The sequence below is a fragment of the Myxocyprinus asiaticus genome, chromosome 6 (genome assembly GCF_019703515.2).
Source record: "Myxocyprinus asiaticus isolate MX2 ecotype Aquarium Trade chromosome 6, UBuf_Myxa_2, whole genome shotgun sequence".
Classification (NCBI taxonomy): Eukaryota; Metazoa; Chordata; class Actinopteri; order Cypriniformes; family Catostomidae; genus Myxocyprinus; species Myxocyprinus asiaticus.
This window is the reverse complement of record NC_059349.1, coordinates 17,196,370-17,268,458: the sequence shown is the minus strand read 5'-3', so window position 1 is coordinate 17,268,458 and position 72,089 is coordinate 17,196,370. Positions and strand designations below refer to the sequence as shown.

General features: G+C 36.8%; 3 protein-coding genes and 2 pseudogenes across 4 annotated transcripts; 2 read left to right on the top strand and 3 right to left on the bottom strand.

The window, feature by feature from the left end:
- The first annotated feature begins 3,516 nt into the window (after window positions 1-3,516).
- On the top strand, window positions 3,517-23,739 carry LOC127442025 (homeobox protein Mohawk-like). Its single transcript, XM_051699693.1, has 7 exons — window positions 3,517-3,755; window positions 4,036-4,293; window positions 6,472-6,619; window positions 9,463-9,616; window positions 12,636-12,953; window positions 22,451-22,484; window positions 22,576-23,739. Exons 2-7 carry the CDS (start codon window positions 4,121-4,123, stop codon window positions 22,766-22,768), a joined length of 1,020 nt encoding a protein of 339 aa, XP_051555653.1. The 5' UTR covers window positions 3,517-3,755; window positions 4,036-4,120; the 3' UTR covers window positions 22,769-23,739.
- A 1,775-nt stretch (window positions 23,740-25,514) lies between these two features.
- On the bottom strand, window positions 25,515-34,522 carry rab18b (RAB18B, member RAS oncogene family). 2 transcript variants are annotated; one of them, XM_051699706.1, is made up of 8 exons: window positions 34,380-34,522; window positions 32,470-32,525; window positions 32,141-32,202; window positions 31,837-31,909; window positions 31,242-31,360; window positions 29,285-29,351; window positions 29,025-29,111; window positions 26,714-26,861 (listed from the first exon to the last, which is right to left on the bottom strand). In XM_051699706.1, the coding sequence occupies exons 1-7, from the start codon at window positions 34,445-34,447 to the stop codon at window positions 29,059-29,061; spliced, it is 498 nt and encodes a 165-aa protein (XP_051555666.1). In that variant the 5' UTR covers window positions 34,448-34,522; the 3' UTR covers window positions 26,714-26,861; window positions 29,025-29,058. The 2 variants fall into 2 exon arrangements, with proteins under 2 accessions (XP_051555665.1, XP_051555666.1); XM_051699705.1 differs by lacking the exon at window positions 29,025-29,111 and having other exon boundaries at window positions 25,515-26,861.
- Window positions 34,523-37,522: 3,000 nt separating this feature from the next.
- Window positions 37,523-40,125, top strand: LOC127442245 (patched domain-containing protein 3-like; annotated as a pseudogene).
- Window positions 40,126-41,625: 1,500 nt separating this feature from the next.
- yme1l1b (YME1-like 1b) lies at window positions 41,626-63,327 on the bottom strand. The gene is made up of 18 exons (XM_051699665.1): window positions 63,177-63,327; window positions 61,617-61,742; window positions 61,261-61,447; window positions 59,118-59,210; window positions 58,896-59,002; window positions 57,045-57,195; window positions 56,486-56,569; window positions 56,057-56,230; window positions 55,373-55,525; window positions 55,071-55,203; window positions 52,310-52,372; window positions 52,044-52,156; window positions 51,796-51,951; window positions 49,837-49,988; window positions 45,998-46,124; window positions 44,147-44,220; window positions 43,336-43,422; window positions 41,626-43,031 (listed from the first exon to the last, which is right to left on the bottom strand). Exons 1-18 carry the CDS (start codon window positions 63,207-63,209, stop codon window positions 42,888-42,890), a joined length of 2,157 nt encoding a protein of 718 aa, XP_051555625.1. The 5' UTR covers window positions 63,210-63,327; the 3' UTR covers window positions 41,626-42,887.
- A 6,799-nt stretch (window positions 63,328-70,126) lies between these two features.
- Window positions 70,127-72,089, bottom strand: part of LOC127442009 (NACHT, LRR and PYD domains-containing protein 12-like) — a 45,792-nt pseudogene continuing 43,829 nt past the window's right edge.

The following is a 72,089-nucleotide window of genomic DNA, read 5'->3' as shown; positions in this document are numbered from 1 at the left end:
CTTTCAATCTACTGTTTCAGATTTCACTGTGAGATCAGTCTGTTTAATTTGCCCAAAGTCTTGAGGGTAATTCCTCAAAGGATTTATATTAGTGGAATGACAGAGGTCTAATATTGTAGGGATATCAACTATCCACACAATGTCTTTTTGCAGTAAATGTACCCAGATGAGACTTCCTGCTCCTGTATGACAAAAAAAATAATGTACTATAACTAAATGGTAAAACGAGAGTGAAGAATCACTTAATAGGCCTAAGTACAGCTTTGTTTCTTTGACATGATTGGTACCACTACTTTATGTGCCAGTACAAATTAAATTAAAAATTTTATGTCGAAGCCACTGACAAAGTAATCCGTACGTCTGGCTAGCACAAGGGGGAAATGTGATCTGTCTTGGCGTGGTGCTTATTTAGATAAGACATGTGGAGTTGGTTATAGAGAGTCTGAGACGGCTGCAGAAATGCTCCTATCTACAGACAAACAGTGATACCATGACTTTTCAGATCTACTGTTGCCATCTAAAGAACAACAGCTACCTAATCAAAGAAACAGATGTGACAAAAGCAACTAGCTAGTTAAATCTATAGGGGCTACAAAAAGCCTAACACAAATCACAATGGGAACAGAATATCCCATCAGTTAATTGCTCTCCAACCGCAGCTATACCAATCAACAAAACATTACGCATTATATTAGTCACTGCACTCATCCATTCAATCAAACTCACCAAACAGCATTAGCTGCGATTTAAAAAAAGAACCGCTAGACATAACAGATCAAACTAGAAACATAAGACATTTTTCTTATCCTATGATTAAACTCAGGCCTGTAACTGTACTACACACACATTTAATGGGACAGTGCCATGTACCACAGTCGTCATAGTTTTTCCAGTACATGAAGGCTGTATCTGTGACCAAAGTCCAGGAATCAAAACGATCAAGATCAAGAGGGCGCTGAGACTATTAACCGGAAGACACAAAAGGCTTGGTGTACATAAAGTATAATACATTTACTGACGCTGTTTCTATTCTATGATCAATTCTACGTGATTTTGTCATTTACAGGCATGCCGTATGTTCCCTCCGGGCTGTGCTCCTTTTATTGTCTGTTGCAGAGCGTTTGTGGCTGTGGTGTTTGTGGTTTTAAATCTGCTCTAATTGGTTCTATTGCTGTAATCTCATGTTGCTCATGTTTTTTCATAGGGGTCTGTGAAAAACAGCAACTGCTTTTGTAATTACTGTATATTTTACAGCTTTATAACCATATATTCTCATAAAAAGGTTATATTACATAACAGTACCCAACATTATTTATATACTGTGACAGTTAAAGGAACAGTTCAACCAAATATGAAATTCTGTCATCCTCATGTCGGTCCAAAGCTGTATGACATTATTTCTTCTGTGGAAAAAAAAAGTCCAAAATGTCAAGCTCCAGTATGACAAAGAAAGCACCATAAAAGTATTTTTAAATGTTCCGCACACAATGCTATCGTATATGGCTTCAAAAGAATTGAAATACAGCACACATGTTATATGAACCACTTTTATGATACTTTTATTATGCTTTTTTTTTTTTTTTTTTTTTTGCATTTTGGAGCTTGACAGCCTCAGTCCTCATTCACTCATTCTTTATATGGAAAATAGTGGTCAAGATAATGTTCAAAAATTCATCTTTTGTGTTCCACAAGTCATACAGGTTTAACGACATGAGTTTTGAGCTCTGAGTATATAAGCATGCTTCTTTTAAGTGAAAAATAGCAGAACTTCAAAAATCAATTGGGAATTATCCTCTGCCTATGTGGAAAGTTTTTACATTTGCAGTGTTGTGCAACATCTAAGCGAACAGCTCGACCTGAAAATGTCCCATCTTTTTTTGTGTATTCCTCGGTGAATGAGAGGCTGCGTGTAGCAAGTATCAACAAATTTGGTAGCAAAGCTATCACTGAGGGAAAGGAATTTATGGTGTGTCTTGCCATATTGTATGCCTGGGCTACTAGAGAGGAATGTGCTGTCTGCTTTAAGGTGTCATAGGGGGATGCTCTTTATGATTGGAAAAGCTTAAACTAAAACACCACTGTGTGTGAACATCTGTGCACGGGTCTAAATGGGAGCATTTCTCCATAGCCATAATTATACTGTACCTAATAAAAATACAAAAAATACACAAAATAATAATAATAATAATAATAATAATAATAATAATATATCATTTATATATTATAAATCTCATCATTTACTCACCCTCATGCCATTCCAGATGTGTATGACTTTCTTTCTTCTGCTGAACACAAACAAAGATTTCTCAGCTCTCTAGGTCCATTCAATGCAAGTGAATAGTGACCAGAACTTTGAAGGTCCAAAAAGCACATACTGTAAATGCGGCATGAAAGTAATCCACATGACTCCAGTGAATCAATCCATATTTTCTGAAGTGATATGGTAAGTGTGGGTGAGAAACAGATCAATATTTAAGTTAGTTTTTACTATAAATCTCCACTTTCACTTTCTTTTTTGTTTTTGGCGATTTGCATTCTTTGTGCATATCGCCACCTACTAGGCAGGGAGGACAATTTATAGTCAGAAAGGACTTAAATATTGATCTGTTTCTCACCCACACCTATTATATCGCTTCATAAGACATGGATTGAACCACTGGAGCCGTATGGATTACTTTTATGCTGCCTTTATGTGCTTTTTGGAGCTAAGTTCTGGTCACCATTCACTTGCATTGTATGGACCTACAGAGCAGAGATATTCTTCTAAAAATCTTTGTTTGTGTTCAGTAGAAGAAAGAAAGTTATACACATTTGAGATGGCATGAGGGCGAGTAAATGATGAGAGAATTTTTATTTTGGGTTGAACTATCCCTTTAAGGCTAGTATGTTAAATGAAGGAAATCTAGATGCAAATCATCATAATTCAACTTATGATAAATGACTGATCCCTGAAGTATTTTAAATGTATTTCAATTTGTAAACACTACAATTGTATACAATTTACTATTATTATTTCTAATGTAATTTGCCTGAATTTCTAAAGTGAAAATGCATTGGCAACAGCCAACTTCCAAATGTCTCCACATAAAATTAGTAGTTGCATGAGGCAGCAATTAAGCATCTTTTAGCTACTTATTTGACCAATATTAAAAGGCAGCATTAATGGCAGTCGACCCTCTGTACAGCCTGATTAGTGTTTAAATGTCTATTTTCATTACTAAAACAGCTCCATAGTTGAATTTTAACCACTTGACTTAACACAGACCATGAAACGTTCAGAATAAAAGCGGTCCATTTGCTTTTTAGCCCTAAACCAGACGGTCCTAATGAATTACCGGTGCTGAGCTGAGTTTAACCAACACACCAATAAAAATGCTTTCCATAAAATAACTCTTAAAAGCCTCCCTGAGTTGCGCTCGGAGATGATCAAGTGTCGCTAACAGCCAGACCGATTCTCACAGTAGCTGAACGGAGACGCGCCCGCCAGAGACTCCCTCACCTGGAGCGCGCGCGGGAACAGGCATACATCATTTTCACGCTAACCTATGGACAACGCTATATGTCATGGAAATACGATATGGTCCTTGTATTCAGGTTCCGGGGTGCAATACCATCTAGTGTTGGGATGATATAACGGGGAAATCAGCCGACAGTTTCGCAGTAGTGCTGAATATGAGCAGATGGGATGGAAGACACTGCGCGCGCAACTGAAACAATAGCGTCGCTGTAGTTTAAAGGACTAACAGGATACCATTGTAAGTACTTTAAGGCTATATTTTAAGCAAATTGCTGTAATTGTTCTTATGTCATTAGTAAAAAAAAACAAAAAAAAAACTAAAAAAAAAAAAACGATTTAACGATTTAAGTTCACTATTTAAATTCGCGAACTTTGCCTACTGTTCTTAATTAAATTATTCAAGTTTAAGATACATTTGAGAATGTATAAAGTTTACGTAAGTATTTTATTATTTATAGCCTAATTGAAATGAAATATCTCAGGTGACACATTTAAAGTAAGATCTCATTTGTTCACAGGGGCATTATACAGTTTCTCGGACCGACTTTGGAAATACAGTATCATTGTGGCACATGGCAGTTCATTGATTTTGCTCAAGCAGCGATGAATACAATAGTCTTTAGTAAGTTTGATCACCTGCGCTTTGAGGAAAGCGAAAAAAGTGTGGAAAGGACCAGCAGGAACTATTTAGATGTGATCGATAGGCACAATCCAGATTTACTGTCAAGCCACAAAGTGATGGATGACACCGACGCTCACAAACACAGGAGGAATGGGTATGTTTGTGCTCCATTATAGAACATTTAAATGTACATGTAACTGAGACTGAATAGGATTTACAGGACTGCATCTAGACTAAATAATTTTCAATGCAATTAGCAATCAGTAAGAGACCACTTTAAATGGACGCTGTCTTCACTTTCATATCCCTTTACTTCGTATTGTTTATGCATTAAGTTATTATGGTAGGATATTTGTAAACAAATCTTGACATACTTGACATGTGGGCAATAAAAAAAGTATGTGTGTAACAAGATAGGGATGTTACCCATAGCACTTGGTCCACAGTGACATCTGCTGATTGGTGCAGGATATCTACAGAGTCTTGTAATTGGAAATTATGAGTAGGCTGCACTCAAAAAAAAAAAAAAAAAAAAGAAAGAAAGAAAAAAAAAGATTTTTGCTGCTTGTTCAAATTACTGAATTAAAATAAACAAAGCAATACAATTCTAGAACATTTTGTCACAACTTGATTTCATTGCGTTCTATCCATTTAAATTTGTAAAATGGAAGTTTACTTAATCCATTTGAGTTGGGACTACATGAATAAATTTTGTGGTGTTAATGTAGCATTGATGAAACTGGGCAGGGGATTCCTATATCTCAGCATGCTTTTCATGGGACTGGCCAGGGAGAAATATTAAAATGAAGTGTTACTTTAATCATTTTTGAGCAAGATGAGAATTGGAGATTTTTTATTTTTTTTTCTCCCAATTTGGAATGCTCAATGTGCTTTTTAAGTACTCGTGGTCGCATAGTGATTCGCCTCAGTCCGGGTGGCGGCGGACGAATCCCAGCTGCCTCCGCATCTGAGACCGTCATCCCGTGCATCTTATCATGTGGCTTGTTGAGCGCGTTGCCACGGAGACATGGTGCGTGTGGAGGCTTCACGCCATCCACCGCAGCATCCACGCTCAACTCACCACGCGCCCCACCGAGAATGAACCACATTATAGCAACCACGAGGAGGTTACCACATGTGACTCTACCCTCGCTAGCAACCAAGCCAATTTGGTTGCTTAGGGGACCTGGCTGGACAGATTTGTTAATGCTTAATGTTCTGTAATATACTGTTGTTTAAAAAGAGTGTCTGTTATGCTGGAGTTTTGGGAGTTACCACTGTGGTGACAAATGATACTTGATTCAAGTGCTGCTGTAGCTCAATAAGCAGTTGCAATTAAATTGACAGTACAACAGTTTAACTTACACGTGTTCATCTGGCATAGAATTAATAAAATAAATCAAGTTGGACCAATATGAGAAAATAACTTAAATTAACTTTAGTAAATTTAGTTAAAACTGCTATTGTATAAGTGCTAAACTGGACAGTTTTTCTTGCGTCATTGTGCTCCTGAGAAATGTCTTGATCATTTTTAATTTTGTGAATGATTTTCAGCAGTTGCAACTGTTACAGGTAAAGTTAGAAACAACTTGAGAGCTGTTGCAACATCAAGGACACTGGGTAGGATGGAGTGGTGATTAACATTCATTTTTACCTAATCCAACAAAATTATGTTGGCTCAATGAAACTGGCCCAATCTGAATGAAAGGCAAAATTTCTCCTAAAAACATTCTACAATTCAATTAAGTAAGGGTAATGACTTCATTTGTGAGTAGATTTTTACTATTTTCCTTCAGATGGTTCATTACTATGAGCATGCGACGTTGTTCCTGAAAGCATTTGTTTACAGTATCACAGGTCTCTGCCAAATTTGTGTTTATCTATTACCACTGGCATGCACAGTGTTTGGATTACACAGTGACCATGCAATAATTTGTGTTAGAACAGCGTGATGAATGGTATGGAAGAATGGCAGAATTGAAGGATAAAAAAGCTACTTTATCTCCTATTAAAAGTTGTTTTATTCCGCTAGGTTTGCATGAAAGATTACAGAGCAACATCATTATAAAATAAGCAAAGTAATAGTTGGAAAAGTAAATATTTGTGTAAATGTAATCATTCATTAGGTTAAAAATAAGCTCACATATCTCTTTAATAGACTTGCTTTTTTATCTAATGATATGTGCACCATGAATCGTGCTATGATATATTGGGACATCAGGTCTTAACAGATGGTTACAAATAACAATACCAGTTTTAACAAAATTGGGTAGAAAGGTTACTGTATACTGTATAAAAACAGTCCCTTTCTGATGTTGTTTTGCATGAGCAGTGGAGGGAAGGTGCGGCACAAACGTCAAGCCCTCCAGGATATGGCTCGACCCCTGAAGCAATGGCTCTATAAGCACAGGGACAACCCTTACCCCACCAAGACTGAGAAGATACTGCTTGCTCTGGGCTCCCACATGACCCTGGTTCAGGTGAGGTCAAATGATGTGTCCTGCTGGCTGTAATGTATTTGATCAGGTTTAGTCATTTCAGACTAGAGCAGATCTGACTAAGGTTGGGTTGGCTGGTGTAAAATATAAAGTTGTTCTTCTTTATTGTTGCTATGCTCGTATGTATTGGGTCAGTGTCATGTTGCATGAACCATGTTCTTTCAAGTTCTAGATTGCAGACAGATTCCCTGATATTCTGCTGTAGTATTTCCAGAACTTGGAATTCCTTGGTCCTTGAATGATTGTAAACTGTCCAGGCCCAGAGGCATCAAAGCAGACTCGATATCATCATATTCCCTCCACCATGCTTCACAGCTGGGATGAGGTTTTGGTGTTGGCATGCAGTGTTAAGTCTTCTCAATGCATATGGCAGTATAGTGCTGTAAAAAATCCAACCTTTATCTTAAATGGAGCATTGTTCCAGTAGTGCCGTGGAGTTTTCAGGTGGTATTTAACAAATGTGAGACAGTATTTTTTGACTGTATGATCAGTGATTAGTGGTTTCCTCTGTGGTAACCTCACTAGCGGCGTACCGCACATCTGTGGGGCCCCCGCAAAGCACGAGATGGGGCCCCTCCCACAAGCAGTGACGTCATGCATGAAAATTTGTCGTGCACCTGCTGCAACACACTGTTGAGTCCGTCTCCACCATTTACATATACTTGATTTAACGTTATAAATATCTGATTTTGCATACAGTGATGAATTACCATTATTGGTTTTGTTGCTATTAATTGATGTTATTATTAGTTACATTATATATATAAGCTATATAATGTATGTTTAGTGATTTGGATATAAATAGTGCTTTTTATTCTGACTAAAATCCCTGCAGGAATACAGTTTTATTTTATGAGCATGTAGGCAAACGTGCCGCTGCTCTGATTTTTATTGTTATTTTAGCAATAGCAGGAGGTGCTACCTTCAACACCTACCTTATTTATTATTTTATCAAATGACTACCAATATATATATATATATATATATAAACTTTACCGAATCCTATGCGCTCTCTGAACTTTTTGATGCGCAAAGTCTTTCACTGCATGTCGGTGTTGCGAGCACGGGAATTCTCAATACTTAGAAGCGCTAAACTGGACAATTTTTCTTGCGTCATTGTGCTCCTAAGAAATGTCTTGATCATTTTCAATTTTGAGAATGATTTTTCAGCAGTTGCAACTGTTACAGATAAAGTTAGAAACAACTTGAGAGCTGTTGCAACATCGAGGACACTGGGTAGGATGGAGTGGTGTTTAACAAATAACTGTTGTGCAAGATCTGCAATGATTTATCTGTTTTCATAAATTATATACATAAACACAATGCACATTATCATATTAACAGAGCAGCAGAGAACAATAAAGAACTGTGCAATACGTAATAGATTAATTACAACATATTATATCATTATATAACAATATAAACGTGTGCGTTAATAAACAATATTAAGTGGCATATGTTTAATGAATATTATCCCAAATATGGAAGTTTACCGCACTCAGTTTTTTGATGATGACAGAAGCACATAAATGAGATGAAATATGTGATGAGATGACAGAAGTGTCCGTGTTTGTGAAAGTGTCCATGGTGTGAGTGATCAGACCAGACGTGATTTCCTAGCACTGCTTCTCTCTTCTGGAGCTGTACAGGTGTGTTAGGGAAAAGAGCCACTGCCAATGATTCTCTCCGAATAGAACGGGCTGTTTTCACTTGCAGTAATGCAGAGCCGACCCAAACAGACATGGGAAAATTTTAAGTTTACCCTGCGAGGGCAACCTTCGGAAGTGACAAACGCGGTAGTGTGAAATTGGCCTATGAAAAATGACAGCACACAGTGGGGAGAGAGGGAGGGGTGTGACGAACAGCTCTGACGAACGCTGAATATTTAAATGTTGGACCAATGGGTAAATATTTGATGGTGATGATAATTAATGGGGAATTGGCATCCCTGCAAAGATTCAAGAATTGATTCCGTTCTAAAAAAGCAAAGGCTATTCGTAGATAGGTGAATCTGTCGACGGGGCCCCCATGCACTGCGGGGGTGTCCCGTATGCCACTGAACCTCACATGAACTACTTCTGTTTAGTGTTTCTCTTATGACTCATGAACATAAACACTACCAGTCAAATGTGCTTCATGTGGTGACATCTATGTCAGAAATCTTATTTACATTAGGTACATTAGGTTACACCAACAAAACTTATTTTAAGTGGTTAGAAATAGCACCTCAAGGTAATAATTGCAAGTTTCCACTTTTTACAGTGTTGGACACACCTACTAATTTTTTATAATATCTGTTTTCTACATTGTAGAACAATAGTGAAGTCATAAATACTATGAAATAACACAAATGGAAGTATTATGTAGTGATCAAAAATGAATGAAAAACAGAAGAAAAAAGTCATACACATCTGGGGTGGCATGAGGGTACATAAATGATTAGATCATTTTTTTTATTTTGGGGTGATCTATCCCTATAATTTTGTGACATAGATGGAAAATCAGTTATTATTTTAGGTACATAAATCTGGATCATTTCAAAGAAATCTTAAAGGGGAAGTGTGTGATATTTTGGATGTTAAAATACTGTTTCTTAGCTTTGTAATATGAGGTAATGCTAGTGAAGCTTAAATTACACACTTCACACAGTTCATCTCAAAACTGTACTATAACGTGGATGTTACAGTATAAGAGTGAACTAAATAAATATGATTGTGTATTGCATAATTTTTAACATTGCATTAAACCATTAAGCAAGGGATAGCAATCAAGATAAGCCAAATAGTGTTCCCAATTTACCATTTATGTGTTTTTTTATTTTTTAGGTCTCAAACTGGTTTGCAAATGCAAGACGTAGGCTCAAGAATACAGTGCGACAGCCTGACTTAAGCTGGGCTCTACGCATAAAACTCTACAACAAATATGTCCAAGGCAACGCAGAGAGACTCAGCATTAGCAGCGATGACACAGTATCAGACGGTACAACTATGTTTGAGATTTGTCCATTCTATAGGCATACAGTGGGGCTTACAAGTCCACAAAGAATCCACATGTGGAAATGCTTCTATTTTTTCATTACAAATGATATTATCAGCATAGAACTTTGAGTGAAAAGCTGAAATGAAAAATAAACATGAATTCCAGAATTTCTAAGTATTTGGTTTGTCCATCTTTTGCTTTAATGACAGCGTGCACTTAAACTCCACATGTATGTGCAAAACCTGATGATGTTATCCCAGCATAATTATATAAAAGTGTTCAAAATAACGTCTTGTGTGTGTCAGTGGAAACAACGAAAATCTGACCCTTTATTCAAAGGAGCTAACATGGTCAGTGTAAACAGTTTGCTTATTTGATTACTGACAAAGAAATAGTGCAGAATCATACATATTTCTTCTAGTGTAAACCTATATATCGGTTTTACAGATGAATCAGTGCCGATAATTAATTTTTGGAACTATGGGTTATCTGAAAAAATCTATACCGATAGTTGCTGACAGAGTTTTTAAAAAATATATATATATTTATTTATTATTATTCCTCTGTGGCTGATGGATTCTTCAGTTAAAATGGCTTGGTTCTGCGGTATAATAACAATCACTGACACCTCATGGGGATTTGCTAAATCTAAATCTTTCATCTTTGACAATATTCAACCATATTTTTATCCTCACTGCAATGCATATTTTGTTTACTTTAAGGCTACGTCCACATTAAACCAAATACATTTGAAAACAGCATTTTAGTTTTCGAAATGCTTTCCGTCCACACTGCTGTTTTCAAGTATTTTCCAAAATTTGCTCATCCACAATGAAACGTATGAAAACTGTTAACCCTTTAAGCTCGGATGGGCCCACCAGCAGGCCTGCAAGAAAAAACTAATATAATTTATAAAAAATATTATTAACTACAGCCTTGACCAACACAAAATAAGTATTGTTTGAAGACTTAGAAGCTCTACTTTCCAATGCATGTAGACATTATGACCAAAACTGAACAAATTCTTTGAAATTTACAGACAAATCAAAAGTGTTCCATTTGGATAATTTATTTATAAAACAAATTGCACTGTACATATTATTGTAATCAGTAAAAACATCAAACTGACTGTTTTACTCACAGACCAAATATAGCGAGTAATAGAAAGTATATTTCTTTGACAATTATATTGGTGTTGCTTATATGCCACATTTTCTTTATAACTTCAAGAAAAATAAACAGAACATAAAATATCACATATCATTACTTAGAGGAGGTGATTATCTTTCAAACGGGCCCACATACAAGGTAATCGGATGCATAGATCATTAGAAAATCCACACAAAGCACAATATTACATATGACCACCAGGAGATGGCGCCAAGTACATGACACAGACTCAATGATGCAGACTCAATGACGACTCGAATGGAATGAAACTCATTCTGTGAAATCTCTTTACTAAAATCATGCCTTCATGCTATGCATACCTTTAGTCATTGTTGTGTTTGCATGTGTAATTATTTCTTATGTACAATTATTATGTTTTATTTGTTTGGAGAGGCTTTTGGACACATGGAGACGATGATAAATTATTTTTGTAATGCTATAACTTTTGATTGCTTTGTCATATCAACACAAAATGTTTCTCAGATACAGTTGACATGAATGGGAACAAATCAAAATAAGTTTTTCAGAGCCACCTTATTTACACCCAGAGATGTATAATGTCAAACCAGAAAATACTAAATAACAATTTTTAATTTATTTTTTTTTTTTCACCAGTTTCTTAGGAAATCTTTAAAAACACCTTCAGAGCTTAAAGGGTTAAATCCCCTTACTGCGCATGCAAAAAATCATCATTCCATGTACAGTCTGAAACACAATAGTCCTCATGTTCCGTCGCCAGACTGCAATTCCTAGTAAACTTCCCGTCACCTTTGAAGGAATACAATGTTAAGGTTGTACAAAGTAACATTTATCTTTAACAATGCTATCAAAGTAAACTGCAGGCACAACAACGCTGCTACAACATGGGCCGCCATCTTGATTGTTTTTGGTTGAATTGATCACATGACTGCGTCACATGACAACAAATCGTTTTCAGATATCTCCATTTCCCCATCCACACTACAATGCTAAGACGGTGTTTTCAAATTTATCCACTTGCGAGAGCGTTTACGAAAAGCTCAGTTTTCGCTGTCAAAAACACCACCTCAGTGCGTTTTCAAACAAAAACGTATTAGTGTGGACGTGTCTTAGGTGTTTTAAACTGAAGCGAGGGCATGCAAAGAAAATACGGTATATGGAAAACGTACCCCATTAGCACAGACATCGTGTCTGCAACTTCATAACTTGTGAATAATTAACCTTATTCCTCATTAAACCTCACCTGGTGAAATATGTATACAAATCCTTTCATCTGGTGAATATTTAAGCTATAAAAAGCCTAATTTGGTAAATATTAAAATATAGAGCATTGTAACGGAGCCAAGTTTCTGTAATTTTAAAACAAGAATCCCTGGTGGGTTTTGAGCTTGTTTATAGTTAAAAGTCCTGTGTTATGCACCAAATCTTTCTTCTTTTTTTCTGATTATTAGTGGAATTTTGGTTGGACAATAAACTACATCTCAAATTTTATTCATTTTGGATTGTCTGTGCCCGTCATAGAAGGAAAGATTAAGAAATTTTTTTACATTCTATAAATCGATTTAAAAACTATCGCCCAATTAATTGGTTATCAGCCTTTTCCACCACCTTAGTTGTAGGTATCGGCTAAATCCACTATTGGCCAACCTCTAATTTCCTCTTAATTTTTTTATCATAACGTTTGTTTGTTTAAACTACGTGTGTTTTTCAAAATCCTAAAACATTCTATTTATTTCCCTTTTTTTTTTTTTCAGTTTTAGATTTTCAATGTGGACTCCGACTTTTGAACCCCAAGTATGTTTTAATCTAATGTGTATGGTAATGTGGATAAAGAAAGAACCTTTTCATGTTATATGTCTTTGCTCTGCAGATGAAGAGAACACTTTACAGATGCAGACCAGTGAATCAAACTTTAATAGACCCCCGCACAAGAGTGTCATTCAGGACAGTAGGGGCAAAGGGGTGGGACGAAGTACAGTTTGTGATGATTACGTCTCTCCACCGAAATACAAGAACAGCTTGCTGAACCGTTATTTAAATGATTCCCTTCGGCACGTAATGGCCTCTGAAAAAGTTCTGGACTCTCGGAAGAGGAACCACTCTGGATCGTTTAGCTCCAACGAGTATGAGGAAGATCTTCTCTCGCCCTCATCATCAGAAGCTGAGGCAAACATCACATACCGTACAGGTAAGAGCTGCCACAAACCTTCAGGCTTCTGTAGCTTACTATAAAAGAAATAGATCATCCAAAAGCACAAATTATGTCACCATTTACTCACCCTCATGTTGTTTCAAACCCGTAGAAATTTCTAAGAATGTTCAAGCTCTTTTTTTCCATACACTGTAAAAAGTGGTATCCTGCTTTGATCTAACCCTTAAACGTTCTGTTGGTTTAACTTAATGTAGTCAAGTTGATTCAGTCATGCTTAATGACCGCGTTTACATTTACTTAAGAAGCGGTTTATTCCAGGGTTTTTGTTGAAAGCGGCATTCTGAAACATGTAAACGAGAACGCCGATTTCCTTACGCCATTTAAGGGATTAAGAGAAAGTGGTTTAACACACCTAAGTTACTCCCGGAGAAAGCTGCTTATGTGGCCATGTACGTGGAACAGACCGAATAACAGACGTCATTGGATGGAGCACAACAACAAGTCAACAAAACATTTCTGAAAGTACGGTGGGAAAAGCACACTATAAACTATACCCATTTATAAACACCACTGTAAAAATATCGACGGTCCCTCACGTTCGCGTATATGCGCTGGTATATTGAGGGAATCCCAGAGTTTTATGTAAGAGGGAAACCCCACTATTGAATTGAAGCGCAGTTCTGTTGCAGGTTGCGATAGAAAGGTAAGGAAACAAACACAGTAACAACTCTGCAATATCTGAAAATAAAGCAAAGCAATAGAGAATAAAATAATGAAGTCTTTCTTGGATACCATGTTTGTTATTTACACAAGCGTGTACGTTGCTGTGGAGAAAGCTGCTTACTGACTGAGCCACATGTATACGGGAGTAGAGTACGCTACTTAAACAATGCATGTAAATGTGAACTCTGCTTTCTCGCATTAAGCCGCACCATTACTAGGAATGGGACGATATATTGAATTTCGAAAAAAAAAATAATTACAAACCATATTTGAAAACAATGACATATTTATTGTCATGTGTTGCATTCATGTGATCCATTCAACCCAAATTCTATATTTTCAAATTTGCAACATTGTTTTCTGTCCATGTGATCATAAATGAAATGACCCCTCAAACATCATTATGTTTCTATCGCTTAATTTTATCACTACTGCGCTTTTTTCTACACTGTTTACAGCTTTCGCCCAAGGTCCATAAAGTGCTTAAAGCGCTTGAATTTAGCTTTTAGAAATTTAAGCACTTGAATTCCTGGAAAATTGGCAAGTGCTTGAGATTAAAGCAGAACTGTTCTTCCGTGTAATGTGTGTTCATCAAAGATGAGGTGCACTTCACTTTTATTGAATAATGTGTCTTTTAATATCCGTTCTGTTCTTTACAGTCAGATAAAAAAGTAAAAAGAAAACAAGAGACTTCTCTCTCATTTATTAACCGGGACACTATGTGTGTGAGTCTGTTAGATGCACACTGATCTCTTAAAGTGACAGTAACCTTTTTAGTGCTTGTAATACAAATGAATGTAAACTCAGTGTTATTATTATACACTCACTGAGCACTTTATTAGGAACACTTGTACACCTACTTATTCATGCGATTATCTAATCAGCCAACCATGTGGCAGCAGTGAAATGCATAAAATCATGCAGATACAGGTCAGGAGCTAATGTCATCTAATGTTCACATCAACCATCAGAACAGGGAAAAATTCGATCTCAGTGATTTGGACTGTGGCATGATACGTGGTGCCAGATGGGCTGGTTTGAGTATTTCTGTAACTGCTGATCTCCTGGGATTTACACACACAACAGTCTCTAGAGTTTACTCAGAATGGTGACAAAATAATAAAGTGCTCAGTGAGTGTACAATTTCATGATACAATATTATTTGATAGAATGTAGAATCTTTCTATTATTTTTTTTTCAAGTTCAAATGTAATTATAAAAATGATGTCAAACAAATACAAAAATAAAATAAATGTCAACTTTAACACATCTTTTTTTATTGAGAAAGGTGTGTAAGCAACTCTTATTTAAACTTTGAGCATTTATATTATGTATTAAAGAATTTTGAGAAATTATAATGTGCATTTTGCTCAAAAATTTTTTTTTAAACTAAACAATTTTCTGTCATACTTTGTCATTTAAGTGTTATATGGAATCAAGATTATATTGAATCGTGAACCTCATATCGTATATCGAACAGAATCGTGAGATAACCATATCATGCCATCCCTAATTACTGCACCAATAAAGTAGTTAATCCGACTAATGCACTATATTTGAAGCCACGTGATAGCAATATTTGTATTATTATTCAGTAATTATCTTGAGGGTGAGTACATATTGACAGACTTTTAATTTTGTGTTAAACTATCCCTTTTAATGTGAGAAAGATGAGAAATTTTGTGCATTTATGTATTGCTTATAAAGGGGTAGGATACAAAATGATTGTCAAGAACACCTCCTTCTCTTCTGTTATTACAGTAAAACTCAAGCAGCTTAAGTAGTCCACATTACTTTTCTGATGCAACAAACAATGAGCAGCTGAAATTTCCTCACTATTTATACACCTATTGCAGCATAATAGACTAACTCAGTTTGCTCTGACTAGCTTGGTGAAATACCAAACTATCCTACTTTATGTGTTAAGACAAAAAGATTTAAAAAGAATACCACTTAGCCAATGGAGACAAACACTATGAAAGATGTTGTCATCTGATTCTCATCGTGAATCTCATCAGAAATTAATAATTAAACTGAATGTAAAACTGTGGTTTCATTTGGTCTGATTGGTGAGTGGAAAGTTCTTGGACTCAGTTCTTGGTTCCCTCGTAGCTTATAGGAACACCTGCTGATGCCTCATGAAAGCAAATGCTTCAGCGTTGCCAAAGGAGTAGAGTCTAATTCATCATTAGCATTATTCCACCGCAACATTTCAAAATGTTCTATTTCGATGTTTATTTTGCCTCTGTGCCTTTTTGGAACAACCTCATTTTGGGAAAATGAAAGAATGTTCTGGATTTAATTTATTATGCAGCACTGCGTCAGTCCAGTAAAACATGCGGCTGTTTATGATGCTTCCTTTTTGTTCCAGTCAAATAAGCAGTTCAACAATGCAATGTGAGTTGGCATATTGCAATTATGAACTAATATAGATCATGTTGTACAATAAAGATTTAGCAGTTTTGAGATGGATCTGTACTTCAAAAAAAGATTTACAGTATATCAAATGAGCATGTGTGAATGGTTTAGGAACTTTTGCAATGATGAATAGGCTCATTACAGTTTTGATGGTGTAAAGTACTTGAATGTTGAGAAAAACTGCCATTTTTCATAACATTTGAAAATATTGAAATTTGTTACACTGATCTGTGTGGCCATTCAGATAAATTAGTTAATGAGAGAATGCCTACACACTTCTCAAGACACAACTTTACTGAAATGCCTCTGTCCAAAAATGACAAGGACAGTGTCATTTCAATAATGAATACTGGTGTTAAATCACATAATTTCATATTTATTGTTTCAATTTAGTAACTTTTTGTAAAATACTGTAAAAGTAACTTGCTATTGTTATCTTAAAGAGCTATTTCTACCTGATCTAAATCTTAAAATTAGTTTTGTTGGTGTAACCTAACGTCATCAGGTTGGTTAAGTGATATTAAATGATATTTCTTTATGTTACTTCAGATGTTACCACATGAAGCACATTTTTAGGTTGAACATTTTCAGTGTAGCTATTTCTGCTCTATTTACTCCTAACATGCTATAATTTCATAATTTTGGAATGTGAATACAAACACAACATAGTGGAATTATGACATACTGTATAAAGTAACAACAAATCTGTTTACTAAAAGTCAGTGTAAAATGAGCGGCTGCCAGGAATATTACCAAACACTGAATATGAACGCATGATTCACTGCTTTAGCATACAGACTTATAGGACTAATATATGCCGGGCAACTGTTAGATGTTGTTGTCTCTTGTCTCATTGTGATGCCATCATTGCCGTCAGAAAGCTTCATCCCTGTGCTATATTATTTGCTGTGGATTTTTTATTACTGATTTTTCATGTTGTGCTGCCTATAATGAAATGTTTCATTGAAGTGTACCTGCTATGACCTCTGCTGAGTCCCCTTAGATGGGAAACCACTTGTTTTCCACATAAATCCCATGAAGCAAAAAGGTCAATATTTTCACATCATTATGTAGTTCAAAATGGATCATATGCTCAGCCGCTGATAGCTGTGAGAATGGTGTTCAAAAGGTTGTACTAGACTTTTAAAGCAGTGCATTTACAAGCCTATTGGTCGTTACGTCAAACAGTGTAAGAACCAAGAGTGTGTGAAAATGAGTGAGTCGAGGCTAATTCTTGTCTTGGAACAGTTAGAACTTAAAATAGTTATGGCCTATTGCACTGTGATTACAGTCCAGTGCTTGGAACTGTTAAATGTTAACTTTGAATTGTTTTAAATAAAACCACAATTTTATTGCAGGGTTGAATTTTCTAATTAAAATCTAATTAATGGATGCATGAGAAAAATTTTATTAACTCTTTTTCTGTTATATTTTGTATATCTCTGTTTTATACTAATTTGATTTTAGTTAGAGACCTTCTGTTTTTAACTAAAGGAATTGCCCTTTTTTCTCGGGTTAAGTCAATCCAAAGCATCTGTGGACAATAGAAATTAAGTCAAAAAGATTTTCAGTAGCACACAGGAACCAGGGCCAAATGATTTATTTATGGTTTATACTAGTTTTTGGCGCAGCTGCTGTTTGAGGAATCTGAGTTGGAGATGTTTTAGGGAAAGAATATTGAAAACCGCATTTTGTGTGCTCGTGCTTGTCATCCAATTTTCCCTCTCATAGCTCCCATAAGAGATTTTCCTTACTGATCTGGATGCTTTCAGCAGAAACCAGAGGCAACTTCACCATTACAAGTCGATTTATGTAGAGACCGCAATCAAAACATCATATTAATTTACACTGATTCCAAAAGACGTGTAAAATGTCCAGGTTTTGTCCTATTAATAAACCCCTGTCAAAGTTTAATTCATGGATGATGCCCATCTAAATAAACATGATGCTTCCTGTCATTTATTTTGCATTGATGGCAATGTCAAATATCCTGATAGTTGCTCATGTTTAGCTGATGAATTATTATTCTGAAGGCAGCATATTTTATCTTATTCTCTTATTAAAGGAATAGTTCACCCAAAAATGATAATGCTCTCATCATTTAATCACCTTTATGTCATCTCAAACTCAAATGACCTTATTTCTTCCGCGGAATACAAATGAATATAATTTAATGGAGATATGATGTCTGTTTGTCCATCTAATGCAAGTGAATGGTGACCAAATTTTCAAGCTCCAAAAAGGACATAAAGGTGGCATAAAGGTAATCCATGTTGTTTTCTGCCTTTTAGTCAATGTCAATTAGCTTTGAAGCCATCTATACACTAGTGTGCTGCTAAAAGTTGAAAAAACGATCTTTTTGTAGATATACACATCTAAAAAGACTTTCTCTTCTGGGAGTACAGATGAAACATATTGATGACTCATTCTGCGCTACACAGATTTTTGTCCAATCAAATGCTATCTAGAATGAGAATGCCCCTCCCCCAAATACCACCTGCAACTGACTAGCCAGTACGTTTTTGGCTGTTATGTAATTAAACTTGTTGGATATTTAAAAAAAAAGGATGAGTCCCCTTCCATATATCCCACCCAACCATCCGGTTTTGATATGGAATATGTCGACACAGGACAGAAAACTGTGTTGTCAAGTGATTTCATGAGGTGTACCAGAGAAGTATTTACAGTGGCCCTGTTGCGCTTTCAAACCATTGCTCATTTTAGGGCGGGACTACCTTTTTGTCTGACCAATGGCAAATAGGGAGTGTTTGGAAAACCTGTTTAAAAAGTCATTATTTTTGGACTTTTCACGTTCTGTTTGGTGATGCTAGTGATGCACAAATCAGAGATACCTCACAGTATCTGGATGTTTGTTTCAAATCCTTATAAAGGACAATAAGGGTTTCATGATTGAACTTTTTCAAAATTATTTAGTAAGTAGTAAGTTGTGTAGGTGGTCAGTATTTTTCTAACTTCCATACCATGCAGTTAAAGGAAAGACTTTTGGTTGCTAACACAATACCAGTGCCCTTTGTATTGCCATTAGCCAAAGGAAAAGAAAAAACAATGTTAAAAATGCAAATTAGTTGAGGAGTGGTGGAACAAAGTGTCTGTTTCTGACACAGTGCAGATATGTTTTTTCTATCTCAAGAGTGCAGGAGAAGCGTAATTGCATTTGTTTTGGCTGGAGCACATGAATGTGGATGTAGGCACAGCCTGTAGAGCTCCACTTAAATCTCCCTGAGCTTGGCAAACACCCACTTAGTGACCCATGTACATACATGCTTTAAATGAGAGTGAGAACTCGTTTACACACAGTTTAAAGTCCTGATTAATGTGATTTTGTTATTGACTAGCAATAAACATTGATGCTGCATTCCTTTTAACTCTGAAAGTCAAAAAAACCTATCACTCAAAAAAGTGCAATGGAACATCACTTGAAGTCATGCAACTGCAGGACGTAACGCAAACATGTCGGTGCCCATGGTGATTTACAGAGCTTTTGGGTGACAGTGTCACCAAATTTATATGGTATTGTCAGGGCATGGTCACATGCAACGTTTTGTGCAGTTTCAGTACGTTAAAGCATGGGCATCTGCCCATCGATTCAGTGATGCGTTACATGAGAATGGTTTGGTCTATCAAAAAGCTATCAGTAAATTTTTGCCAGCATGATCTGAAGATGATTTGACCCAAATTTGGGAAAGAACCAATGAACATTGTAGGAGGAGTTAAAACAATTTTTTTCAATAAAAATTGAACAAGAAATATGGTGGACCATTATGGTAATTGAACTCAAAATTAACCCAAGGATTGTAAAGAGACCAGTCTCATAACAATAGGCAAAATGTAAAAAAAAAATGATAAGCTTTTGTTATAAACATCCTGGTTACTTTCGTTACCTCCATTCCCTGATAAAGGGAACGAGACATTGTGTCGATGTAGTGACACTAGGGGTCACTCTTGGGAGACCCAAACACCTCTGCTTTTTTGAAAAAAGGCCAATGAGAATTGGCGAGTGGAATTTTTATGCCACTCCCCCGGACATACGGGTATAAAAGGAGCTGGTATGCAACCACTCATTCAGGTTTTGTGCTGAGGAGCCAAGACCAGGTCCTGGCCATTTCAGCGGGTAGTTCAGCATGTGTGTCAAGAGGGACACAACGTCTCGTTCCCTCTATCAGGGAACGGAGGTTAAAAAAGTAACCAGGACGTTCCCTATCTGTCACTCACTCGACTATGTGTCGATGTAGTGACACTAGGGGTCCCTATACAAAATGCCACAACTATCTGAACTGTGTTACGTGAACTGGTTGTGTGTGACGGGCAGACCGCTGTGTGCCTCGTAGCCAGCACACAAGGTAGAGTGGGCTCGTAACCCCACAGGGGGTGGCAGGTCCTGAGCCTGATATGCCATCGCAATGGCGTCAATGACCCAGTGGGCGATCCTCTGTTTGGAGACAGCGCTTCCTTTCCGCTGTCCACCAAAGCAGACAAAGAGCTGCTCAGAGCTTCTAAGGCTTTGCGTGCAATTCAAATAGATGCGTAAAGCTCACACAGGACACAGCAACGCCAAGGCTGGGTCTGCCTCCTCCTGGGGCAGCGCTTGCAGGTTCACCACCTGATCCCTAAAAGGAGTCGTGGGAACCTTGGGCACATAGCCCGGTCGGGGTCTCAGGATCACGTGAGAGTAACCCAGACCGAACTCCAGGCACGATTCACTGACAGAGAACACCTGCAGTTCTCCTACCCTTTTGATGGAAGTGAGCGCAGTCAGGACGGCAGTCTTCAAAGAGAGTGCCTTAAGCTCAGCTGACTCCAAGGGCTCAAAAGTAGCTCCCTGTAGACCCCGAAGGACTACAGAGAGGTCCCACGAGGGGACAAGGCACGGTCTGGAGGGATTCAACCTCCTAGTGCCTCTCAGGAACCTGATGATCAAGTCGTGCTTCCCCAAGTACTTACCATCTACTGCATCATGATGAGCCGAAATAGCGGCTACATACACCTTCAAGGTGGAGGGGGACAGCAGGAAGGAAAGCTCCGATCCGACTGCGCATCTCTGGGGGTCTTTGCATCGGGAAGAACACCACTTAGCGAACAGATGTCACTTCAAGGCATACAGGCGCCTCGTATCGGGAGCCCTAGCCTGAGTGATCGTGTCTACTACCGTGGGTGGTAGGCCACTTGGGTCTTCCGTGTCCTGTCCAGGGTCCAGACGTGGAGATTCCAGAGGTCTGGTCGCGGGTGCCAGATGGTGCCCCGTCCCTGAGAAAGAAGGTCCTTCCTCAGGGGAATTCATCAGGGGGGGGCTGTCGTGATGAGCGTGAGATCCGAGAACCACGTCTGGGTGGGCCAGTAGGTTGCTACTAGGACGACCTGCTCCTCGTCCTCCCTGACCTTGCACAGGGTCTGTGCAAGTAGGCTCACTGGGGAAACACATATTTGTGTAGTCCAGGGGGCCAGCTGTGTGCCAGCGCATCTATACCGAGGGGTGCCTTGGTCAGGGTGTACCAAAGCGGGCAGTGGGAGGATTCCCGGGAAGCAAACAGGTCTACCTGTGCTCGACCGAATTGACTCCAAATCAGCTGGACCACCTGAGGGTGGAGTCTCCACTCTTCCCTGAGGGTAACGTGAGGTGACAGCGCATCCGCTGTGGTGTTGAGGTCGCCCGGGATGTGAGTGGCTCGTAGCGACTTGAGGTGCTGCTGACTCCAGAGGAGGAGACGGCGGGCGAGTTGTGACATGCAACGGGAGCGTAGACCGCCTTGATGGTTGATGTACGCTACCGTCACTGTGTTGTCCGTCCAGACCAACACGTGCTTGCCCTGGATCAACGGCCAGAACCTCTGCAGGGCGAGCAGTACTGCCAACAACTCTAGTCAGTTGATGTGCCAACGCAGACGCGGGCCAGTCCAGGAGCCGGCGGCTGTGTGCCTGTTTCATCCAGCCCCCCCAGCCTGTCTTGGAGGCATCTGTTGTAACCACGACGTGCCTGGAGACCTGCTCTAGGGGAACCGCTGTCCTCCATCTGAACGCCTTCAGACTGTTCAGCACTGACTGCGTGCTCTCATTCGTGAGGCGTGCTGTCATCGAGACTGAGTCCAACTCCAAACCGAGAAAAGAGATGCTCTGAACCGGGGAGAGCTTGCTCTTTTCCCAGTTGACCCGAAGCCCCAGTCGGCTGAGGTGCCGGAGCATGAGGTCCCTGTGTGCACACAGCAACTCTCGAGAGTGAGCTAGGATTAGCCAGTCGTCGAGATAGTTGAGGATGCGGACGCTATAATAATAACAATAATAATAATAATAATATTTAATGGGACACCATTACATAATGGAATGTTTACCCAGTTTCTAACTAATTTCACCAAATTGTGCTGTAATCTCTTTTTTAGTGACGTTGGACTGTGGCACACACCAGGGTGAGAGGTAAGAATGTTGCTGCTTTCTAATGAATCGTAAGTCTTTTAAGAACTGCTAAAAACTCCTCATTAACCGTTTCCTCTCAATTTGGCAACAGCGGTGCTCATAAAGCTGGCAGATGGGGAAATAATGAGACCTACTGGAAAGAGCTCCATGCTGCCATGGCCTTGACCAACCTGGCCCAAGGAAAGGAGAGTGCAGCTCCAGGCACCACCAGCTGTATCATCCAGAAATCTTCCCATATAGCAGAGATTAAGACTGTCAAAGTGCCCACACAACCCCGACATTAGTGGTAAACAGACTGGACGGCGGTCTTATAAACTGTAATAGGACGTAATTGTTAAAAGACTACCTGAACACTTGAGTATGTATGTACATGCAATAATGACGTTGAAAACTACCCACAACAGCCTTTTTTGAGAGGAAAAATATATGGGGATTGACCAGTGTGCCTATTTTTCTACCACTGTCTTGTGAAAAATGACACAGTTTAGATGGTTATGAAAGTTTTTTTCTTTTTGTTTTTTTTTTTGTTTTTTTTTGGACTGTACCACTGAAAACAGAAGTACAGAAATCTAAAGAATTCTGATTTGTACAGTCATCATTTCTGAAATACACTTTTTGTCAGTGGCTGAAATGTAATATATTCATTTATGTATTCAATTTTTGTTAAATTATGTTAATTTTAACATTATTTGACGGAGGATTATTGTCATCCTTTGACAATGCTATATAAACCTTGTTGGATTCTTATGTTTTTAAAATACAGCTTATAAAGGAACTTTCTTTCTAATGTTTCAAATATTTTACCCCCGAGTGAACCTAAATTTTTTGATAACACTTTACAATAAGGTTCAATTCGTTAACATTAGTTAATGCATTAGGTATCATGAACAAACAATGAACTATATTTTTTACAACTTTTATTATTCTTTGTTAATGTTAGTTAATAAAAATACAATTGTTCATTGTAAGTTGATGTTAGTTCATAGTACATTAACTAATGTTAACATATACAACTTTTGATTAAAAAAAATATTACTATATTTTGAAATTAACATTAAGCAGGTTAATAAATGCTGTAAAAGTATTGTTCATTGTTAGTTCTGTTAACTAATGTTAACAAATGGAACCTTATTTTAAAGTGTTACCCATTTTTATGTCATTTCTTGTTGAAATACACTTTTAATTTCATGTGGGCCATTGTCTGTGATTTTTATCATATGTGCGAGTTAAGTGAGAGCAAATAAAAGTTTTTGAATGGAATACAATTGCGCTTTGATAGAGTTTCATCTCTGTTTTTCACCGAAACCAGTGGAAAATAAAGAGTGGGAGACACATTTTGGTAAAGGAAACTGTAACTTCCAATCTGATAAAGAAATAGCTGAAACCCTTGTCACCCTTGACATCTGCGCAGTGCTTGCACTAGTCCATACTGGACATACATTTGCATTTCAGTCATGTACCTGATAGTTCTTGTAGATAAGGTGCTTGAACAGTCCATTATGTCAGAGTCTTGCTGTACACATTTAAACAAAATTCAGTCAGCAGTTTGCTTTAGTAATTTTGAATTGAACGTTGAGGATGGTCTGGCCTATATCTCCTTTCAAACCTGACCACAGGTTCTGTTCTGTGTTTTGCTCTGAAGTCTTTCTCCCCACCCAAACTTCATGGAAGACTAAAGCATATTTTTCACCATTCTTTTGGCCTTACCATCATCTATAATCATTTAGTGGTCAACTGCACCCGCTGTGTCAACACAAAGAGCCCAGTACAAATAGTAAAACACCTCACAGTGAAATTGAGGAGTTGGAAAAAGGTATAACTTGGTGGAAATCTGTTGATTTTAATGTAGTTTCAGTTCAAAACATTATGAGGGCCACAGTGATCTTTATATAAAAGTTTAATTCAGAGCTCATACCACATTTAAGAGGGGAATCTGATTGCTTGCAGAGCTCTTCTGTCAGTGTATTGTACGGTTGCCTGGAAAGTGAGTTTTGGATAGATCTTATCGTACACATAAAATCAAAATCACAATTAGAAAAGACATCTACAAAATAGAGGGTTTGTCAATATTTAAAGATCTAACAAATTGTGGTGTGGTGTGGGGGCTCTGTTGAATTCAGTAATGGACATTTGTGATTTTGGTTTCAAAAATCTGCCAATACTTTAGAGTAGACCTATACATATATCCAATTATTATAGCAAGAGCACCCATGAATTTTACTTCCCACCAACTTAAAGTTCTTCTGCATGAAAATAAAGGGAAGGAAAAAATACAGTACCTTCCAAAGAAAAACATCTGTCATTATGTAAGAACCACATTATTCTAACATTTAGCTAATTGTGACATCACAAAAGTCATGAATATTAATTAGGTTATGCACTCAATATAATTTCATATAATATTTTAATGTAAATAAATGTTTTCATGAACGAAATGGAAACTCCTGCTCAAGAACTGGCTATTTTTATAAACGGAACCTTACTGTAAATTGTTATAATTTTCTTAAACTACAAATTATATACTAATAATAGGTCATTTTGAAAATACATAGAAGAAAATCACACAAACTTGTGGCAGAATAAGGTATTAAACACTTCTATAATTAGATATTTTTAATGCAAAAAAGAAAACAGCACGGTTGCTCTCAGAGACATATAATTGCTCCTAACTTTCCACTAAATAACGGAAAGTTGCATACAGACTAGAACATCACTGTTCAAGTTCAACAGCCTCAATAAAAGGAAAAATCAAATGTCTACAGAACGGAATATAACGCAATTATGAGAACAGCACTGGCGTATCTTAACTTAAAACTCATAAAACGTCCTAGTTAGGGTACTGGTTAGTGTTTGGTTTTGAGGCTAAATTAAGTCATAAGCAATTCCTCCCATGACTGGATAAATCTCTCTGGAGTAGAGCAAACATAATAAGAGGAATGCAAGTCATAATCGTTAATACTTAAACCTTTATGAACTATATGACCAATATATATTTAGCAATAAATAAAATGACCACTATAACCATGTTGGTAATTTTAACTGGCTATATTAACACACTCTCTCTACAGATTCATTGTGACGGCCAGAAACATGCAGATCACATAAATATTAAGGCATAATCAAATATTTCCTGTGTCGAGTCAATCTGAATTGAAACTTCAAAATTAAGATATCAGTTCAATCATGTCACAGGATGTCTTTTTGATTAAAAACGACAAATACAGAAGTAGCTTTTAGTATCCATTCACATTAAACTAGACTAGAGAAACTACAATTTCCTAGATAGGAGTGAAAGAATGCTTAAAACACAGTGTAGTAAAGTGGATCATCCCATGTGTTATTTGGACAAGAAAAAAAAAAACTGTAGTCATCATGGATTACATAAATAAAGCATGCTTAAATTAGGGTATTCCAAAAACAAACAGCACTGTTTCTCAAGTCAGGAGAGATACTGAGGCTACACAGCATTTCATAGACATAAATGTTTGAATTACTTCAGCATAGGCGGATCAGAACAGCTTGTCAAGATATATTATTTATGAAAGAATATTTCTAGCAAAAGAATTTAGGATCATGCTAAGCATCATTCCAAGGCAAAAAATAATAATAATAATAAAATAATAATAATAAAAAGAAATAATGGGATTATCAATTGCAAATAAAAAGCAGAAGATTAAAATGAGAGCATCAGAAAATACATTAAACAGATAATATGAAGAAAATTTAACATGTAGATGTATATTGGACAATTGATGACAATCATGATTGACTCTGAATGCATTCACCACACTGATAAGATCCTCTAATATCTCGACCCCTCCCCTCATGCAATCCTATTGGCCTATGCACGTTAGGTCAAAGGCAACGCTCCCATTGAGGGGGAAGCATGTCAGCTTGGTCCTCTTGCTGGGGGGAAATACCTGCCATATTACAAGATGCTTAGACTTGTTATGCATGACAACATTACATAGAATACAGGTAATTTAGCAATGTGATACATTACTCTAGAAAATATGACTTAATATGACAATACTGGGAATTTGAAGACAAAAACTGAGTGACACAGAATGGTGTGCAAACTGCAAAGGTCCCTTTGACCAGATCTAAGGAAGCAGACCGTTCCCCCTCAGAGGAAGCTCTCATTCAGAAAAAAGAAAACGTTGCTTTCCATCTCAGTATGTGGTTGTGGGATGAGGTGTGGATGTTAAACCAGGGAACAGTAGCCCCCACAGGCGCCCTGACGCTGCTGCTCCTGATCGGACAGCTGGACTCCGTGGTTCTGGATGCTGCTTTCCCAGAGCCCCGGCGTCTGCAAGATCTTCTCCACCAGTTCTTCAAAGGCACACTGTACTCCGTCCCGTGTTTTTGCGCTAGCCTCTGATAATCATGCAGCATGGGTTAAGATGGACAGGAGAGATAAAGAGAAGAGACAATGTGAATCATCAAAGCAAGACGTGATGCGGTCTGACTTTCAAAAGTGGTGTGTCAGAGTACAAAAGTTAATTTAATGACTTCAGAGATCATTGATTGTAAAAAAAAAAAAAATAATGACATTAGAGGTCAATGATACCATAAACAAAACTGAACATATTATATTAATAGTTAATATAGTATAAGTATATATACTGTATACAGGTGAATTTCATGAAAACATGTCCAGGTCACATTCCAGATCACCCCAAATTTGAAAATGAAGCCTATTTTAGGGACCATAAAGATTATTGCATTGTGACAGCATTTTCATAACAATTTCACAACAATTTCATGACAAATTCTTATTACCATAATGTGTCTGGACATTGCCTTGTAATTCCTATTATGCTCAATGGATATACTCATTAATTCTCATCAAAAGAATACTCTGTTTTAACAAATAACACAAATTATTTATTTTGTACATTTGTTTTGTATTGTTCTTGTACATATTGAATACATAAAACATTCTCAGTTAAGTTGGAAAAAGTATGTGAACCTCTAGGCTAATAACGTCAACAAAAGCTAATTAGAGTCAGGAGTTGGCAAATCTGGCATCCAATTAATGAAATGAGATTGGAGGTGTGGGTTAGAGCTACTTAGACTTATAAAAAGCACTCAAACATTCTGAGTTTGCCATTCACAAGCATCTGCTGACATGGACAATGCCTCGCGCAAAAAAAAAAAAAAAAAAAAAGATTTAAAAAGACCTACGATCAAGAATTGTTGCTTTACATTAGGTTATAGGTTTACAAAGTTATTTCGAAGAGCTTAGATATTCAACTGTCCACAGTTAGACAAATTGTCTATAAATGGAGATGATTTAGTACTGTGGCTACTCTCTCTAGAAGTGGCTGTTCAGCCAAGATGACTTAAAGGGCACACTGCAGAATGCTCAATGAGGTGCTGCACACCTGAATTTGCCACCTTGACACTCCACAATACTACTGGGAAAATGTTTTGTGGACTGAGGAAACTAAGGTTGAATTGTTTGGGAAGAACGCACATCGCTGCGTTTGGCATAAAAAGGGCAACGCATACCCAGATGAAAACGTCATACTAACGGTGAAGTACAGTGGAGGGAGCATAATGATTTGGGGTTGCTTTGATGCTTTGGGGCCTGGACCGCTTGCCATACATTTTTAAATTGAATTCCCAAGTTTATCAGGATATCCTACAGAATAATGCCAGGGTGGCTGTGCACCAGCTGAAGCTCGGTAGGAGTTGGGTGATGCAGCAGGACAATGACCCTAAACATTTAAGTAAATCCACTACAGAATGGCTTCAAAAAAAAGAAAATCCACCTTTTGGAGTGGCCCAGTCAGAGCCCAGAACTTAACCCAATAGAGATAGTGTGGAATGACCTCAAGAGAGCAGTTCACACCAGACATCCTAAGAATATGGCTGAGCTGAAGCAGTTCTGTATGAAGAATGGTCCAAAATTCCTTCTAAACATTTTGCAGGTCTAATCCGCAGCTACCGGAAAAACTTGGTTGAGATTATTGCTGACAAAGGAGGATCGACCAGTTATTAAATCCAAGGGTTCACTTACTTTTCCACAGACCTGTGAATGTTTAATGAGATGTGTTCAATAAAGACATGACAGATTATAATTGTTTGTGTGTTGTTCGCATGAGCACATTGTGTTTGTTTGTTTTATACTTGTGACTGATGAAGATGAGATCACATTTTATTCCAAAGGGTTCACATACTTTTTCTTGCCACGGTGTGTGTGTGTGTGTATATATATATATATATATTATTTACAGTAATGAGAATAAGACTTTTTTGCATTATGGTAGTGAGAATAGGAAGGGAAATAAATGGAAAAAAATCTTAGTAGTCCTAAAAATAGGCTTATTTTCTTCATGACAAAAATTGATTGGGGGTGATATTGACCGGTTTCATAAAATTCTCCTATACACTTTCATAAGCAGTGTACAAGCAAGTAGACCCATTACAGTATAGACTTATCTCTATGTTCCATGATCTCTTAAGGAACAAAGGTAAATGTGTATTTGCCATTACAGAAGTATCTTTTCAACCACAAGTTCCTTTTTTACTTACTTTTTAACTGACAGACATTTTGACATCGGTGACCTCATTTTAACTGTACTGGAAAATATAAATACAATCCTGGCAAGACAAAATGGTCTGCACAAAGGCAGATTATAATGCTCATCTACATCTTGTGATGGCTGACAAGGGGACTGTAATGCCAAAAGAACAATTTAGCTTAAATCCAAATGGAACCATCCAAAACATCAAATCCAATTGCAAACAAAATAAGTGATTTATAAAAAATAAAAAAAAAAGAGGAAACGTACCGATAAAAAGCATAGAGTGTTTCCGTGCAAACTTCAAACCTTCATTTCGGTCTACTTCACGGTTATCCTAAAACAGAGAGGTAATTCTGTATCACACCAAGAAAAATAACAAAAGAAATTTACAGAACACTCTAATTGTCAGCGCACATAACATCAACACTTGTCTTTAAGGTCGCATTCTATGACTTCTGTAGACATCTGTGAAACTTTCCTAATAAGAATAGAAGAGTTCGTGTTTTGACCTGTTTCCATTGCTTTCCATAAGCTTTGCTTTAAACCTTGTAATGTGTTTTGCTCTTCTTAGGAAAAGGTCACATTATTTTATTTTACAATTTTTTGGTCAATGGCAAACCAAAATGGAGGAGGATAACAGAGTTTGTGATTGTCTCGATGTTGTATCACATTAAGTTTAACAAAAAGCAGTGTAAGAGTGGCTGAAAACAGCTTTCATGGTCTGCATTATAATCTACAGCGCAGAATGAGAGATGTGGACATGGAAAATATTAGAATAACTTAGACTAAACTTTGGCACACATGCAATTACTTGTGACTTGGCTCTGACTTGAACTGATGACTCAGGACAATTCCATTCTTAACAGGCTGGGATTAGACATAGTCGTGATTTATGAAACAACAGCTAGTTTATGACGTGGTTTATGTCTAAGTATGCAGCGATTTGTGAGGAAAGCATCGAATACATGTGAAAAATATTTCTTGATGTAATTGAAAACAACTCAATTACCATGTGTGCAACCAACAGCCTTTACAAACAACTAAATATCATTAGCTGGCATGAGTCGAACAAACATGTTGTTCATAGTGCTGTACTATAGTATAATGTACTATAGATACATATAGTATAATGTACTATAGATATTATAGTTCGGTAGATTTGTGAAATGCATATTGCTTCATGCATATTGTTACTAGCTGCACTAATGTTATAATTTTTATTATTAAAATAAAAAATAAAAAGTATTTATTTTGTTAGCAAGTCTTAAAGTGTTGACTTGATTAAACTCTTGATCGACACCCTTCCATCATAGATTCAACACATGGATCCAAGTCAATACAAGTTAAGATCAATCGACAGCATTAGTGGCATAATGATGATTATCACAAAAAATTTTTTTGACTTGTCCCTTCCTTTTCTTTAAAAAAGAGGGGTCACAGTGAGGCACTTACAATGGAAGTGAATGGGGCCAATTTTGGGTGCTTTTAAAAAGACAGAAATGTGAAGCTTATCATTTTAAAAAAAGCACTTATGTTCATTCTTCTGTTAAAACTCGTATATTATTTGAGCTGTTAAGTTGTTTAAATCTTATTTTTTACAGTCATTTTAGGGTTGACTGATGTTGCGTCATCATGGCAACAAAGTTGTAAAATTGGCAATAACTTTACACAGATGCGGTTAGTAAGCGATTTCATAAAACTAAAATCATGTTTACATGCATATTGTTTGTGTCTTGTGGCGATACTTTTGAAACAGTGAGTATTTTAACATTTATGGATTGGCCCCATTCACTTCCAATGTAAGTGCCTCACTGGAACCCAGATTTTTTTTCTTTTTTTAAGAAAATGAGGGGTAAATTTAAAATACATTTTAATCAACAATACGCCACAAATGCTGTCGATTGAGCTTAACTTGAATTGAACCTGGAATATTCCTTTAACTGAGACTTGATTATGACTTGCAGAACAATGACTTTGACCCAAGCCTTTGCCGAATTCAAAAATAGAAACCAGGCATCCATCAAAATGGCTGTGGCAGTCATGCGTGATAAGATGCACGTGTTGGCGGTCTCAGATGCAATTTAAAAACTTAAATTAACATGGAAGTGATTTATCACTTTAATGCATCGTTTCTGCTTTGGACACAGTGTTCATCTAAAACATAACAATGTATCAACAAGTTTGATTGCAATGTTACAGATCGATTAATGTAAATCAGACAAACCTTGTCAATTTTGTTGCCCACAAGCATTTTAACCAGGTCGTTGCGCGTGCAGTATGTCTCCAGCTCGTTGAGCCAGTTCTCAAGTTTTGTGAACGTGTCCCGCTTTGTCACATCATACACTATAAGAAATGAAAACAATAACATAGTATAATTTTTTGCATTAAGCATATGGAGTATGCTAACAAGTATACGAATCGGAGTTGTTTCGAGAGTTAATCTCCAAGGGATAATCAGGGATACAGTCAGTGGTTTATTTACTATATAACGATAATGAGCGGCTGACTGCACATTATCAAGCTAATTACATGGCTACTTACCAAATAAATAAATAAATGCAGATAAAATATTGATTTGAGTTGAATGTATTTTCTAATCCGAGAAGAGACTGCAGAGTGAAATGAGAGGCATCAAACAAGCATAGCTACTATGTAGAAAATGTTTTGTCTGCGAAAATGGTCATTATACAGTTTAGCGGTCATTACACACAAATATTTGAAACCAGAAAGTCACTGCTGAAAAACCAGAATCAAGTGTTGTAGAGAATAATTAAAAAAATCAATATCAATTATGTAAAAAAAAAAAAAAAATGACTAACCTAATATGACGCCTTGTGCTCCTCTGTAGTAGCTTGGTGTTAGAGTTCTGAACCTCTCCTGACCCGCGGTGTCCTAAAATAGAAAGGTCATTTCAAAGTATTTCTGCAGCTTGCTAAACACCTATAGTCCTAAATCACTTATTGAAGTACATAGTGACATCTAGTGGAATCATACAATTGTAAGCTGTAGCAGACATTTGACAAATATACTCTGTGCGCTTGAGCAGTTACATCCCTTTTTGAGTGTTTATTGAGTGTAAAGCATTTTTTAAAACACCGTAAAATACAGTATTACTGTACTTACCCATATTGCCAGCTTGGCTCTGTTACCATCTATTGCAATAGTTTTCACTTTGAAGTCCACACCTAAATCAACCCAATAAAAATATGTATATTATAAATGATGCTTTACTTCGGCAAGCATTAACTTTACCAACGTTATGAACTATGGACATAATACTAGGCATTCTAACAACAAGAATTCATTGTTCAGTCTGTAAGATTAAGTTGAAATGTTTTTAAGCTCATTAGCATCGAGTGTTAACCGATTAAAGGCCATGCATGGTCTGTTTCCAATTCATGACTTGTTATTATTGGTAGAAGTAAAGCTAGAATCTCTCATGTGTGACTCACCAATAGTTGCAGCTAATTCTGGGTCAAATGTGTCATCTGTGAAGCGCAGCAGCAAACTGTGGAGTTAAACAGATAAATACAAGTAAATTAAACTTGAAATGATATAATACATTACGTAAGATCCTCAAGTATTCTTATAAACTCACATTCTAAACTTCTGAGTTGGAAACAAATTCACTTTTCCTTAATAATTTGATGAGAAAAGGCTGCAAATAGTTGGCATGAGCCCTAATTTTGTTAAAGTACTTTGTCATCATAAAAAAAAAAAAAAAAAAAAAGTGTGTGTGTGTGTGTGTGTGTGTGTGTGTGTATATATATATATATATATATATATATTTTTTTTTTTTTTTTTTTTTTTTTTTCAATTTGGAATGCCCAATTCCCAATGCGCTCTAAATCCTCGTGGTGGCATAGTGACTGCCTCAATCCGGGTGGCGGAAGACGAATCTCAGCTGCCTCCGCATCTGAAACCGTCAACACGTGCATCTTATCACGTGGCTTGCTGAACGCGTTATGTTGAATGCGCTATGTCTACCGCGGAGACATAGCGCATGTGGAGGCTTCACACTATTCTCCGCGGCATCCACGCACAACTCACCACGCACCCCACCGAGAGAGAGAACCACATTATAGCGACCATAAGGAGATTACCCCATGTAACTATCCACCCTAGCAACCGGGCCAATTTGGTTGCTTAGGAGACCTGGCTGGAGTCACTCAGCACGCCCTGGATTCGAACTCGCGAGTGTGGTAGTCAACGTCTTTACTCGCTGAGCAACCCAGGCCCCCCAAAAAAGTATATTTTAAGTATTACAGCTGTATTACAACAAGTATTTGACCCTTCTATTAAAGGGATAGTTCCCCCAAAAATGAAAATCCTCTCATAATTTACTCACCCTCACGCCATCCCAGATGTGTATGACTTTCTTTTTTTTAACACAAATTAAGATTTTTAGAAGAATATTTCAGCTTTGTAGGTCCATACAATGCAAGTGAATGGTGGCCTGACCTTTGAAGGTCCAAAAAGCACATAAAAGCACATCCTTTTATTATAAATTCTCCTCCCTGCCCAGTAGGTGGTGATATGCGCAAATAATGTAAAAATAGTTAAAAAAAAAAAAAATTCTAAAAAAAAAAAAAAAAAAAACAACAGCTTCCCACCCATCATACTGATTCTGACTATATAGATTAAACCACTGGAGTCCTATATCTATCTTTATATCTTTTCTTTTTTTATTATTACTATTTCTACATTATTTGCGCATATCGCCATCTACTGAGCAGGGAGGAGAAATTATAATAAAAATATTCTTCTAAAAATCTTAATTTGTGTTGAGCAGAATACAGAAAGTCATACACATCTGGGATGGCATGAGGGTGAGTAAATAATGAGAGAATTTTTATTTTTGGGTGAACTATCCCTTTAAAACTCAGACTTAAGCATGTTTATCTATAGTGAGCTGCCACATAACCAGCAGTTAGCAGGATTGCTAAAGGAACAGCTGCCAGCCAACAGTGCTTCTCATGTCTAATTAAATATTTAAGGGATGCGAAAACTGTAACGCTATACAAAGTATTCATTACCAGTATATTTTTTAAAAGTCAAATTATCTGACATAAGTTCATGCATCACTATTCTAATGCTAGCAAGCGACATAGCTTAAAAATATGTCAACAGCAAATATAATGGCTCAAAATACCGCGACGAATAAATGTTACATTTCCTTCTATTCTTGAGTCAAAAACAACTTGTATCCGTAGAGTTTACTGACTGATGTTGTAAACTCTGACACAGCATTAGTTCAAGTTGTTGCTTGTTCGGATGAAGCCATAGCTAATGCTATTTGACAACTCATACTGTTGTCGGACAAGATAAAAAAAAAACACACACACACACATAATAGTCTTACCTTGATTTACCGACACCACTCTCTCCGATTATTAAAATCTTTAACGTTGTTAGCACGTCGTCGTCCATGTTCTCGTTGTTTACACTAAGCTGGTTAAACACCCGTTCACTCGCCTGCGCTGGAACTTCCGGCTAGAGCATGACGTCAGCGGGGAGTGTCGTGTCAGACATTGCGTAATACTTTTAGAAGCTTCTCCATTGTTACGAAAGATTTCAACAGTAGCAGGTGCTGTAAGCAATTTTTTTTAACATTTATTAATTGACATGCTGAAAATCTCCCTATTCCGCGGTCAGTTGAAAGTTTGAGAACGCTATTTTTTAACCGTTGCTTTTTGCCACATGAAGTTCTAGAACGGTTAAACTCGCTTACAGTACCATTAAGATTATGACATTCAATTAAATAAACCATTTCTCATGATTACTAAATTGTTTACTATTTGTTGTATATATATATTGAGTATTGATTACCAAAAAAAATTATTTTGACTTGCCCCTCCTTTTCTTAAAAAAATAAAAATAAATAAAAATAAAAAATAAAAAAAAATAATATGGGTTACAGTGCGGCACTTACAATGGAAGTGAATGGGGCCAATCCATAAATGTTAAAATACTCACTGTTTCAAAAGTATAGCCACAAGACACACACAGTATTCGTGTTAATGTGATTTTAGTGTGATAAAATGGCTTACTAACTTTTTCTTTTAAAGTTATAGCCTATTTTACAACTTCTTTGCCAATGTCAACAAACCCTAAAACCCTAAAATGACTGTTAAAATTACGATTTAAACAAATTTACAGCTCAAATAATACATGAGTTTTAAGTATTTAAGTGTTTTTATAAAATTATAAGCTTCACATTTCTGCCTTTAAACCCTCCAAAAAGTGGCCCCATTCACTTCCATTGTAAGTGCCTCACAGTAGCTTCAATTTTTCCTTTGTTGCAGTCAGGATTGTAAATAACCAGCACAAAGGAAAAACTGTTACACAGCATTTTTCTAGATCCCCTCTCTGATTTCTATATATCTCAGGATCTTGACCAGATTTTTTAAGAGTGTTTTTCCTTGTCTGCTAGTTCAGAGATCCATTGTTCTTACACTGGGAAGGATAATAGCCTCCAAATATACAGGAGGTACTGGGATCACTGCTTCAGAAAATTTCTTCAATTAAAGAAGAACCTCAACCATTTGATGATGAGTTTGAATGATAAGTCTAGTGGAGGTGTATCCCGTAATTAGTTATCAAGATTACAAAAGACAAAGCCTGAAGAGATCCTTTGTATCAGCACTGTGTTATTGTTCTACTAGAGAGCCCTGCAGCAATATGACCTGCTCTTTCGATAGTCTTCATATCCTTGTGATATCATTTGCAAATGTATATTAAAAAGGGGGAAAGCAGCTCTATGGACAATACTAAACCAGTACACCTGAAATAAACTTAATATATTTAATGTTTGAGATGAGAACATAATTATATGGCATGATATAGAGTGATTTGATTACATTAAAATGTTCAAAAGTATTCAGACTTCTTACAGATGGATTTAAAATGAGCTAATAAAACACAATTTAACTAATAAAACAAAACTATCAGCAGCACCATACTTGTCAGTAGGGTTGCAACAATTAATCGATTAAATCGATAATTATCGATAATGGAAATAATCGACCACGAATTTCATTATCGATTAGTTGGATATTTGCGGCGGGCACAGAGAAGATCTGTCAGTAATGTCAACTTTACAGTGAGCACAGGGATGAGTCTTTTCAGTGCGAGAGTGAATTCGCACAGGGTTTACAGATGATTGTACTATATTAAACTGTATGTAATGTTGAATATAATGTATAATAATGCTAAGGGTCCTGATATTTGAAACTCCTCCTGATAATGCCACATGTAATGTCTGATTTCACTAGTACATTTATACTATGGCAAACATTATTTTACTGGATAAACATACAATTTATTTTTTAAAGAGTAGAAGCATGTAATCAGTGAAAATACTATTTTAAAAACTATAATATTAAAATACTTAAATGTATGTAATCAGTGACAGCGAACAAGCATACTGTATCTAACATAATTATGTATTTTTCAGCTGGGCAGATTTATTCATATTTCTATTCTCATGTCACTATTGCCCTCTGCTGGGCTGATTTTTTGTTCCACTCCATCCCCGATGGATCATTTTACTCTTTAATGGTGAGCATTTTTTGTTAAGTTTTACAAGTAAAGGAACTGTTTCACATATGTCCTGAAAGTAATAATAATAATAATAAATTTAAACTTCTGATGATTCCGGCTTTGTTCAAAGTTTTGTGAGTGTAGAATCATGAACATAAATCAAACCAAATCCTTACGCCCTTTATCATTTCAGTTTTTTGAAAAATCATATTTTAATAAAATGCAGGAAATACAATTAAATTTTTTATCTGATTAATCGTAGAAATAATCTAAGATTAATTGATTATCAAAACAATCGTTACTTACAGTCCTACTTGTCATACAGTACAAAAAGACACTATATATAATATGCTAATTTGTTTGTTGCTAGCTAGCAACAAGCTGCAAGGTTCAATATTATTTGAACAGAACAAATTTAAGTAAGGTTGACTCAATTCATTAAGGTTTTTGCAACACAAAGTATTTGAGTAGAGCCTACATTTTAATTTAATTCCACAGAAACTCATTCCCATTGTTTGGAGCTAATGTCCACAATTGAATTAAGTAAAACCAACATATTTTGTTTTCAGTGTACCAAAAACCTAAGAAATTTCCAATGTAAGTAAAACAAGTGTTATTCTAATTTGGAGATCACCTTCTCATTAAGGTTAAATCTATGTATAAATAAGTAGGTACAGTGTCAGTTAGGTAAAAATGTCTTCAAAATATGCATGGTAGCCTATTATTATTATTATTATTATTATTATTTCTTCTGCTCTCTTTATGTTATTATCATTATTAGGCTATTATTATAATTACTGATCACAGTAATATGTAAGCTCCTCCCCAAAAGGAGGGTATACAAATGTACTCACAATAAGAAAATGAATAGTTTGTAATTATTCATATGAGGCTAGTAAACTGTGGCTTCAGTGATGGTTAGAGAGCACAATGAGTAGATTAGTACTCATCTTTGCAGTCATCATGGTGTCCTGCATCACAGATTGCATCGAGAAGCCCATCCGGATGTGTTTTGAAAATATCAGTAAATTCGTAGGACTTAATCTAAACAGCCCTGGTGCTTTGGGCCCATGTTGGGAAAACATGATTTCTTGAAAGTTCAGCAGTATTGAAATTATATAAATCCAGACAATCCTGATGGACAAATATGACACTGTTTCCTGAGAATGACCCAATTAAGCCAGCACACCTTTTCAGCTGTCTTGGTTCTGGAAGTGTTTTTCCCATTCATGTTTTTCTATTGGGATTTCATAAAACCCTTCATAAAAGTGTTCTAATCCATGAACCTAAGCAACCAGCTCAGAGATTGCATTTGTAATATTGCAAGCTTTGATTTAAAATGATAAGGTATTTGAAAATCCAACAAAAAGATGAAGGTACAAGACTGTGTACTTAACTTCTTTAAATTTGAAGTTTTTTTTTTTTTTTTGCTTCTTTTTTTCTCCCAATTTGGAATGGCCAATTCCCAATGTACTTTTAAGTCCTCGTGGTCACGTAGTGATTCGCCTCATTCCAGGTGGCGGAGGATGAATCCCAGCTGCCTCTGTGTCTGAGATCCTCAATCTGCGCATCACATCACGTGGCTTTTTGAGCGCATTACCACAGAGACATATCGCGTGTGGAGGCTTCATGCCATCCACCGCTGCATCCACGCCCAACTCACCACATGCCCCACCGAGAACAAACCACATTATAGCGATCAGAGGAGGTTACACCATGTGACTGTACCCTCCCTAGCAACCGGGCCAATTTGGTTGCTTAGGGGACCTGGCTGTAGTCACTCAGCACGCCCTGGATTCGAACTCGTGACTCCAGGCATGGAAGTCAGTGTCAATACTTGCTGAGCTACCCATGCCTTTAAAAAAAAAAAAGAAGCAAAAATCGAGGTAACAGTAAGGTACTTACTTTTGAAGAGAATAGGGCCACTATGTAAACAGAAAAAATACTTACTATTTCAGTATAGCCACAATACATACACAATATGCATGAGAACATAATTTTAGTGTGATAAAATCACTTACTAACCTTTTCTGTGTAAAGTTATTGCCAATTTTACAACTTCGTTGCCATGATGTCATGTCAACAAACCTTAAAATGACAAATTTACGATTTAAACAACTTTACAGCTTAAATAATGTATGAGTTTTAACAGAAGAATTAATGTAAGTGCTTTTAGAAAATTAGAAGCTTCACATTTCTGCATTTAACCCCCCCCCCCCCCCCCCACCACCAATTACTGCATGAAATTCAAAATGTAAATCTTTTTCAGGGATTGATGACATGCTTGTCATGATCTCCAGCTGGAAACAGACCAGTGTTCAAGACACAGTGCCAGATTGTATGGCTGAAACCTACAAGGAGGCAGCTATTTCCATCCCAATCACCACCCTGACAGATGTGCTAGCCTTCTATCTCAGCTACAACAACCCTTTTGGCTCTGTACAGTCTTTCTGCTTTTATGCTGGCACGGCCATTTTGTTTTGCTACATCTATAACATCACTTTCTTTGGAGCATGTCTGGCTCTAAATGGTAGAAGGGAGAGGGAAAATAGACACTGGTTGACTTGCATGAATGTCCCAGAGGATTGTCCAACAGGACAGTCCAAAGCATACGTTATGTTCTGTGTTGGAGGAGCTTACAACCATAACACAGGGACTGAGGAAGAACACCCAATGACACTGGTTTTCAGAAAGTACTATGGACCATTTCTGACAACAGTTTGGTCTAAAGCATTAGTATTTTTCATATACCTCACATGAGATTTAAGGAGGGCATTGATCTCAAGAACCTTGCACTTGACGAATCATACATTGTACAGTACATGAGGCTGAAAAGACATAATTTGATTATTATGGTCCAAATGTAATGTTAGCTGCGAATGGCACATTTCCATACTGGGAGAAAAAGTGAATGCAATCAACTTGAGTCTTGTATCATCCAGTATCAGGAACTGGATTTTGTCAAGAGCATCTCAACATCTTGGATTCACTCTTTTGAAAAGTATGCAGAAGAAAACTGCCTGTGTCCACTGTTGGTCTACCATCCAGCATTCATATACTATGATCAGTATATTGTAATTGGACATATCACTGTTCAGACCGTAAGTGTTGCAACCACAGTAATGCTGGTCATTGCTCTTGTGTTAATTCCCAATCCTCTTTGTGCCTTGTGGCTGGCTTTTGCCATCACTTCAGTCATTTTGGGAGTTACTTGCTTCATAGCACTGCTAAACCTTGATTTCATCTCCACGATAAACATGGTCATTAGCATCGGCTTTTCTGAAGACTTCTCTGCTCATATCTCCTACACGTTTGTATCCAGTGCCAAGTCCGATGTGAACGAGAGAGTTGTGGAGGAACTGACACACCTGGGCTATCCCATACTTCAAGGGGCCCTGTCAACAATTGTAGGTGTGGTGGTGCTTTCAGCTTCTACATGCTACATATTTAGAACACTCTTCACCATCATTTTCCTGTTCATATCATTTGGACTACTTCACAGCATCGCTTTTATTCCAGTTCTTCTCACTTTCTTTGGATTTTGCCACAAGTTATGGCAACACTGAATCCAAATATCAAATGTCTGTGAATACACCCAACCCTGATAGCACATGAACATCACCAGACGTCTATTTGTGTTTACATCTGGAAGATTATTTTTTTAGGTTGTGTGCTCATCTGCAAAATGTCTACAAGACGTATGTCAATAGGTATGACTCGGATGTCACTAAAACATGCAGCAGATGTCTTTGAGATGTTTATTATTTAGAATGTTTGTAAATCTGCCATTTTTAATTTGTTTAGCAGATGTTAATTAGATTGTGATGCTTTCCAAATGAAAAGATCTAAAACAGACATCTTGGAGATGTATGTGTGCTATCTGGGACTCTACTTTTCAATTATTCTTTTTTAGAAATAAACACTTTAATTGAAAAAAAAAAAAAAAAAATTCAGAGTGTAAGAGGTAAGTTAAAGTGGCACAAAAATTATTTGGATACATAAAATTCTTAAAAATGCATGAATTTAATTGCATTAGAAACAAAATATCAAAGTGGCATCTGCAAATAAATAATGCTAGATCTTTTTTTAAAACTTCACTTTTATAAGGCTACGTCCAAACTAATCGGTCTAAATTTGAAAAAACAAATAAAAATTCAGTTTCCTCACATCACTGTTTTCTAAAGTATATGGTAATGAAGCCTTTCTCTCAGCTTGAACCAGTCTGGCCATTCTCCGTTGACCTCTTTCATCAACAAGGTGTATCCATCTGCAGAACTGCCACTCACTGGATGTTTTTGTTTTTTGGCACCATTCGGAGTAAATTCTAGAGACTGTTGTGCGTGAAAATTCCAGGCGATCAGCAGTTACAGAAATACTCAAACCAGCCTGTCTGGCACCTACAATCATGCCATGATCCAAATCACTGAGATTTGGACATTTTTCCCCCATTCTGATGGTTGATGTGAACATTAACTGAAGCTCCTGACCTGTATCTGCATCCGAATTTATGCACTGCACTGCTGCCACATGATTGGGTGATGAGATAATCGAATGAATAAGTAGGTGTACCTAATAAAGTGGTCGAAGAGTGTATGTACGGTATATGGCATCACATTAACAGTGCAAAGTTGAAAAAGTCTTAATTTTGAATTGCTTTACAATTTGAAACCTGAAAAACTACATTTTTTGGTTAAACTGTGCTTGTGCCTTGTTTTGTTTTTTTAAAAGTAAATTCCACTTCATTTGATATTTCATCTAATGCAATGACATTGATACCTTGTAAGTGTAAAGTGGCCAAATATCTTTGGAGGTCATTGTATATAGTTGTTAAACATGTCTGTATTTGTGTGGTTGTATTTAATGATAAAGATGTTCCTCCAAAGCAGAGGAAAAAAACAAAATCAGTCATGGAGTCTGAGGTATGTGTTTAGATGTTCTTTTTCACTTCAGCTCATTTCAACCCACTCACTATTAAATGTGCAACAGCATCAAAGAAAAAGCATTTCGAATTACAAACCAGGCAAAACTACATGACTAAAATCAATATATACACATATACAATGATACAATGTCCTTGTTAAGTTTATTGATTATAAATATATACTGTATATACACAACTAAAATGGTCTTGGTTAAAATGCAAACATACATGGAGGCAAGGTTCACTCAGATGTAGAGCTGCTGTACATGAATAAATATTACATGTATAGAAAAAAGCTGAATAAAACCAATGTCACCACTGGGATGTGAACCTAACAGAGGGTTTAGGAAGATTGTGCATGTTTTGAAAATAAATGTTCTACTGTGTGTTGTGATTTTTCTGTCCTGCTTTTGTTTTATGAACACCAAGTATGATTGAATAGATGAAAACAAAATCTAATTTCATTTGACTTAATTTTCGAGATGCATATACAAAAGAGTGCTGTCGTGTATAGTTAATTAAAACTACAGTTAAAGATGGGTCTCAGGACAGAGCTCAAGACTAGTCTTGGACAAACTAGCAGTGAGGATTTTACACCACAATACTTAAACACAGGATCATGCATAATCTCCATCTTAGAAACAGGATTTATGATGTGAATCCATAACATGATTCACATGAAATCCTGAAGGTGTTTAAATTCCTTCATAGTTCATGAGACTGAAGGTACAGAAATAGAGCACAAATTACACAATGTGTTCAGGGATAATTTGGCCGTTGGGAATCTGATCTGGGGGACATCTTCTGTATGTTAGAGGGTTTATCTAGTAACATACTGGGGTTAAGATGTGATTGTTTAATGTGACTAAAGGAAATCTAAAGCAGCACTGTTCACAAGCAGATAATATGATATGTAATTAACATAAACATAAATATTCCAGTAACAAAGTGCTTTGAAACATTTCATAGTCCATCAGTGAAAAATACATGAACTTACATTTCTCAAAGGCCATCATGAAACATACAGTATACTCAACCTGGCTCAGACAATTGTGGCTCAAACAAAGTGAACAGCGATTTGTTACCGATCAATAGACTGGAAGATTGCTTACAGCTTTATGATTTATTCAAAACCAGCCTCTGCTCCACTACAGATAAAGGCAGCACCTTAGATGCAAAATATTAATATTTAAAGCCAGGGATAGAGCACAATGACTTCTTTGAAAACAAAAACCCTATGAAGGAGCTTGCGCTTTCTTATGAGTGTAAAACAAACTATTTTCAGAGAAGTGGCTCAGAAAACGATACAATTTTATGAATGGGAAGTGTAAGCCTACCAAGCTCTTGGCTGCATATATACATTCATATCTTTCTTCTTCCCCACTGCCCAACAGTCCTGGTGAGCTCTCATCTGCTGTCTATTGTCTTTCCCTCCAAGACTAACTGGATATCTTTGGCGTCCAATGTCTCATACCGCAGTAAAGCCTCAGCCAGGATTTTGTGCTCTTTAGCACGAGACTTCAGGATTGCTTTTGCACGCTCATAGGAATCCTAGAACAAGATAAAAAAAAAAAGAAAATCAGACAAAATCTTAAGAGAATTAAACTAATTTAAAAGCAATAAATAAAAAGAAAAAATTGGCAGTCTGTGTAATTCATAAAAACAAAACCCATTAAAAATATGAACTTGTTTATTTGAATTCCCCTTGAAAGCCACTGTATTATCCTATAGTAAAATATATCATCACATAAATGAGAACCTGAAGAAAAAATATGGCTTTAATGCTGTCCTTAACATAGGCAATATTTTAGTACTGGTTTGGCTAGATCAGATGTTGTGATAGACCAAAGTTTACCCTCAGAAGTATCCTGACTTCATGTTCAATGGCTGCCTGTGTTTCTGGACTTTGTTTGGTGAGGTCAGCATATGTCATGACACCCAACTATGACAAAAATGGAAGAACGACAACAAAAATTAAAGTAATCTTACTCAGACAATAGCCCTGTTCCAAACCCTAGATATGCACCCTTAAGAAAATCAAGAGTTCATGGCAAATTCACCACTAATAATTGTCACATGCAAATGAGCTTTGCAGCAAATTGTCCATTGTTGCCAAAGGTTTGCTGGAGGTTCACCACTACTGGCAAAGAGCTGCAAATATGCAGCTAGTTTAGATTTTTTTCATCTTCTGGTTTACACGGAATATCCTAACCGTCATGGAATAACCTCGTATGTGACTGCTTTTAAGACTCTACATAGGCAGTAACTCTCGGTGACTCGAACGGCCACACAAATAGTGTTCAACATGCAAAGCGCAAAAGAGATTCAACAATTTCATGTGATTCTAATAGAGTTTGATGTTAGCATGTTGCTAAGATAAGACAATACAATACTCTAAAATGAGGTGTCTTAGAAGGCAGCATACTGTCTGAAACTGCCTTCACATTGAGAGCACACATACAATGCATTCAAATGCCAGCTTACTAGGTTTGTATTACATAAGGAGTTTTGATCACAAATGAAAATGACTAGATCCATAAAGCTTCTGTAAAAGCAGCTTATCATATATTACTGATCATTTATTAACCAAACATGCAAAACTGATTAATATCTAAGGTCACAACTATATTTAATTTCACAAAGATGACTTGACAATTATGACAAACCTTTTCACTCATCCCAAATCTGGTCACCATCATTTTGGCTATTTTTGTAGCACTGTCAAAGTCACTTGATGCTCCTATGTGACAAAAAAAAAGAAAAAAAAAAAAAGAAAAAAACCATTACACATTCAGCAAACTTAGTGACTTATGTACAGTTGAAGTCAGAAGTTTACATACACTTAGATTGAAGTCATTAAAACTAATTTTTTTAAAAACTCCACAGATTTCATAACAGCAACTTTAGTTTTGGCAAGTCGTTTAGGACATCTACTTTGTGCATGACATGATTAATTTTTCCAACAATTGTTTACAGACAGATTGTTTCACTTTTAATTGACTATCACAATTCCAGTGTGTCAGAAGTTTACATACACTAAGTTAATTGTGTCTTTAAGCAGCTTGGAAAATTCCAGAAAATTATGTCAATTAGCTTCTAGTAGGCTAATTCGCGTCAATTGGAGGTGTACCTGTGGATATATTTTAAGGCCTACCTTCAAACTCAGTGCCTCTTTGCTTGACATCATGGGAAAATCAAACGAAATCAGCCAAGACCTCAGAAAAAAAATTGTGGACTTTCACAAATCTGGTTCATCCCTTGGGAGCAATTTCCAAATGCCTGAAGGTACCACATTCATCTGTACAATCAATTGTATGCAAGTATAAACACCATGGGACCACGCAGCCATCATACCGCTCAGGAAGGAGATGCATTCTGTCTCCTAGAGATGAATGTAATTTGGTGCGAAAAGTGCAAATCAATCCCAGAACAACAGCAAAGTACCTTGTGAAGATGCTGGATGAAACAGGTAGACAAGCATATATATCCACAGTAAAACGTCCTATATTGACATAACCTGAAAGGCTGCTCAGCAAGGAAGAAGCCACTGCTCCAAAACCACCATAAAAAAGCCAGACTACAGTTTGCAAGTGCACGTGGGGACAAAGATCTTACTTTATGGAGAAATGTCCTCTGCTCTGATGAGACAAATTTAACTGTTTGGCCATAATGACCATCGTTATGTTTGGAGAAAAAAAGGGTGAGGCTTGCAAGCCGAAGAACACCATCCCAACCGTGAAGCATGGGAGTGGCAGCATCATGTTGTGGGGGTGCTCTGCTGCAGGAGGGACTAATGCACTTCACAAAATAGATGGCATCATGAGGAAGGAAAATTATGTGGATATATTGAAGTAACATCAAGACATCAGCCAAGCATACCTCCAAAGTTGTGGCAAAATGGCTTAAGGACAACAAAGTCAAGGTATTGGAGTGGCCATCACAAAGCCCTGACCTCAATCCAATACAAAATTTGTGGGCAGAACTGAAAAAAGTGTGTGCGAGCAACGAGGCCTACAAATCTGACTCAGTTACACCAGTTCTTTCTGAAGGAATGGGCCAAAATTCCAGTAACTTGTGGAAAGCTACCCAAAATGTTTTACATAAGTTAAACAATTTAAAGGCAATTCTAGCAAATACTAACTAAGTGTATGTAAACTTCTGACCCACTGGGAATGTGATGAAAGAAATAAAAGCTGAAATAAATCATTCTCTCTACTATTATTCTGACATTTCACATTCTTAAAATAAAGCAGTGATCCTAACTGACCTAAGACAGGGAAAGTTTTCTATGATTAAATGTCAGGAATTGTGAAAAACTGAGTTTAAATGTATATGTAAACTGACTTCAACTGTAGTTTTTGTTACGGCTTCTTTACCATTCATGAGGGGAATTTGCATAATATGATGTACAGTCCTGTTAATCTATAACACAATCAAATTGCCTTTCAGCATGTACAATAAAATAAATATACATTATTTTGAATGGCACTGCAATACCTAACATTACAGGAACCCACCAGTGGTGATATTCTCAATGCCAAAGATAAGCTCCTCTGCCACTCGTCCACCCATACTGACATCCATCTGGGCCAACAGCTGAGCACGAGTTTCATTCCAGCGGTCATTTTCTGGAAGCATGGACACCTAATGAGAACAGAATAGAAAATGGGATAAATCAAGGCAGACTGTCTCTCACTTAATGTTCCATTAAAATAAAGGTGCAGCTCATATCTCTAACAAGTTTTGATCTTGATGGCACATTTTGTTTTTCTTTTAACTACACTGAACAAAAATATAAACGCAACATGTAAAGTGTTGGTCCCACGTTTCATGAGCTGAAATAAAAGGTCCCAGATATTTTCCATATGCATTTATTAGATTAGGGCCTAAGGAATTTATTTTAATTGACTGATTTCCTTTAATGAACTGTAACTCAGTAAAATCTTTGAAATTGTTGCATGTTGCATTTATATTTTTGTTCAGTATAAATACATGAGGTCTTTTAAGGAACATATTTTGATCAACTTTCATTTACATGTCTAAAATGGGGGCATGTTCACTTCCAAAATAAAGTTTTGGTAAACTAATGTTCATGCTAATTTGAGAGTGGCTAGAATTTAGGCCTATGAAGAAAAATATATTTTTCTTCTGCTGGCCCTATTTTTTCTGCCGGCCAGTAGTTCAGACGTTTTATAGCCATGCCATAATCTTCACTTTTTTACTTTCTTTATTTCGTTATATTTTATTTCTAGAAATATATTTTTGTTTGTATATTTGACAAGAATAATATTTATATTTGTCATTAAGTTACCTGTTGATGAGTTTAAATCAACAGAATTCACAACAATAATATTCAATTCAAAGAAATCCAAATGTTTAAGTTGCAAGGCATTAAAAAAATCTTTTTAAAATATAAATGAATAATTTAGCAACAATACAGTACTGTCTCAATTGGGCAAGTGACAGTTTTATAAAAGGGATAGTTCACCCAAAAATGAAAATTCTCTCATCATTTATCATCTTCATGCCATCCAGATGTGTATGACTTTTTCTTCTACTGAACACAAAGATTTTTAGAAGAATATTTCAGCTCTGTAGGTCCATACAATGCAAGTTAATGGTGGCCAAAACTTTGAAGGTCCAAAAAGCACATAAGGCAGCATAACAGTAATCCATATGACTCCAGTGGTTACATTTATATCTTCAGAAGCTATATGATAGGTGTGGGTGAGAAACAGATCAATATTTAAGACCAACAGAGCTGAAATATTTTTCTAAAAATCTTCATTTGTGTTCAAAAGAAAGACATACACATCTGGAATGGCATGAGTCACCCTCATGCCATTCCAGATGTGTATGTCTTTCTTTTGAACACAAATGAAGATTTTTAGTAAATTATGAGAGAATTTTTATTTTTTGGGTGAACTATTCCTTTAACTGGCCTAAAACTCGCTCATAATGGCAGGCCATCATTATTGATGAGCCCTGTTAATCATCATTACGGTCGGCTGACATACACTGGTGGCCAAAAGTTTGGAATAATGTACAGATTTTGCTCTTATAGAAAGAAATTGATACTTTTATTCACCAAAGTGGCATTCAACTGATCACAATGTATAGTCAGGACATTAATAATGTGAAAAATTACTATTACAATTTGAATTTTAAACTACTTCAGAAAGTTCTCATCAAAAAATCCTCCACGTGCAGCAATGACAGCTTTGCAGATCCATTCTAGCTGTCAGTTTGTCCAGATACTCATGAGACATTTCACCCCACGCTTCCTGTAGCACGTGCCATAGATGTGGCTGTCTTGTCGGGCACTTCCCACGCACCTTACAGTCTAGCTGATCCCACAAAAGCTCAATGGGGTTGAGATCCATAACACTCTTTTCCAATTATCTGTTGTCCAATGTCTGTTTCTTTGCCCACTCAAACCTTTTCTTTTTGTTTTTCTGATTCAAAAGTGGCTTTTTCCTTTGCAATTCTTCCCATTAGGCCTGCACACCTGAGACTTGTCTTTACTGTTATACATGAAACTGGTGTTGAGCAGGTAGAATTCAATGAAGCTGTCAGCTGAGGACACGTGAGGCGTCTATTTCTCAAACTAGAGACTCTGATGTACTTATCCTCTTGTTTAGTTGTACATCTGGCCTTCCACATCTCTTTCTGTCCTTGTTAGAGTCAGTTGTCCTTTGTCTTTGAAGACTGTAGTGTACACCTTTGTACGAACTCTTGTACGAATTTTTTGGCAATTTCAAGCATTGTATAGCCTTCATTCCTCAAAACAATGATTGACTGATGAGTTTCTAGAGAAAGCTGTTTCTTTTTTGCCATTTTTGACCTAATATTGACCTTAAGACATGCCAGTCTATTGCATACTGTGGTAACTCAAAAACACAAAGACAATGATAAGCTTCATTTAATGAACCAAATAGATTTCAACTGTGTTTGATATAATGGCAAGTGATTTTCTAGTACTAAATGAGCAATTTAGCATGATTACTCAAGGATAAGGTGTTGGTTGCTGGAAATGGGGCCCGTCTAGATTTGATAAAAAAAAAATAAAAATAAATTCAAATAGTGATGGTGCTATTTTTTTTTTTTTTCCCCATCAGTAATGTCCTGACTATACTTTGGCTGTGTCTCGTTTGGAAGGATGCGTCCTTCCGGAGATTGCGTCCTTTGAAGGCTGCAGTATACCGAGTGTCCTCCTTTAAACAAGTCTCGTTTAAACGAGACGGCCTTCGTAGGACGAACGGAAACGGAACGTAACATGGTTGCTATGACAGCACGCCACTCTTTAACAAGATCGAGCGCTTTGAGTGAGAAGGGAACAAAGTCCCTCTGGAAGGGAATGTATGAGGTACATTTTAGGAGAGTTATGATGTAGAGAGAAAAGAAAATAGATTTTACAGGTGTACTTTTAGTCTAATACTTCATTTTAATTATATATTAATATAATTATACATATTATATACTCTGCACCCATCTACTGAGGTACTTCAACTTGAGAATTAACATTCCTTGTGTTTGAACATCATATTTACGGGCAAACTGGCGTCATTTTAGACATTTCCGTTGAAGCAAAGAATTGTGGGTTGTGAGTGCCCACGAAGGATACACCTCATGCATCCTCCGAATTCCCATGAAAGGTTGTCGCATTCAAAGGCTGCATTTGAAGTGTCCTACTTGCTTTTATGAAACGAGACAGCCTCGATGACGTATGCGGCCGACAAATGCGACCTCCGGAGGACGCAGCCTTCAAAACGAGCCACAGCCTTTGTGATCAGTTGAATGCCACTTTGGTGAATTAAAGTACCAATTTCCTGCCGAAACAGCAAAATCTCTACATTATTCCAAACTTTTTGCTGCCATTGTGTATGTGTGTGTGATATATATATATATATATATATATATATATATATATATATAAAATCTATCTATATATTTCACATAATACATTTAGCTAGTCATTACTTCACAGAAGTTATGCAAGGCATTTTTCATATATACATTTATATATATTTTCATATATTTCATTTGTATTCATAAAAATATCTGTAGATAAATACTGATTATGTATTGTTATATTGGATCAAATCAATGAAAATAATTAAATATTCTTTCTTGTGCTAATTTAATGAAAACATTTTGGAAAACTTGCCTTGATTATACTGAAGTAGATTTTTACTGTATTTATTGTTTGCTTTAAACATTTGAATCTCCTTGATTACAATGGCTATTTGGTCAAAATGATTGTTCCTTAAATGTTGAGATATCATTATTTTAGCTACATCTTTAATAACACTTTCCCAAGGTACAACACAATCTGTAAGCAACCAAAGTTACTCACGTGTCCCAAAGTAGGGCCTCTCGGCATTATGGTGGCTTTATTAATAGGCATGGCGTCTTTGGTGTAGTATGCAATAATGGCATGGCCTGATTCATGGTATGCTGTGATCTCTTTATTCTTTTCATCAATTTCTGCACTCCTGCGCTCTGGGCCTGTGCATGAAACAGAGAAAGTGAATAGAAATCAAAAGGTATTCATTTATCTTAAACTTTCAACATTCTGAATGTACAGCGCATCCGGAAAGTATTCACAGCACTTTTTCCACATTTTGTTATGTTACAGCCTTATTCCAAAATTTATTAAATTCATTATTTTCCTCAAAATTCTACAAACAATACCCCATAATGACACCGTGAAAGTAGTTTGTTTGAAATCTTTCAAATTTATAAAAAAAAAAAAAAACAAAAAAAAAAAAAACACATGTACACAAGTATTCACAGCCTTTGCTCAATACTTTGTTGAAGCACCTTTGGCACCAATTACAGCCTCAAGTCTTTTTGAGTATGATGCTACAAGCTTGGCACATCTATTTTTGGGCAGTTACTCCCATTCTTCTTTGCAGGACCTCTCAAGCTCCATCAGGTTGGATGGGGAGCGTCGGTGCACAGCCATTTTCAGATCTCTCCAGAGATGTTCAATCGGGTTCAAGTCTGGGCTCTGGCTGGGCCACTCAAGGACATTCACAGAGTTGTCCCGTAGCCACTCCTTTGTTATCTTGGCTGTGTGCTTAGGGTCGTTGTCCTGTTGGAAGATGAACCTTCGCCCCAGTCTGAGGTCTGGAGCGCTCTGGAGCAGGTTTTCATCAAGGATGTCTCTGTACATTGCTGCATTCATCTTTCCCTCGATCCTGACTAGTCTCCCAGTTCCTGCTGCTGAAAAACATCCCCACAGCATGATGCTGCCACCACCATGCTTCACTGTAGGGATGGTATTGGCCAGGTGATGAGCGGTGCCTGGTTTCCTCCAGACATGATGCTTGCCATTCAGGCCAAAGAGTTCAATATTTGTTTCTCATGGTCTGAGAGTCCTTCAGGTGCCTTTTGGCAAACTCCAGGCGGGCTGTCATGTGCCTTTTACGGAGGAGTGGCTTCCGTCTGGCTGCTCTACCATACAGGCCTGATTGGTGGAGTGCTGCAGAGATGGTTGTTCTTCTGGAAGGTTCCCCTCTCTCCACAGAGAAACGCTGGAGCTCTGTCAGAGTGACCATCGGGTTCTTGGTCACCTCCCTGACTAAGGGCCTTCTCCCCCAATCGCTCAGTTTGGCCAGGCGGCCAGCTCTAGGAAGAGTCCTGGTGGTTCCAAACTTCTTCCATTTACAGATGATGGAGGCCACTGTGCTCATTGGGACCTTCAATGCTGCAGAAATTTTTCTGTACCCTTTCCCAGATCTGTGCCTCGATACAATCCTGTCTCGGAGGTCTAGAGACAATTCCTTGGACTTCATGGCTTGGTTTGTGCTCTGACATGCACTGTGAACTGTGGGACCTTATATAGACAGGTGTGTGCCTTTCCAAATCATGTCCAATCAACTGAATTTACCACAGGTGGACTCCAATCAAGTTGTAGAAACATCTGAAAGATGATCAGTGGAAACAGGATGCACCTGAGCTCAATTTTGAGTGTCATGGCAAAGGCTGTGAATACTTAAGTACATGTGATTATTTTCATTTTTTGTTTTTAATAAATTTGCAAAGATTTCAAACAAACTTCTTTCATGTTGTCATTATGGGGTATTGTTTGTAAAATTTTGAGGAAAATAATGAATTTAATCCATTTTGGAATAAGGCTGTAACATAACAAAATGTGGAAAAAGTGAAGCGCTGTGAATACTTTCCAGATGCATTGTATCTACACTTCCAAGAGAACATCACTTTTCTTTTTGGCTCGGAGGTTTCTGAAACTTTCTAAAGAAGACTTTATTATACATCTCACAATGCAAAAAATGTGAAAGAGTCCTACCCATCAGTATTTTGTCCTTAGCAAACTCAAGCTCCTTCATGGTCACCATGTCTTTACCGTCCACAGCGGCCTTCAGTGCAGCCTGGTTAACAAGATTCTCCAGATCAGCACCAGAGAACCCAACTGTTCCTCTGGCAATGACCTCTGCCTGCACAGCTGGAGGCCAGACAAGACAATGATTTTTGTGTTAGATACTGGCACACATTTTTTTATTCTACTATTGCTATCTGATAACATTTCCTACTCACCAGAGTCTACTTTTATTTTCTTGAGGTACCACTTGATGATTTCAGTGCGGCCTTTCACATCTGGCCTGGGGACGGTGACCTGCATATCAAAACGGCCTGGCCGGATCAGAGCACTAGGTAACAAGAGACCATACCAATCGGCAACATTATAAGAGAAGAACTTCTAAACAACAAACCCAGATATCTCTCTCTTATCATTATCTGTTCAAATCTTTTATATAGGCAGCTGCTAAGCATTGTAGTAATTTTTAAAGAAATCTACATACTTATCCAAAGCTTCAGGGAAGTTTGTTGCGCCAATTATTATGACACCTTCATTTGGCTTAAACCTGCAGACACCAAACAAAAAACGAGTAAAGGCAACTATTCAATGAACAATAATACAAATCCACTTAAAGACCCATAAATTCGCTTGAGGAGCGCAGCTTCCTTTCCTGTGTTGACATACTTCCTTTTCAAACAGGAAGTTGGGGCAGGACATATCAAAACCTAACCCTTTTTTTTTTAGTGCATAATAGTTGTAAACCAGATTTGCTACTTTCTTTTGCTAGTCAGTAGTAGGTATTGGGGGGAGGGACATCCTAATTCTACAGGGCATTTGATTGGATGAAAATTTACGTAGTGCAAGATTAGTCATCAATACTTTGATTTAACGCATTAATTTAGAGCGATTAATTATACAAAAAATAATGAGTTAAAAAAATTAACGCAATTAATTATACCCCCTGATGCGTACGTAAATTCCATAAAAGTTCGGATTTCCTACCATACGAGCCACAAGTGGGTGGAGAGATCTTCCAGTGTTCATTACGTACTGTATGTGAGACGGTTGTATAGGTGATTTCAGCAAGCGAAATCACTGACTTTTTCAAGCACGAAATACATGTTTTTACAAGATGTGTCAATAAGTAGCAGCGCGCCTCAAACCTCACAAGCAGCACAGCCCCAGAATGAGAACCGCTCACTGAGGAAGCACAACAGGTAGGTGAAACGTAACAATACAGGAATCTTAAAACATGATTTTCAAAAATTCCACTACTGTTAACTTGACAGGGCATCCTAAAAATACAGCGTTTATTCCAAACGTGTCCGCCTGAGCATGTACAAAAAATGACAATTAAAAATAGCGCAGACAGAATGCAAGAACGCATACTGTGAGAACTGGATACATTGATGAATTCAATACAAAACAGATTGCTGTCAACTGTTAATTAATCGCCATGTCATGTTATTCAATTAATATTTTTAATCAGTTGAAAGACTGTAAATTTTAAATTTGTTTTTTTGCTAAAACATTATTTTGTCAACTTGAAATCAGTACACTTGCATATACAGGTGCATCTCAATAAATTAGAATGTCGTGGAAAAGTTCATTTATTTCAGTAATTCAACTCAAATTGTGAAACTCGTGTATTAAATAAATTCAATGCACACAGACTGAAGTAGTTTAAGTCTTTGGTTCTTTTAATAGTGATGATTTTGGCTCACATTTAACAAAAACCCACCAATTCACTATCTCAAAAAATTAGAATATGGTGACATGCCAATCAGCTAATCAACTCAAAACACCTGCAAAGGTCTCCTGAGCCTTCAAAATGGTCTCTCAGTTTGGTTCACTAGGCTACACAATCATGGGGAAGACTGCTGATCTGACAGTTGTCCAGAAGACAATCATTGACACCCTTCACAAGGAGGGTAAGCCACAAACATTCATTGCCAAAGAAGCTGGCTGTTCACAGAGTGCTGTATCCAAGCATGTTAACAGAAAGTTGAGTGGAAGGAAAAAGTGTGAAAGAAAAAGATGCACAACCAACCAAGAGAACCGCAGCCTTATGATTGTCAAGCAAAATCGATTCAAGAATTTGGGTGAACTTCACAAGGAATGGACTGAGGCTGGGGTCAAGGCATCAAGAGCCACCACACACAGACATGTCAAGGAATTTGGCTACAGTTGTCGTATTCCTCTTGTTAAGCCACTCCTGAACCACAGACAACGTCAGAGGCGTCTTACCTGGGCTAAGGAGAAGAAGAACTGGACTGTTGCCCAGTGTTCCAAAGTCCTCTTTTCAGATGAGCGCAAGTTTTGTATTTCATTTGGAAACCAAGGTCCTAGAGTCTGGAGGAAGGGTGGAGAAGCTCATAGCCCAAGTTGCTTGAAGTCCAGTGTTAAGTTTCCACAGTCTGTGATGATTTGGGGTGCAATGTCATCTGCTGGTGTTGGTCCATTGTGTTTTTTGAAAACCAAAGTCACCACCCGTTTACCAAGAAATTTTGGAGCACTTCATGCTTTCTTCTGCTGACCAGCTTTTTAAAGATGCTGATTTCATTTTCCAGCAGGATTTGGCACCTGCCCACACTGCCAAAAGCACCAAAAGTTGGTTAAATGACCATGGTGTTGGTGTGCTTGACTGGCCAGCAAACTCACCAGACCTGAACCCCATAGAGAATCTATGGGGTATTGTCAAGAGGAAAATGAGAAACAAGAGACCAAAAAATGCAGATGAGCTGAAGGCCACTGTCAAAGAAACCTGGGCTTCCATACCACCTCAGCAGTGCCACAAACTGATCACCTCCATGCCACGCCGAATTGATGCAGTAATTAAAGCAAAAGGAGCCCCTACCAAGTATTGAGTACATATACAGTAAATGAACATACTTTCCAGAAGGCCAACAATTCACTAAAAATGTTTTTTTTATTGGTCTTATGATGTATTCTAATTTGAGATAGTGAATTGGTGGGTTTTTGTTAAATGTGAGCCAAAATCATCACAATTAAAAGAACCAAAGACTTAAACTACTTCAGTCTGTGTGCATTGAATTTATTTAATACACGAGTTTCACAATTTGAGTTGAATTACTGAAATAAATGAACTTTTCCACGACATTCTAATTTATTGAGATGCACCTGTATATGACCTCAAAGCTAACAGCCAAAACTCCATGGGGTTTTGATTTCATGGGGTTTTTAAACTAGAAGATTTTCATAAATTGCACTGCTGTAATATGAATTCAAAGTGCATGGCTCACCCATCCATCTCAGCTAGAAGCTGATTAATAGTCTGTCTAGAATAGGGGTGCATGGGAGACTCAATCCTCTTTCCTCCCACACTGTCCAGCTCATCGATGAAGATGACACAAGGAGCATTAGCTTTAGCCTCCCCTAGAAGAATGAGGAGAATTACTTTACTTATGGTACACAACCAATGCGCATATTAGTCTTCCAGTAATTAGCTGAAAGTAATCAATATTTAGCAAGCTACTAATACGCATGGGCAAAATTGACATAAAACGCAGCATAAGGCTGCATCTAGAAGACTTGAATTACTTACTGAAAAGGTTTCTTATTCGACTGGCACCGACCCCAACAAACATCTCATCAAACTCAGAGCCGGATGCATAGTAAAATGGCACATCTGCCTCACCCGCTACAGCACGGGCCAACAGTGTCTTTCCTGTACCTGGAGGCCCAACCAGCATGATTCCTGCAAAAGAAATGCTGCTGTAAGGTATTCAATCAATAAGTAAGTGTAGCATCAGTGTAGTGTATGTGCTAGGAAACCAGAGGTACAGTATGTTAGGCATATCACCTCAGAATTGAAACAATTCAAGGTGCACACTCAGTAATGTATTAATTGCCAACCTTATAAACAGAAATAAATAGTAGAATTATATTTTTGAAAAATACATTTAAAATGATGAAGACTCAGATCATATCAGTCTTAGATAAAAACACTTTCATGAGCTCAGCTGTTGAGATCATATGTCCAGCTGAATATTACTCACTGAATTTGGATGCCTACACTCACAGAATAATCATGAATAACAGCACATTTTTACAATGATATCGGTCTCTGAGAACTTCTGTTTGTATGTGATGCTGCATCTACACCGCTAGGAGCCTTTAAGAATTACTTGATTTAGTTTAAATTTTTGTTTTCTATGTTATTAAAAGTGATCTATTACATTATTTCAATTATATAACATGCGGTCTTTCTGCAAATGTGTGGTCTTGCCTTTAGGCAGTTTTCCTCCCAAAACAGTGAACTTCTGTGGGTTGCGGAGAAACTCCACCACCTCCTGCAACTCGTTCTTGGCCTCATCCACACCCTTCACATGCTCGAAGGTGACGTTCTTCATCTGGACAGGGTCCATTGCCGAGTCCAGGCCTGATGTGGTTCGGAATCTCACTGTCCAGAATGGTTACATTACAGTTCACACACTCCAAACACACACACACAGCATTCTCCAAGTCCTCAATGCAAAGAAGCAACATACCAGCAAGATCCAAGCCACTACTCTACAGAACATGCACCATTCACTGCCGATTTTGGCCTTATATTAAAAAACTGACAGATATGACACATAGGACGAAAACTATACTTAACTCTAGTTAGCAAGACAAACTAGACATGATGTTCCTAAAGACATGATGTTCCTTTTACCTGATAAGAAAGGTGTTTTTGAGAGACCATAGAGGCCTACCAGCAAGAGCACCAATAAAATCAGTCGTGTCCTCCTTAACGATTCTATTGCAGATGAGTGAAGAAAAAAAAAAATGTAACAATTAATTTACATACTGTATTTAATCATTTAAACTAACAATTTTTCCTAGTCAACATGTTAACATATTCAGCTTTGGCAATATTGTACTGTTTACAGTTATGCCAGCAAAACAATTTTTAATTGAATTAGGAGACACTTGCACTGTGGCTCCGATCAGTTCCAAATACAATCCTAAGGTTCTGATCAGGTTTTTGAGATCACACAGAAAAAGAATGAAACGGTTTCAACAACATATTGAAATAAATGTCTAAGGCATTCAAAAAAAAAAAAAATGTTTTAATCATATTTAATCAACCACATACGTTAACACGTTAACTTCAACAGCTCAAATTTGTATACAACAATGCAGTGGAAAGGAAGCAGGATAATAGTCATACGGCAAAAACCTGGATCTTCTTTGCTGAATTCATTATTTGTTGTTAATTGAAGACAACTTGCCTTGGGTTCTCTGTGTTAGGGCCTGTGCTTTGAGGAAGCCTTCCGCAAAACCAGTCTTAAAAGCATCATGTTGACCGTCAGGAATGTTTCTATTTTTAAGGAGCTTGTCCAAAGTTTCAACATCTTGGCCTTTGTCTCGTGTTAGCAAGCCCTTATGGACAAAAACATAGCACAAAACAATAAAACACCAATACAAACAAAAGCACATTTCAATGTACAAACCAGGGTCAGAAATTAAGTGGGGCTCAGGAGCAAAAATGCCACCAAAAATGACAAAAATATCCCTGAAATTCAATATGCAATTTTTTATTTTTTTTTTGTAACATCTAATATATCTTTTTTTATTATTATTATTTGTATAGCTCTTTTCACAACACACATCGTTTCAAAGCAGATTTATAGAAAAATATGCTCTAACAGAAAATGATGCTGAAATGACTTAACGTCCTCATTGTGCGGTTTAAATTAATTATTTAATGATGGCTTTAGGCATCCAGTGAGCAAATGTGGCAAGAAACACAAAACTCCAAGGAGAAGGAAAAATAAAAACAACTTTGGGAGAAACCAGGTTCAGGTGGGAGAGCCAGTTCCCCTCTGGCTATCCTGCATGAATATAATTCCAATATTAGTTAACTATTTGTAGTACAAGTCTTGTTCTTTTCAGTAAACTGAGTAGATGTTGGTGGGCAATGTTTTAAACTAAAGGATTTTGTATGAACTGTAAGATTAATGATTTAGGGTCTTTGAAGTCCAATATACTGTAGTTCTTAATATTATAGTCCTTGTTATACATATTATGGTGTAAAATATGGGTTGATGTTGATTTAATTCTTATAGTAAGAGGTAAAAAAAAAAAAAACTCCTCAATCTTAAGAATTTCTATTTGTTAATTTAAATAGATTAAACAGACATATTTGACATCAAATCCAGAGGGCAAATATGGTCACTTAATGGAAAAGTTCATTTATGACACTGGTACAGAACATACAAGTTAAGCCTTACTGACATAATTTGTGAAATGCTGTCAATTACCACAGAAAGTAATTAGAACTCACTTTTCAGTTTATTAAAACATGTAGATATTGTTTGTCATATTCAAATGTTCAACTCCTGACCATGTAACACGACAACCATGATACTCCACATGACAGATACAAGATCTCATCTGCTTGGAACAATAGTCTCGCAACTTAGGCCACGTCTACACTAAAATGTTTTTTGAAAACACATCTTTTTCCCAGTGTTTTGGCCTTCTGTCCACACAGAATCTGGGTTTTTGACTGCAAAAACAGAGCTTTTAGAAAAAAAAATTCAGCAAGTCTATCAATTTGAAAACATTGTCTTCGCATTGTAGTGTGGACAGGGAAAATGGAGATATCTGAAAACTATGACACATGTTATGTGACGCAGTCATGTGATCCATTCAACCCAAAACAATTAAGATGGTGGCCCGTGTGTTGTAGCCGCTTTGTTGTGCCTGATATTTACTTTGATAGCGTTGTTAAAAGATAAATGTTACTTCGTAGAACCTTCAACTTGCATTCCTTCAAAGGCGACGGGAGGTTAACTCAGAATTGCTGTCTGGTGACAGAACACAAGGACTATTGCGCCTCAGACTGTACATGGAACAGCATGCGCAGTAAAGGGATTTTTATTTATTTTTTTACAGAAGAATGAATTAAAAGCACTTTCACAAAAACAGGACCTCCACACTGCCTTCCATTGTAAGTGAATTACTGTAAACACAATATTGTAAATTTTTAGGGACAAGTCCCAATTATTGTCTGTGGTAACTGAACAGGCTACAGCACAGATGCCATCAATAGAGCACTATATTGCGGTGCGGGTTACCTTCATAAAGGATGGTGTGAATCCCTCAGGCTCCACTGAACTTTCATTACTGCCCTGAAGACGGCGCGTTTTGGACAGAGTTTTAAAGCCTCGCTTTGGGAACGACACTGAAAACACAGTTCACAACTTGATAAATATTAGCTGCCAACATAAATCACACTTTTCAAATGAAGCTGCCCGTTTACTGTGTGACAAATGAATAATTAAAACAGTACAACTTACATGGCAAATATTCGAGATCTGTGCATAGTGTTTGGAGAGGTGATTTGTTCTGTCTAGAGAACACAGGAGTAACAGCACCCATTCTTGAAAACCCTAATTAAAAGATTAAAGGAAACAGTAAGTTATGTATATTATACAGTTGAAGTCAGAAGTTTACATACACCTTAGCCAAATACATTTAAACTCAGTTTTTCACAATTCCTAACATTTAATCGTAGAAGACATTCCCTGTCTTAGGTCAGTTAGGATCACTATATTTTAAGAATGTGAAATGTCAGAATAATAGTAGAGAGAATTATTTATTTCAGCTTTTATTTCTTTCATCACATTCCCAGTGGGTCAGAAGTTTACATACATTTTGTTAGTATTTGGTAACATTGCCTTTAAATTGTTTGACTTATGTAAAATACATTTTGGGTAGCCTTCCACAAGCTTCTCACAATAAGTTGCTGTAATTTTGGCCCATTCCTCCAGACAGGACTCAGTTGCACCAGTTATATTTGTAGGCCTCCTTGCTCGCACACTTTTTTCAGTTCTGCCCACAGATTTTCTATCAGATTGAGGTCAGGGCTTTGTGATGGCCACTCCAATACCTTGACTTTGTTGTTCTTAAGCCATTTTGCACAGTTTTGGAGGTTACGCTTGGGGTCATTGTCCATTTGGAAGACCCATTTGCGAATGAGTTTAACTTCCAGGCTGATGTCTTGAGAAGCTGCTTCAATATATCCACATAATTTTCTTTCCTCATGATGCCATCTATTTTGTGAAGTGCATTAGTCCCTCCTGCAGAAAAGTACCCCCACAACATGATGCTGCCACCCCATGCTTCACGGTTGGGATGGTGTTCTTCGGCTTGAAAGCCTCACCCTTTTTCCTCCAAACATAACAATGGTCATTATGGCCTAACAGTTCAATTTTTGTTTCATTAGACCAGAGGACATTTCTCCAAAAAGTAAGTTCTTTGTCCCCACGTGCACTTGCAAACTGTAGTTTGGCTTTTTTATGGTGGTTTTGGAGCAATGGCTTCTTCCTTGCTGAGCAGCCTTTCAGGTTATGTCGATATAGGACTCGTTTTACTGTGGATATAGATACTTGTCTACCTGTTTCCTCCAGCAACTTCACAAGGTCATATGCTGTTGTTCTGGGATTGATTTGCACTTTTCACACCAAACTACGTTAATCTCTAGGAGACAGAATCCATCTCTTTCCTGATAGGTATAATGGCTGTGTGGTCCCATAGTGTTTATACTTGCGTACTATTGCTTGTACAGATGAATGTGGTACCTTCAGGCGTTTGGAAATTGCTCCCAAGGATGAACTAGACTTGTGGAGGTCCACAAGTTTTCTGAGGTCTTAGCCGATTTCTTTTGATTTTCCCATGATGTCAAGCAAAGAGGCACTGAGTTCGAAGATAGGCCTTAAAATACATCCACAGGTACACCTCCAATTCAGTACACCACCTATCAGAAGCTAATTGTCTACAGGCTTGACATAATTTTTTGGAGTTTTCCAAGCTGCTTAAAGGCACAGTTAACTTAGTGTATGTAAACTTCTGACCCACTGGAATTGTGGTATATTGAATTACAAGTGAAACATCTGTCTGTAAACAATTGTTGGAAAAATTACTCATGTCATGCACAAAGTAGATGTCCTAAACAACTTGCCAAAACTATAGTTTGCTAATATGAAATTTGTGGAGTGGTTAAAAAATAAGTTTTAATGACTTCAACCTAAGTGTATGTAAACTTCTGCCTTCAACTGTATATGACAAACTGAATTTTATATTACACAATGCAAAATGAAAAAGTTGCACAGCTATTAACCTATGTAAGCCCAGGCATTACTTCCTGCACCAGTATGCTGCTACTGTATCTACAGTGCTACGGCAAAAGAAATCATAAAAAACATAATGTAAGAAAATAAAATAAAAATAATAACAACATTTGATTAAACAATATAAATATTATTCCTGGCACATAAACAAAAATATATTGCTAAAAATAAAATTAGTATTTTTTTCTTCTTCTTCATCTTCTTTTCTTTCTTTTTACAACCAGTAAAAAGTTGGCAGGGCAAGTAAAAATCTGAACTAACCCTTGCCCAGGTAAAGAGAGACTGAAGGAATTATTATTTTAAGTCTCACCATGTTTATTGTGAAAGAATGAATCTGAGGAAAGGTGGGAAGTCCTCCAGATGTTTGGCGCAGTCTTCAGTGGTGAGGGCGACAGCAGCTGCTGCTGAGTAATGCAGGGTAGAAGTCTGTCCACAAGCTCATCCAACTGAACTGCCCTTAGATCTGTCAGACCAAAATCCCTGAGGCTCCATGATGGCTTCCCAGCACAAAACCACACATGAAAATTTACAAAGATGGGGGAAAAATTATTCTCAGAACAGCACATGGTTTTAGGTAAAAAAATAAAATAAAACTGCCTTTGGGCACATTTCTATGAAACTATTGATTGCATGGAACATATATTGAAATAATGAAAAAGCAAATACCTCTGTGCTGTTCAGATCTTGTTCTGGTGTGTTGTCTTTTTGCTTGTGACTGACTGAAGTATTGCTGGTCACTGAACCCGTCAGAGAGTGCAGGGCATTGATGAGGTGACTCAGTTGGACTGTTACCTGAGGTGTTAACCAAGCCATTCATTAGCATATACTCAACATAAACTATGTATATTCAATTATTTTATTCAGTGGGATACAAAAGTCCAAGTTAACAAAGGAAAATGCTTTCTTTAAAATAAATAAAAAAATACATAAATACAAAACATAAAATAATAATAATATTATCATAACAATTTGAATGAAAAGTTGAATGGAAAAAGAAAATTAGAAATAATGCAGAATCTTAAATGTTTATTATTTATTTTACCACATACCTTTATTTAAAGGGTTAGTTCACCCAAAAATGAAAATTCTCTCATTTACCCACCCTCATGCCATCCCAGATGCGTATGACTTTCCTTCTTCTACTGAACACAAAGATTTCTCAGTTCTGTAAGTCCATGCAATGCAAGTGAATAGTGAACAAAAATATGAAGCTCCAAAAAGCACACAAAGGCAGCATAAAAGCGATCCATAAGACTCCAGTGTTTTAATCAATGTCTTCTGAAGCAATCGAATCAGTTTTGGGTGAGAACAGACTAAAATATAACTAATTTTTCGCCATAAGTCTCGACATTAGCGTTCTCCTTGGCAATCATGATTTCAAGCTCGATTACACTTAGTGCCATCTAGCGCTTTCCGCATGCATCAAGCACTAGAAATAATAAACTAGCTAAGAGACTGCAATGGCATGATGTACAGTGAAAAAGGAGTTACATTTTGGTCTGTTCTCACCCAAAACAGAGATCGCTTCTGAAGGCATGGATTAAACCACTGGTCTTATAAATTACTTTTATACTGCCTTTGTGTGCTTTTTGGAGCAGTTCTGGTCACCATTCACTTGAATTGTATGGACCAACTGAGCTGAAATATTCTTCTAAAATGTCCGTTTGTGTTCAGCAGAAGAAAAAGTCATACACATCTGGGATAGCATGAGGGTGAGTATATTTTTTGTATAACCATTCCTTTAAATTACTCTTACAACTTTATTCATTTCCGAGTTTAAATTAAAAAGATAGCACGTTTTAATGTGGAGTTTTGGACAGCATTTTACATGTACTAAACTTAATGCATTTAACAAATTTTATGAAATAACATGCATTTTTCCTTTATAGTGTTTTGTTATCATCAAGCGTTTGTGGATGCAAACGAATCCGGCGTGAGAATGTTTCATCCACTACGTTACTTAACAGCAGTTTTGGCCGATCAACAACACTGTGACCAAAAGACATACAGAACACTAATGAACCAATGCCAGCACCAACAATATCATGCCAAGACCCCTATATGCATTAGAACTGTTTTTTAAAAAAAATATTCCCTCAAATATAGAGATTTAGAGGTGCGATGAAGTAAAGAGAGTGGTATGTAATGCGTAAGCTAGCCAGCTAGCCTTCGCGCGCTACAGTAAAGTTATGAAACCAGCTGTCCAGAATAGATTACATTCATTACCTGCGGCTGTAGGGAGGTGGAAAGTGAAAACATTTCCGATAAGGTGATGACAAACTCTTGAGGAGTTTACTGATTTGGAGTTACATGTAATGCCCTCCAACAATGTCCTCTTCCGTTCAACTAGCCTCGCCGACACTGCGAAGTATCATCAATGTGACGCAGTGTTTAATATCCGGAATGGAAGCTGACAAAATAAAAGTCCAAAAGTCCACCGCCCTGGTTACATCCAATTTCAAAAGACTTTAATCTCTCAGATGTTGAACTCTCTCCCAACTTCAAATTTCAGTAATCAGTTTGTTGTGCTTTATTGGCATGACAAACAACATACATATATGAATGGTCAAAGTATGTTCAACTTAGCTGGACTGTACAATAATGATGCAAAATAAATAGTAGAAAAGCACACAGCAAAGTACACAAAAGAAGAAATAAAAACATACAGTTGAAAATCAATCAAAAGAATTAACAAGGATAAAATAATGGTAGCTGTGGGTGTCTGTATGATGCACTGAAATATCTGTCTTAGTGTGTTTTGCTATATAGGCTACTGGAAGAAATGGAAACATTCATGTGTCCTTATTGACTGAAAGGTTTTGCCATGGTATTGCACCAGATTTTTGATTATAACCCCACAAATCATAATGCTAATGATTTAGAGTGTTTAAGCATCATTTTTCATCATGCACTGTGAATGTTAGCACTCTCACACATTTTCCTAATTACTGGTGAGTATAGCACCTTCACTGATGTCAATGTAGTCCTACTGCTGAGCAGAAGGGGGGGGAACACTGTATTATTCGTATCACAAATCCAGATAAGTAAAACCTTTTAGACACCTTCATTAGGCAAATTGTTAGTTTGGACATAAAAACGTAACATAATAGATTCAATCGTTGAAATTAATCGGTCAGCAAGAGTCATGCAAGATTTGCCTCAAGTTAAAGAGTTAATTGGCATATCTCTTTTATAGCTGACACACACTGCTAACCAATCTAATGTGTCTCATCATTGCTGATGTCATTGCAAACCAAAAAGTATGCTGTTATTTTGTCCATGGAAAAAAATGCTCATTCAGAGAGAGAGAGGGACTCTCTGTGACCTCTGGTTGAGTATGTAGAAGTGCCAGGAGCAAGGATGACTGCAGTGGGCATGATAATTACAAATCATAACACCTTTAAATAGTCTAGTGATATTTCTACAGCTCTGTCTGAAAAGAGGAAAAAAAGGAAAGAAAATTCTAATGTTAATGTTTCTTTACTGAGCTAGACTGGCACAACTTGCATGTTTTTCAGAACTCTTCTACTTGTATTCAATATTTCCTTCTACAGGTACAAGTGACAACGTCCAGAGCATAGTCATCTTATTCAGTCATGTGGGAAGTAAAGACTTCAGGGGTAAGCAAGGTCCAAAATAAAAAGCAAACATAATCCTTGGTGTGATATATTAAACATTCTGGTTTTGGTATTTTTTATATGGTGCTGACATTACAGTCTGCAACGTTGGGAAATTTTCAGAGTAGAGCTCAAGTAAAGAGTGACATTGTTGATCATACAGAATATGGCCGTTTTGTGTGTACTACTTTACTGACAGCTGAAAATATATCTAACAACTAAAAGAAACAGAAAGCACCCACTATCTCCCTACCTATCAGATTTAATCAGGACCATTTATATATTTCTATGACAACACTTTGACTCTTTTTGGGACAGGAACTCTGCATGAAGTAACACAGACGAAGCACACATTGATTATGTTACTTAGTGTGGCCTTAATATCTGGGTTTTCAGTTTCAATAAAAAAAAACATCACAGAACATAATTATGTCTAAAAAATCTAAATGTATGTGAATGCACTCTTGCACACAAAAGCTTCTTTATTCAAGCATTATTAGGCAAGAAAATACATGGTGAGGGGGTGTGGAGTGAAGGAGATGAGAATGAAATAAAGAGAAATAAAAGAAAGAGGGAATATAAAACATACAGTATGTGACTTATTCTCAAACAATTTGAAGAACATTTAAGTGTTTGATCAGCTTTAAGACCATTCTAGACAGACAGTTCCTATCTAATAAAGTGATATTTTAGTAATATTTAAATACTATTATTTATATACATAATAACATAATATTTATATACATACTATATCATACTTTTTAGGATTTATATTTCAGTCATACTGCTCGACAATTTAATCTAGATTCTCCTGTATTATTCTTCACACAAATCCAGATAATAGTCACATAAAAGAGAATGGTAATTTCTAGCTGGATAGTGAGCATTGTTGTCAGTGTCATCTGCTGGCCTTGTTTTTGCATTTAGATAATAGACTGTTTCCATAGATAATTTATACAGAATATGAACAACAGTGGAGGATTCCAACCACCTATGATTATTTAGTGTTTTAAATTAACAGATAAATCATTATTTCTAGGTTAAATGGTGCTTTAACCAGTTAACCATTTGGTAATTTAAAATGTATAAAAACCTTATGAAATTACCCGACTGTGCTTGCTGCATATCTTGGAAGCTGAATTTAGCCTTCATTTAATATATCATTTCAACATGCAAATAAAAAAAATTAAACCATTGGTCATTTCTCGTAAATCCGATGACCTTGCTGAATGAAATTATCATCACTCAACAAATGTCAATAGATGTCATTAAGAATAATAGCATCCTCTATTGTCTACCCAGAAATATTTAAGTGTTTTTAAGATTTAAGATTTCAACTTAATGACACATTTCTATTAAACTGAATTGAGTAAGCTTTAAATGGTATACATCTTATGAATTCAGAATATTATTTGATTAAAATTAATGAGCGGTATGAACTTTTAAAACTTAGTAAACAAAATCCTTACGTATTAAATAATACAGTTTGGTAAATGTTAAAGTAACTACATTTGTTTTATTGAACTAATTTTATAATTAGCAAAGCATATTTATATTGAATTTAAACCATTTGTTCAAATCTTACTTTTGCAAGGAATAATATTTATAATTTTTTTTTCTCCCCACTTTGGAATGCCCAATTCCCAATGCGCTCTAAATCCTCGTGGTGGCGTACTGACACCTCAATCCGGGTGGTGGAGGATGAATCTAAGTTGCCTCCGCGTCTGAGACGTCAATCTGCGCATCTTATCACGTGGCTTGTTGAGCGCGTTACCGCGGAGATGTAGCGCGTGTGGATTCTTCACACTATTCTCCGCAGCATCCACGCACATCTCACCACGACCCCATCGAGAGTGTGAACCACATTATAGCAACCACGAGGAGGTTACCCATGTGACTCTACCCTCCCTAGCAACCGGGCCAATTTGGTTGCTTAGGAGACCTGGCTGGAATCATTCAGCATGCCCTGGATTCAAACTCGTGACTCCCGGGGTGGTAGTTGGCGTCAATTCTCACTGAGCTACCCAGGCCCACAACAAGGAATAATATATTTGAGCATTTTAAATAATGCCAAATATCTTTTCAAATGATATATATATATATATTCTGTGCAGTTGATTGCATAAATTCTAATGTGTGCTAATCTGCAAACAAGATGTTAAACTTTTTCTTTTTTTTCTTTTTTTAAATAAGAGGGATCATAAAAAATACATTTGGCTATTTATTTAGTTCTGACCTGATTAAGCGATTTGACATAACAGATATTTACATATATTCCACAAGACAAAACAATAATTGAAGTAACACAAATGATCCTGTTCAAAAGTTTACATCCCCTTGGTTTTTAATACAGTGTGTTGCTCAATGATCAAAGACTGTTTGTAAATTTTGTGATAGTTGTACATGAGTCCCTGCTCTGTCTTGCAGTGAAACTGCCCACTGTTCTTAAGAAAAATCCCTCAGATACTGTACATGCTTTGGTTTCCCAGCATCTTCTGCACATCTGAGTTCTTCCCAACAGTGGCTATATGATGTTGAGATCCATCTCATGACACTAAGGACAATTTAGGGACTCAAACACAACTATTAAAAAAATGTGCAAACATTCATTGATTCTCAAGAAGGCAACACACTATATTAAGAACCAAGAGGATGTAAACTTTGGAATAGGATGAATTGTGTAGATTTTTATCATTTTGTCTTGCAATATAAAAAGTAATATAGCAACAATGCAAAATAAAAAGCACACTGCAAAATAAATGAATAAAAAACAACACACAAGACACACAAATTAGCAAGGACAAAATCAAAGATGGTTGCCATACAGTAGGTATCCTGTGTCTATGGATTCATTCTTTGAAACTAAATTTTTCAATGATCGAATATTCTTCTGATCAGTGTCATAGTTATTGTTGTTTATATGTTTATTCTTTGCATTCATTAACATAAAATATTTTGTTATTTGGACTGGATCAAGAGAGATTACGTACATAATTTAAACCTGACTGGCTGATTGTTGTCACCTCTATCTTTCTTCCAGTTTAGAAACTAGAGTTTATAGGTATTTCCCTTCTGTTTTTACAATTGCTCTGCAATTTCTTGTTATTTGTAGTCTTGGCTCTATTGATTATCTCGATTCTTGCCTGGTGTTTTGACTAAAATTTTTGCATTACGGATTATTTGCACTGTTTGTTCGATCCATGAATAATCTCCTACATTTGTTGTCTTTGGATTATGAACGATTGATTTTGTATTTGGGTTCATGGATCCTCAGTCTGAGCTTAGCTTCAGTTTGTTATCTCTGTTCCTCTTTGCAGAGACATTCTCTATGTTTGAAATTTACAGTTTTTGTGATCAATGTGGGTACCAACCAGTTGGTTGCCTCATGTTACTGTCAAAGTGATAATCATCAGACCTCTTTTATAGCTGATACATACTTGATGTAATGTGTCTAATCTTTGCTGCTGAACTTAAAGAAATAATTCATGCAAAAATGAAAAACCTGTAAAAATGTACTCACATTCTGGAACTCTTCACACAGCCCTTTTCTATACAATTCTAAACAGTTCATAGTGACCACATCTGTCAATCTATAAAATGAACACCATTAAAGTAACATTAAAATAGCCCATATGACTTGTGTTATTCAAAATTCTCTAAAGCCATAAAATATGTGTAAAGAAGAGACTGAAATTTAGGTTGTATTAACTGAAAATTCCAATCACCTGCAGCTCTCAAATCTCATTCTCTACATAATGGAACTGCCATGTTATGACCATTTTTTAATCTGACGTGAATAGCATGGTTTTAGAAGACTTGAAATAGTGCATGTGAGTCACATGGACTACTTTTATCGTTTTTTTAAATTTTTATAATTTTTTACTTTTAAGAGCTTGCCAGATGTGGTAACTTTGAACTGTTGTATTGAAAGAGTTGCATAATGAATCATCAGACATTCTCCATTTGTGTTACAAAAAATAAAATAAAAACGGCATACTGCTTTGGAACAACATTAGGGCAAGAAAATAATAACACTTTCATTTTGGGCGAACTACTCCTTTAAGAGAATACACCAAAAGGTGTGAATGCAGTGTTCTGTTCTTCCATTGCCAGCCAACAGAACTGATTAGTAAAAAGTTGTGAGATTTGGCACAGTGATAGGACAGAGACACAATTTTTAAGTTTTTTGCTAATAACTTTTGAACAGTTTTTTTCTTAAACAAAATCAAAAGTCTATCAAATATACAGCTAATATTTTATTTTATTTAACAAAGATTCACATTTAATTAGGGATGTGTGAGACTAGTCGACTAAACGGTTCTGATGCTGCTAGTCGACACTGGAATTACTAGTCGGTTAATACTTCCCCCATTAAACTGATCATAATTTTTACACATTTACGTTTGGCTTTAAATTTTTATAGAGGCTGCACTTAAATTACTGTCATATTAATGTTACATATTTTAAATAGAATTAATAATACAAATATTATTTAAAAAAAGAGGATATCTGGAGCAGATACAGAGTTTAATTTCACCTCAGGCTGCACGTGCTTCTTCCCTCTCTCACTCGCAGTGCACGCAGGAAAATGTCCTCTCGCTAGACAAGCAAACTCAGCAAAGTAGCTATGAAATCACTTCGGTGGTGGTGCGGGAATCCGATTCCCAAACGTTTTAAAGTCCCTATGGATGTTTTCACATTTGAGTCTTCTTTACATCTGTGCATGCTTGTACGTTATTTTTCCGCTGAGCAGGCTTTTCAAGCGCAGGATAGCAGCCTCAGATGAGTCTAGTCCCGTCTTTCACCAGATCATGTCAAGGTGTTAGTTTTGCTCATCAAAAAATGTATGCTTCTGAGTAAGCAGCCTAGAAAATGACTGTTTATTTTTGACAAGATGCCGACTGCTTAACGGGTTAAACTATCTTTTATTCTGTGTGCATTTTTTTTCCTCTCAATTTTGATTAATCTACCTGTTAATTATTTTCAACAATGTCCTGACTGTTTTAGTATCTTAAGTAACTTTTACTTGGTGAATTCCATTTAGAACAGACTGGGTTGCTCTATTGGTCCTGCACTATTCATTCAATTGTTTTCATAAATATTCCTCTTAAATATTTGCCAACATTGATTCAGTGAATGCGTGTCATGTTCTATATTTAATGTACAATGATCATAATGCAAGGCGAGCACATCGCAGATAAATGCCCCTTTTCAGTGGAATTTAGATTTGGAACAGAGTTAGTATTTGAAATGGGTCACATAAATGTTTTTATTTATTTTTTTGACTTTTTTTCTGAAGGTTGGTTTCTTTTTACACTAGTCGGCTTCAAAATCCATATAAACGTCAGTGAAATTAGTTGTTCAGCACATCCCTACATTTAATATGTCCAATTAACTGATTCAATAAACAATGTGCAACATTTTCAATTCATCAAAATATTTCAGTTCCATTTTTGCATATACAGATTGCATAAACAGTAGATACATAGGCCTACAGTATTAATGCAGATTTGTTTCTATCTATGTGCATATTCATAAAATAAATCCCTCACTATAAATCTACTGGATCAGTAGCAGCATTCGTCCAGGTGACCATTTTGTTCAGGACACGCAGCAGTTGTTTTAATTTACCAGTTGAACCCTTTGGTGTTGCCATGGTGTGTGTGACTTTTAGAATTTGAATACTTTAAAACTGTGAAATTGGAGAAAGATTAGACATAATACACTCTCAAAGATAAATGTAAAATGTAATCTTACTTTGTTCAATATACAGTATGGTTAAAAAAAAAACCCTTTAACTTACTCTAGTTTCTCCAGTTTACATTTTGGATCCTTCTGTAGAGCAGAGAGCTGTTTCGCTCCTGAGTCTCCTAGTTTATTAGAGTTCAGATTCAGTTCTCTCAGGTGTGAGGGGTTTGATCTCAGTTCTGAAGTCAGAGCAGCACAGCCTTCTTCTCCTATACTGCAGTCCCACAGCCTCCACAGAGTAAAGAGCATAAATTATTTCTTGGGCAAGCTTTAGGGTGAGTGTATTTGCTTGTGTCCCTCTGGAAAAACAACAACAACAACAACAACAACAACTGTCTTGTTATAATGAGCAATACTTGTCTCTCACAGAGTGCTTAATAATTTGAGTTAAAAAAAAAATGACAATAATTTATAAAACCATCTGAAAAAAAAACAAAAACAAAAAAAAAAACACAAAACTGACACTGCGTCCGAAATCAGGTACTGTCAGAGTACTGTATGTACTGTATTTGATGAAGGACGCACTTCTCAGCTGGTTAAACAGTACATTCTTTAGGTGCATGCGAGTAGAATGAACAGATTCCGTACATACGTCATACGGAGACGTGGGTATTGACCCCTGACCCGAATATATGTTGTAATAACCATAAAAATAGTCTCATTTTTTATAACCATAAAAATAATCTAGTCAAGTTTTTTTAAACAAGCACCATTTAAGCACAAGGAACATAATATATCACTTTCAGTTGAAAAGAGACATCCGACTTGTGGTTCACCTCCGTTCTTTTAAATCCAGCATTTTGAACATGATATCTCCTCAGCTCCCAAGGGATTGTGGGATAGTAAAGTGTCCAGTCGATCTGCACTTCAATCCTGCCAGAAATAGTAGGTCATACGGGTATTTCTCGCTTACTGTTTTATGAATACTGAACATTCGAACATACTACTCAATTGTCATACTGTTTTTGGCATACTATAAAGTAGGAAAGTATGGTATTCGGACGCAGTGTGAATGATTATCTTTAAATCAGTCTAAGCTTTTAAAGCTGCACTATGGATCTTTGGGCTCTCTAGTGACATTTGTGGTTGAAACCTAAAATTGTAAATAACTTCAGGAGGAACATTTTATGTCAGTTGTGTTTCAACACTGCTCTTTTGTGTGGATGAATCTCATAGTTTGAGGCTGGGGTGGCATGGTGGCTCAGTGGTTAGCACTGTCTTCTCACAGCTAAAAGGTCCTGGGTTTGAGTCCTGGCTCAATTGGGACTTTCTGTGTGGAATTTGTACGTTCTGTTCATGTGGGTTTCCTCCAGGTGCTCCAGTTTCCCCCACAAGTCCAAAAACATGTAAGTTAAGTGAATTGGAGACTCTAAATTGCCTTGTAGGTGTGAGTGAGAGTCCCCCAGCCACTGGGGGTTGTGTCAGGAAGGGCATCTGGTGTAAAAACCTGTGCCAAGTCAAATATGCAGATCACAGATGGTCTGCTGTGGTGACCCTTTTGGCAGCTGAAAGAAGAAGAATCTCATGGTTTGAGGTTACCTGAACCTTGTCTGTGATATACTCAGAGCTATAGATTAGCAATTTCTGTGCAGAACAAAAAAACAGTGATCACCAGCAGGTGCATAACTGTTAGAAATGCTGTCCGACTTGCTATGATGTAAAAGCTGCAGTTTTTAGAGCCAGGCTCTGCTAACAGCTGAGCAAACAGCAAGCATGATGAGAAACAACTTTACAACACAGCTTAATGTTCATTGGCTTAAATGACCGTGATGTT

Excerpts from the sequence above, each read along its gene's own strand:
- yme1l1b (XM_051699665.1), bottom strand. The coding sequence starts at position 63,209 with ATGTTTTCACTTTCCACCTCCCTACAGCCGCAG. Across the intron at positions 52,373-55,070 it reads CTTCTAGCTGAGATGGATGG|GTTTAAGCCAAATGAAGGTG; the intron begins GTGAGCCATGCA and ends TGGTGTCTGCAG. Across the intron at positions 52,157-52,309 it reads TTCCCTGAAGCTTTGGATAA|TGCTCTGATCCGGCCAGGCC; the intron begins GTATGTAGATTT and ends CTTGTTACCTAG.
- rab18b (XM_051699705.1), bottom strand. The coding sequence starts at position 34,447 with ATGGACGACGACGTGCTAACAACGTTAAAGATTTTAATAATCGGAGAG. Across the intron at positions 31,361-31,836 it reads AGCACAAGGCGTCATATTAG|TGTATGATGTGACAAAGCGG; the intron begins GTTAGTCATTTT and ends CATTTCTTATAG. Across the intron at positions 29,352-31,241 it reads TGGGCAACAAAATTGACAAG|GATAACCGTGAAGTAGACCG; the intron begins GTTTGTCTGATT and ends TCTCTGTTTTAG.
- LOC127442025 (XM_051699693.1), top strand. The coding sequence starts at position 4,121 with ATGAATACAATAGTCTTTAGTAAGTTTGATCACCTGCGCTTTGAGGAA. Across the intron at positions 6,620-9,462 it reads CCCACATGACCCTGGTTCAG|GTCTCAAACTGGTTTGCAAA; the intron begins GTGAGGTCAAAT and ends TTTATTTTTTAG. Across the intron at positions 22,485-22,575 it reads GGCACACACCAGGGTGAGAG|CGGTGCTCATAAAGCTGGCA; the intron begins GTAAGAATGTTG and ends ATTTGGCAACAG.